The sequence below is a fragment of the Oncorhynchus masou genome, unplaced genomic scaffold (genome assembly GCF_036934945.1).
Source record: "Oncorhynchus masou masou isolate Uvic2021 unplaced genomic scaffold, UVic_Omas_1.1 unplaced_scaffold_1097, whole genome shotgun sequence".
Classification (NCBI taxonomy): Eukaryota; Metazoa; Chordata; class Actinopteri; order Salmoniformes; family Salmonidae; genus Oncorhynchus; species Oncorhynchus masou.
This window is the reverse complement of record NW_027000689.1, coordinates 76072-148160: the sequence shown is the minus strand read 5'-3', so window position 1 is coordinate 148160 and position 72089 is coordinate 76072. Positions and strand designations below refer to the sequence as shown.

The following is a 72089-nucleotide window of genomic DNA, read 5'->3' as shown; positions in this document are numbered from 1 at the left end:
GGGCCCTACTGAAACACTGGGACCCCCACAAGGCCTACTGAAACACTGTGACCCCCACAGGGACAAACAGAGCTCAGGGCCCTACTGAAACACTGGGACCCCCACAAGGCCTACTGAAACACTGGGACCCCCACTGGGACAAACAGAGCTCAGGGCCCTACTGAAACACTGGGACCCCCACTGGGACAAACAGAGCTCAGGGCCTACTGAAACACTGGGACCCCCACTGGGACAAACAGAGCTCAGGGCCCTACTGAAACACTGGGACAAACAGAGCTCAGGGCCCTACTGAAACACTGGGACCCCCACAGGGACAAACAGAGCTCAGAGCCCTACTGAAACACTGGGACCCCCACAAGGACAAACAGAGCTCAGGGCCCTACTGAAACACTGGGACCCCCACAGGGACAAACAGAGCTCAGAGCCCTACTGAAACACTGGGACCCCCACAAGGACAAACAGAGCTCAGGGCCCTACTGAAACACTGGGACCCCCACTGGGACAAACAGAGCTCAGGGCCCTACTGAAACACTGGGACAAACAGAGCTCAAGGCCCTACTGAAACACTGGGACCCCCACTGGGACAAACAGAGCTCAGGGCCCTACTGAAACACCCGCAGCAGCTAGATCTTTAGTAGGTCTGTCTAATGGCCTAAAGTGTTCATTTTATTTTGGAACCTGAGAACAGGTTTCAGGGACAACAGAAGGCTGAATTTATACTCGTATCTACTACTGGGGCTTAGACCACAAAATTATTTCAAGTCCATTGCCAACTGTGCTAATATTGGCAACATGATTTCATCTGATCCAGAAATGTCTGTGGACCAGCCCTCTGTGTCTGAGCTGAGGTTCACAGTCTGCCCTGTGTGTGTCTGAGCTGAGGTTCAGTCTGCCCTGTGTGTGTCTGAGCTGAGGTTCGCAGTCTGCCCAGTGTGTGTCTGAGCTGAGGTTCAGTCTGCCCTGTGTGTGTCTGAGCTGAGGTTCAGTCTGCCCAGTGTGTGTCTGAGGTTCGCAGTCTGCCCTGTGTGTGTCTGAGCTGAGGTTCAGTCTGCCCTGTGTGTGTCTGAGCTGAGGTTCAGTCTGCCCTGTGTGTGTCTGAGCTGAGGTTCACAGTCTGCCCTGTGTGTGTCTCAGCTGAGGTTCAGTCTGCCCTGTGTGTCTGAGCTGAGGTTCAGTCTGCCCTGTGTGTGTCTGAGCTGAGGTTCAGTCTGCCCTGTGTGTGTCTGAGCTGAGGTTCAGTCTGCCCTGTGTGTGTCTGAGCTGAGGTTCAGTCTGCCCTGTGTGTGTCTGAGCTGAGGTTCAGTCTGCCCTGTGTGTCTGAGGTTCAGTCTGCCCTGTGTGTGTCTGGGCTGAGGTTCAGTCTGCCCTGTGTGTGTCTGGGCTGAGGTTCAGTCTGCCCTGTGTGTCTGAGGTTCAGTCTGCCCTGTGTGTGTCTGAGCTGAGGTTCAGTCTGCCCTGTGTGTGTCTGAGCTGAGGTTCAGTCTGCCCTGTGTGTGTCTGAGCTGAGGTTCAGTCTGCCCTGTGTGTGTCTGAGCTGAGGTTCAGTCTGCCCTGTGTGTGTCTGAGCTGAGGTTCAGTCTGCCCTGTGTGTGTCTGAGCTGAGGTTCACAGTCTGCCCTGTGTGTGTCTCAGCTGAGGTTCAGTCTGCCCTGTGTGTCTGAGCTGAGGTTCAGTCTGCCCTGTGTGTGTCTGAGCTGAGGTTCAGTCTGCCCTGTGTGTGTCTGAGCTGAGGTTCAGTCTGCCCTGTGTGTGTCTGAGCGGAGGTTCAGTCTGCCCTGTGTGTGTCTGAGCTGAGGTTCAGTCTGCCCTGTGTGTGTCTGAGCGGAGGTTCAGTCTGCCCTGTGTGTCTGAGCGGAGGTTCAGTCTGCCCTGTGTGTGTCTGAGCTGAGGTTCAGTCTGCCCTGTGTGTGTCTGAGCGGAGGTTCAGTCTGCCCAGTGTGTCTGAGCGGAGGTTCAGTCTGCCCAGTGTGTGTCTGAGCTGAGGTTCAGTCTGCCCTGTGTGTCTGAGGTTCAGTCTGCCCAGCGTGCCTGGGCGGAGGTTCTTACCCACAGTCTGGGGCAGGGCACCAGCGACAGTCAGGGTCGGCCACCAGCCATCGTCTCAACATGAACTCCTCGTACTTCTCCATGAGGGGCTGGTCTCCCAGGATGATGCGGATGTCGTGGGGGTTGAACCGCTCGGAGCACTCTGGACAGCTGATGTTGACGCGCGACTCACTGATCTCTATTCGCAAGTACTGGCGCAGGCAATCCGCACAGGAGCGGTGGTGGCAGGTCATGATGTCCGGGAAACTGTCCCGAGAGTGACGTAGAAGGCACAGAGGGCACTCCAGCAGCTCTCGACCCCGGGAGGAAGAGGAGGAGGAGGACGGCCCGAGGGAGGAGGTGCAGGCAGCTCCGGCCACTGAGAAGGCAGAGTTCTTATCGTTCAGCATGAGGTCTGAGTGGATGCTGTCTATGCTGGCGATACCATCCACCCCTCCTCCTCCGTGGAGCTCCATGGACTTCCTCTTGGGGTCCCGGCGCCGTCTGAACAGGTTCCCCATGGACAGACGTCTCTTCTTGGGGGCCTTCTTGACGGAGGGCAGGCTGACTGAGGAGGAGGACTGAAGGTCCCGGTCAGAGCCCATGGTTTGGTGCTTCTGGAGGTTCATCATGGCTCCAGTGGGATTCGGGGAGGGGGGGCTGCCCAACCCCTTACATGGACGGGGTTAGGGAGGCCGGGGAGAGACTGGGGGTGGGGTTGGGGACAGGGGGGTCAAGGGAGGGGGTCGGGGACAGTGAGGGGGGGGGTCAAGGGAGTGGGTCAGGGGTCTAGTGGGAACACAGGGTTTAAGCCATGGTGGTTCTCGTCCTGGGTCTTCGGGATCAGAGGGGCTCCTTGTTCTGTCCGTCTGAGGAGAGAAGGAACAAGCTGTTAACAAGTATTCAAACACAACCCCCCCCACTACCATCTAGTGTACCCCCCACTACCATCTAGTGTACCCCCCCCACTACCGTCTAGTGTACCCCCCCACTACCGTCTAGTGTACCCCCCCACTACCGTCTAGTGTACCCCCCCCACTACCGTCTAGTGTACCCCCCACACTACCGTCTAGTGTCCCCCCCCACACTACCGTCTAGTGTACCCCCCCCACTACCGTCTAGTGTACCCCCCCCCCACACTACCGTCTAGTGTTCCCCCCCCACACTACCGTCTAGTGTTCTCCCCCCACACTACCGTCTAGTGTTCTCCCCCCACACTACCGTCTAGTGTACTCCCCCACACTACCGTCTAGTGTACCCCCCACACTACCGTCTAGTGTTCCCCCCACACTACCGTCTAGTGTTCCCCCCACACCACCGTCTAGTGTACCCCCCCCACACTACCGTCTAGTGTACCCCCCACACTACCGTCTAGTGTACCCCCCCACACTACCGTCTAGTGTCCCCCCCCCCACACTACCGTCTAGTGTACCCCCCACACTACCGTCTAGTGTACCCCCCCACACTACCGTCTAGTGTCCCCCCCCACACTACCGTCTAGTGTTCCCCCCACACTACCGTCTAGTGTTCCCCCCACACTACCGTCTAGTGTTCCCCCCACACACTACCATCTAGTGTCCCCCCCCACACTACCATCTAGTGTCCCCCCACACTACCATCTAGTGTCCCCCCACACTACCATCTAGTGTCCCCCCACACTACCATCTAGTGTCCCCCCCCACACTACCGTCTAGTGTACCCCCCCCCACACTACCGTCTGGTGTCCCCCCCCACACTACCGTCTAGTGTCCCCCCCCACACTACCATCTAGTGTCCCCCCACACTACCATCTAGTGTACCCCCCCACACTACCATCTAGTGTACCCCCCACACTACCGTCTAGTGTACCCCCCACACTACCGTCTAGTGTTCCCCCCCCACACTACCGTCTAGTGTACCCCACACTACCATCTAGTGTACCCCCCACACTACCATCTAGTGTACCCCCCACACTACCGTCTAGTGTACCCCCCACACTACCGTCTAGTGTGCCACCCCCACACTACCGTCTAGTGTACCACCCCCACACTACCGTCTAGTGTACCCCCCCCCACACTACCGTCTAGTGTCCCCCCCCCACACTACCGTCTAGTGTTCCCCCCCCACACTACCGTCTAGTGTGCCACCCCCACACTACCGTCTAGTGTGCCACCCCCACACTACCGTCTAGTGTTCCACCCCCACACTACCGTCTAGTGTTCCCCCCCCACACTACCGTCTAGTGTTCCCCCCCCACACTACCGTCTAGTGTCCCCCCCCACACTACCGTCTAGTGTTCCCCCCCCACACTACCGTCTAGTGTTCCCCCCACACTACCGTCTCTCTAAACTCCAGTGTAATATACACACACATACACACACACACTACATACACCTTAGCCAAATACATTTAAACTAAGTTTCACAATTCCTGACATTTAATCCTAGTAAAAATTCCATGTTAGGTCAGTTAGGATCACCACTTTATTTTAAGAATGTGAAATAATAGTAGAGAGAAGGATTTCTTTCATCACATTCCCAGTGGGTCAGAAGTTTACATACACTCAATTAGTATTTGGTAGCATTGCCTTTAAACTGTTTAACTTGGGTCTAACGTTTCGGGTAGCCTTCCACAAGCTTCCCACAATACGTTGAGTGAATTTTGGCCCATTCCTCCTGACAGAGCTGGTGTAACTGAGTCAGGTTTGTAGGCCTCCTGGCTCGCACACGCTTTTTCAGTTCTGCCCAAAACACTTCTATAGAATTGGAGGTCAGGGCTTTGTGACGGCCACTCCAATACCTTGACTTTGTTGTCCTTAAGCCATTTTGCCACAACTTTGGAAGTATGCTTGGGGTCATTGTCCATTTGGAAGACCCATTTCCGACCAAGCTTAAACTTCCCTGACTGATGTCTTGAGATGTTGCTTCAAAATATCCACAATTTTCCTTCCTCATGAAGCCATCTATTTTATGAAGTGCACCAGTCCCTCCAGCAGCAAAGCACCCCCACAACATGATGCTGCCACCCTCATGTTTCACTGTTGGGATGGTGTTCTGGGGCTTGCAAGCCTCCCCCTTTTTCCTCCAAACATAACGATGGTAATTTGTTTCATCAGAGGACATTTCTTCAAAAAGTATGATCTTTGTCCCCATGTGCAGTTGCATACCGTAGTCTGGCTTTTTTAATGACGGTTTTAGAGCAGTGGCTTCTTCCTTGCTGAGCAGCCTTTCAGGTTATGTTGATATAGGACTTGTTTTACTGTGGATCAAGATAATTTTGTACCCGTTTCCTCCAGCATCTTCACAACCTCCTTTGCTGTTGTTCTGGGATTGATTTGCACTTTTCCCACCAACGTACGTTGATCTCTCGGAGACAGAACGGGTCTCCTTCCTGAGTGGTATGACGGCTGTGTGGTCCCATGGTGTTTATACTTGTGTACTATTGTTTGTACAGATGATCGTGGTACCTTCAGGCGTTTGGAAATTGCTCCCAAGGAACCAGACTTGTGGAGGTCTACAGTTGTTTTTCTGAAATCTTGGCTGATTTATTTTGATTTTCTCATGATGTCAAGCAGAGGCACTGAGTTTGAAGGTAGGCCATGAAATACACTTCCAATTGACTGAAACTATATAAATGAGCCTATCAGAAGCTTCTAAAGTCATGACATCATTTTTCTGGAATTTCCCAAGCTGTTTAAAGGCACAGTCAACTTGTGTATGTAAACTTCTGACCCACTGGGATTGTGATAGTGAAAAATGACTTGTGTCCTGTACAGTAGACGTCCTCACCGACTTGCCAAAACTAGAGTTTGTTAACTTCTTCGATATAGGGGGCGCTCTTTTAACTTTTGGATTAAAAAAAACGTTCCCGTTTTAAACAAGATATCTTGTCACAAAAAGATGCTTGACTATGCATATAATTGACAGCTTTGGAAAGAAAACACTGACGTTTCCAAAACTGCAAAGATATTGTCTGCGAGTGCCACAGAACTAATGCTACAGGGGAAACCAAGATGAAATTTCATACAGGAAGTGCCCCAGATTTTGAATGCGCTGTGTTCCAATGTCTCCTTATATGGCTGTGAATGCGCCAGGAATGAGCCTACACTTTGTCGTTTCCCCAAGGTGTCTGCAGCATTGTGACGTATTTGTAGGCATATCATTGGAAGATTGACCATAAGAGACTACATTGACCAGGTGTCCGCTTGGTGTCCTCCATCGAAATTATTGCGCAATCTCCAGCTGCGTGCATTTTTCCATTTGGTTCAGAGGAGAAAGGCAACTGCCATGAATGATTTATCATCAAATAGATATGCGAAAAACACCTTGAGGATTGATTCTAAACAACATTTGCCATGTTTCTGTCGATATTATGGAGTTAATTTGGAAGAAAGTTTGGCGTTGTAATGACTGAATTTTCAGGTTTTCTTCTTAGCCAAACGTGAACAAAACTGAGCGATTTCTCCTACACAAATAATATTTTTGGAAAAACTGAACATTTGCTAGCTTACTGAGAGTCTCCTCATTGAAAACATCCGAGGTTCTTCAAAGGTAAATGATTTTATTTGAATGCTTTTCTTGTTTTTGTGAAAATGTTGCCTGCTGAATGCTAGGCTTAATGCTATGCTAGCTATCAATACTCTTACACAAATGCTTGTTTTGCTATGGTTGAATAGCATATTTTGAAAATCTGAGATGACAGTGTTAACAAAAGGCTAAGCTTGTGAGACAATATATTTATTTCATTTCATTTGCGATTTTCATGAATAATTAACGTTGCGTTATGGTAATGAGCTTGAGGCTATGATTACGCTCCCGGATACGGGATTGGTCGACGCTAGAGGTTAACAAGAAATATGTGGAGTGGTTGAAAAACGAGTTTTAATGACTCCAACCTAAGTGTATGTAAACTTCCTACTTCAACTGTACCAGAACAAGGTAACAGAACTACATCAGAACTACATCGGAACATAGAAAACCATTCACCAGAACCACATCAGAACCACATCGGAACATAGAAAACCATTCACCAGAACCACATCAGAACCACATCGGAACATAGAAAACCATTCACCAGAACCACGTCAGAACTACATCGGAACATAGAAAACCATTCACCAGAACCACATCAGAACATAGAAAACCATTCACCAGAACATAGTATCAGAACCACGTCAGAATATAGAAAACCATTCATCAGAACCACCGTTTTAAAGACCTGTTAACTAATATCATCACTTCTATTTAGTTGGAGAAATGTCTCTGCCTTCTACAAGTTGAAGAAATATCGCCCTGTGCCTTGAAATCCCGTTACCAAAAACACACATTCCTTTAAAGACAGACTGTACAACAACATCTCATGACAGACTGACCAGGTGAATCCAGGTGAAGGCTGTGATCCGTTATCGACGTCACTTGTTAAATCCACTTTAAAGTCAGTGTAGAGGAAGAGGAAGAGACAGGTTAAAGTCAGTGTAGAGGAAGAGACAGGTTAAAGTCAGTGTAGAGGAAGAGACAGGTTAAAGTCAGTGTAGAGGAAGAGACAGGTTAAAGTCAGTGTAGAGGAAGAGACAGGTTAAAGTCAGTGTAGAGGAAGAGACAGGTTAAAGTCAGTGTAGAGGAAGAGACAGGTTAAAGTCAGTGTAGAGGAAGAGACAGGTTAAAGTCAGTGTAGAGGAAGAGACAGGTTAAAGTCAGTGTAGAGGAAGAGACAGGTTAAAGTCAGTGTAGAGGAAGAGACAGGTTAAAGTCAGTGTAGAGGAAGAGACAGGTTAAAGTCAGTGTAGAGGAAGAGACAGGTTAAAGTCAGTGTAGATGAAGAGACAGGTTAAAGTCAGTGTAGAGGAAGAGACAGGTTAAAGTCAGTGTAGAGGAAGAGACAGGTTAAAGTCAGTGTAGAGGAAGAGACAGGTTAAAGTCAGTGTAGAGGAAGAGACAGGTTAAAGTCAGTGTAGAGGAAGAGACAGGTTAAAGTCAGTGTAGAGGAAGAGACAGGTTAAAGTCAGTGTAGAGGAAGAGACAGGTTAAAGTCAGTGTAGAGGAAGAGACAGGTTAAAGTCAGTGTAGAGGAAGAGACAGGTTAAAGTCAGTGTAGAGGAAGAGACAGGTTAAAGTCAGTGTAGAGGAAGAGACAGGTTAAAGTCAGTGTAGAGGAAGAGACAGGTTAAAGTCAGTGTAGAGGAAGAGACAGGTTAAAGTCAGTGTAGAGGAAGAGACAGGTTAAAGTCAGTGTAGAGGAAGAGACAGGTTAAAGTCAGTGTAGAGGAAGAGACAGGTTAAAGTCAGTGTAGAGGAAGAGACAGGTTAAAGTCAGTGTAGAGGAAGAGGAAGAGACAGGTTAAAGTCAGTGTAGAGGAAGAGGAAGAGACAGGTTGAAGTCAGTGTAGAGGAAGAGACAGGTTGAAGTCAGTGTAGAGGAAGAGACAGGTTGAAGTCAGTGTAGATGAAGAGACAGGTTAAAGTCAGTGTAGATGAAGAGGAAGAGACAGGTTAAAGTCAGTGTAGATGAAGAGGAAGAGACAGGTTAAAGTCAGTGTAGATGAAGAGACGACAGGTTAAAGTCAGTGTAGATGAAGAGACGACAGGTTAAAGTCAGTGTAGATGAAGAGACGACAGGTTAAAGTCAGTGTAGATGAAGAGACAGGTTAAAGTCAGTGTAGAGGAAGAGACAGGTTAAAGTCAGTGTAGATGAAGAGACAGGTTAAAGTCAGTGTAGAGGAAGAGACAGGTTAAAGTCAGTGAAGAGGAAGAGGAAGAGACAGGTTAAAGTCAGTGAAGAGGAAGAGGAAGAGACAGGTTAAAGTCAGTGTAGAGGAAGAGGAAGAGACAGGTTAAAGTCAGTGTAGAGGAAGAGGAAGAGACAGGTTAAAGTCAGTGTAGATGAAGAGACAGGTTAAAGAAGGATTTATAAGCCTCGATGCATTTGGGTTGTGTGTGTGTACCATTGAGAAGGCGACTGGATAAGTTCCAATATGTAAGAGCCTTTGAACAGTAGTGTGGTCCAACCAAAGTTGGTCTTGTTTGGGGGCAGAGCTCCTTAAAGTAACTGCGAGTGTGGAGAACAATACCCAAATATGCAAAGAAGGATATTGTATATTTCTACTTTTGTACCTATTTAGGATCCATTACCATTTATTTTATTTCAAAAAATGTATCAAGGCAAGTCAGTTAAGAACAAATTCGTATTTACAATGACGGCCTAGGAACAGTGGGTTAACTGGTCTAGGAACAGTGGGTTAACTGGTCTAGGAACAGTGGGTTAACTGGTCTAGGAACAGTGGGTTAACTGGTCCAGGAACAGTGGGTTAACTGGTCCAGGAACAGTGGGTTAACTGGTCCAGGAACAGTGGGTTAACTGGTCCAGGAACAGTGGGTTAACTGGTCCAGGAACAGTGGGTTAACTGGTCCAGGAACAGTGGGTTAACTGGTCTAGGAACAGTGGGTTAACTGCCTTGCTCAGGGGCAGAACGACTGACTTTTACCTTGTCAGCTCTGGGATTAGATCTACCAACCTTTCGGTTACTGCCTCCCCCCTCTAACCACCAGGCTACCTGCCTCGCCCCCTCTAACCACCAGGCTACCTGCCTCGCCCCCTCTAACCACCAGGCTACCTGCCTCGCCCCCTCTAACCACCAGGCTACCTGCCTCCCCCCTCTGACCACCAGGCTACCTGCCTCGCCCCCTCTAACCACCAGGCTACCTGCCTCGCCCCCTCTAACCACCAGGCTACCTGCCTCCCCCCTCTAACCACCAGGCTACCTGCCTCCCCCCTCTGACCACCAGGCTACCTGCCTCCCCCTCTCACCACCAGGCTACCTGCCTCCCCCTCTAACCACCAGGCTACCTGCCTCCCCCTCTAACCACCAGGCTACCTGCCTCGCCCCCTCTAACCACCAGGCTACCTGCCTCGCCCCCTCTAACCACCAGGCTACCTGCCTCCCCCCTCTAACCACCAGGCTACCTGCCTCCCCCCTCTAACCACCAGGCTACCTGCCTCGCCCCCTCTAACCACCAGGCTACCTGCCTCGCCCCTCTAACCACCAGGCTACCTGCCTCGCCCCCTCTCTAACCACCAGGCTACCTGCCTCCCCCTCTAACCACCAGGCTACCTGCCTCGCCCCCTCTAACCACCAGGCTACCTGCCTCGCCCCCTCTAACCACCAGGCTACCTGCCTCCCCCTCTAACCACCAGGCTACCTGCCTCCCCCCTCTCACCACCAGGCTACCTGCCTCCCCCTCTAACCACCAGGCTACCTGCCTCGCCCCCTCTAACCACCAGGCTACCTGCCTCCCCCTCTAACCACCAGGCTACCTGCCTCCCCCTCTAACCACCAGGCTACCTGCCTCCCCCTCTAACCACCAGGCTACCTGCCTCGCCCCCTCTAACCACCAGGCTACCTGCCTCCCCCCCCTCTAACCACCAGGCTACCTGCCTCGCCCCCTCTCACCACCAGGCTACCTGCCTCGCCCCTCTAACCACCAGGCTACCTGCCTCGCCCCCTCTAACCACCAGGCTACCTGCCTCGCCCCCTCTAACCACCAGGCTACCTGCCTCGCCCCCTCTAACCACCAGGCTACCTGCCTCCCCCCTCTCACCACCAGGCTACCTGCCTCGCCCCCTCTAACCACCAGGCTACCTGCCTCGCCCCCTCTAACCACCAGGCTACCTGCCTCGCCCCCTCTAACCACCAGGCTACCTGCCTCGCCCCCTCTAACCACCAGGCTACCTGCCTCCCCCCTCTCACCACCAGGCTACCTGCCTCGCCCCCTCTAACCACTAGACTACCTGCCTCGCCCCCTCTAACCACCAGGCTACCTGCCTCCCCCCTCTAACCACCAGGCTACCTGCCTCCCCCCTCTAACCACCAGGCTACCTGCCTCCCCCTCTAACCACCAGGCTACCTGCCTCGCCCCCTCTAACCACCAGGCTACCTGCCTCCCCCCTCTAACCACTAGACTACCTGCCTCGCCCCCTCTAACCACTAGACTACCTGCCTCGCCCCCTCTAACCACCAGGCTACCTGCCTCCCCCCTCTCACCACCAGGCTACCTGCCTCCCCCCTCTCACCACCAGGCTCCCTGCCTCCCCCTCTAACCACCAGGCTACCTGCCTCCCCCTCTAACCACCAGGCTACCTGCCTCCCCCTCTCACCACCAGGCTACCTGCCTCCCCCTCTAACCACCAGGCTACCTGCCTCCCCCTCTCACCACCAGGCTACCTGCCTCCCCCCTCTAACCACCAGGCTACCTGCCTCCCCCTCTCACCACCAGGCTACCTGCCTCCCCCTCGCACCACCAGGCTACCTGCCTCCCCCTCTCACCACCAGGCTACCTGCCTCCCCCTCTCACCACCAGGCTACCTGCCTCCCCCTCTCACCACCAGGCTACCTGCCTCCCCCTCTAACCACCAGGCTACCTGCCTCCCCCTCTAACCACCAGGCTACCTGCCTCCCCTCTCACCACCAGGCTACCTGCCTCCCCCTCTCACCACCAGGCTACCTGCCTCCCCCTCTAACCACCAGGCTACCTGCCTCCCCCCTCTAACCACCAGGCTACCTGCCTCCCCCCTCTAACCACCAGGCTACCTGCCTCCCCCCTCTCACCACCAGGCTACCTGCCTCCCCCCTCTCACCACCAGGCTCCCTGCCTCCCCCTCTCACCACCAGGCTACCTGCCTCCCCCTCTCACCACCAGGCTACCTGCCTCCCCCTCTCACCACCAGGCTACCTGCCTCGCCCCCTCTAACCACTAGACTACCTGCCTCCCCCTCTAACCACCAGGCTACCTGCCTCCCCCTCTAACCACTAGGCTACCTGCCTCCCCCTCTAACCACCAGGCTACCTGCCTCCCCCTCTAACCACCAGGCTACCTGCCTCCCCCTCTAACCACCAGGCTACCTGCCTCCCCCTCTAACCACCAGGCTACCTGCCTCCCCCTCTAACCACCAGGCTACCTGCCTCCCCCTCTAACCACCAGGCTACCTGCCTCCCCCTCTAACCACCAGGCTACCTGCCTCCCCCTCTAACCACCAGGCTACCTGCCTCCCCCTCTAACCACCAGGCTACCTGCCTCCCCCTCTAACCACCAGGCTACCTGCCTCCCCCTCTAACCACCAGGCTACCTGCCTCCCCCTCTAACCACCAGGCTACCTGCCTCCCCCTCTAACCACCAGGCTCCCTGCCTCCCCCTCTCACCACCAGGCTACCTGCCTCCCCCTCTAACCACCAGGCTACCTGCCTCGCCCCCTCTAACCACCAGGCTACCTGCCTCCCCCTCTCACCACCAGGCTACCTGCCTCCCCCTCTAACCACCAGGCTACCTGCCTCCCCCTCTAACCACCAGGCTACCTGCCTCCCCCTCTAACCACCAGGCTACCTGCCTCCCCCTCTAACCACCAGGCTACCTGCCTCCCCCTCTAACCACCAGGCTACCTGCCTCCCCCTCTAACCACCAGGCTACCTGCCTCCCCCCTCTCACCACCAGGCTACCTGCCTCCCCCTCTAACCACCAGGCTACCTGCCTCCCCCTCTAACCACCAGGCTACCTGCCTCGCCCCCTCTAACCACCAGGCTACCTGCCTCGCCCCCTCTAACCACCAGGCTACCTGCCTCCCCCCTCTAACCACCAGGCTACCTGCCTCCCCCTCTAACCACCAGGCTACCTGCCTCCCCCCTCTCACCACCAGGCTACCTGCCTCGCCCCCTCTAACCACCAGGCTACCTGCCTCGCCCCCTCTAACCACCAGGCTACCTGCCTCCCCCTCTAACCACCAGGCTACCTGCCTCGCCCCCTCTAACCACCAGGCTCCCTGCCTCGCCCCCTCTAACCACCAGGCTACCTGCCTCGCCCCCTCTAACCACCAGGCTACCTGCCTCCCCCCTCTAACCACCAGGCTTCCTGCCTCGCCCCCTCTAACCACCAGGCTACCTGCCTCCCCCCTCTAACCACCAGGCTACCTGCCTCCCCCTCTAACCACCAGGCTACCTGCCTCCCCCTCTAACCACCAGGCTACCTGCCTCGCCCCCTCTAACCACCAGGCTACCTGCCTCCCCCCTCTCACCACCAGGCTACCTGCCTCCCCCTCTAACCACTAGACTACCTGCCTCCCCCTCTAACCACTAGGCTACCTGCCTCCCCCCTCTAACCACTAGGCTACCTGCCTCCCCCCTCTAACCACCAGGCTACCTGCCTCCCCCCTCTAACCACTAGGCATTTCAGAGTAGACGTGGACACAAACTGAAGGAGATTTTAACTAAATTATTTTTTTTTTATACAAATTCATCCAGTAAAATTTGTTTTTGTAAAAATGTTCAATATGAATTGTTAAAAGTAATGACTGTGCATAGAGTTGGATGGTTTGTTCAACGTTAAAATGTTTTGTTTGGCAGACATTTTAAAACATTTAAAAGAAGGTTTACAATGCAGAAATCTCTGCCATTTCCTGGTTCCTATAATTCTAATAGTTCACCTCATTTTCAGTTTGTGACAAAACAAGCAACGTATAGATAATCATTGTACCGTCTAAATTCGCTGTGAAATATATTTTCCGTCACCACTGTATTCTCAGCTGGTGTGCAGAGCCGAAAGTAAAAGACGCAAAAAATGTACTTAAGAACAGGAAGTATAGAAATAGCGCACATAGAAGAGATCTACGGCTTCTTAGACTAGCTTTCAATGAGAATGACAGATCTATAAACACAAATGTCTATGTGAATTTGGTTGGGTCGCCCAAAAAGTGACACATTGCAGCTTTAAGTGACACATCTGATCCTCAGAGCGATTCCTTTACTGTGGAATTACCCTATAGTCCTCTACTGTGGAATTACCCTATGGCTCTTTACTGTGGAATTACCCTATGGCTCTTTACTGTGGAATTACCCTATAGCTCTTTACTGTGGAATTACCCTATAGCTCTTTACTGTGGAATTACCCTACAGCTCTTTACTGTGGGAATTACCCTATAGCTCTTTACTGTGGGAATTACCCTATAGCTCTTTACTGTGGGAATTACCCTACAGCTCTTTACTGTGGGAATTACCCTATAGCTCTTTACTGTGGGAATTACCCTATAGCTCTTTACTGTGGGAATTACCCTATAGCTCTTTACTGTGGGAATTACCCTATAGCTCTTTACTGTGGGAATTACCCTATAGCTCTTTACTGTGGGAATTACCCTATAGCTCTTTACTGTGGGAATTACCCTATAGCTCTTTACTGTGGGAATTACCCTATAGCTCTTTACTGTGGGAATTACCCTATAGCTCTTTACTGTGGGAATTACCCTATAGCTCTTTACTGTGGGAATTACCCTATAGCTCTTTACTGTGGGAATTACCCTATAGCTCTTTACTGTGGGTATTACCCTATAGCTCTTTACTGTGGGAATTACCCTATAGCTCTTTACTGTGGAATTACCCTATAGCTCTTTACTGTGGGAATTACCCTATAGCTCTTTACTGTGGAATTACCCTATAGCTCTTTACTGTGGGTATTACCCTATAGCTCTTTACTGTGGGAATTACCCTATAGCTCTTTACTGTGGAATTACCCTATAGCTCTTTACTGTGGGAATTACCCTATAGCTCTTTACTGTGGAATTACCCTATAGCCCTTTACTGTGGAATTACCCTATAGCCCTTTACTGTGGAATTACCCTACAGTCCTTTACTGTGGAATTACCCTACAGTCCTTTACTGTGGAATTACCCTATAGCTCTTTACTGTGGGATTACCCTATAGCCCTTTACTGTGGAATTACCCTACAGTCCTCTACTGTGGAATTACCCTACAGTCCTGTACTGTGGAATTACCCTACAGTCCTTTACTGTGGAATTACCCTACAGTCCTCTACTGTGGAATTACCCTACAGTCCTCTTCGGAACAGCCTTCTGACAAGAAGAGCCCTCAGCTCTTCCTCCAGGATATTACTTCCTATCCCACTTCAAAAGACCATGGTGCACTTCCTCCTTTAGGGCTGCTCTGACCCCTAACTACTACGGTGAAATGGCACAAGAGGATTCTCTTAAAACGAGGAGTGAGAAGGACAGCGCTTTCCAAAAGGAGGGAGAATAGAGGATATTGCATTTCAGTGAGAATATCCTGACAGCTGTTCTGGTATGTGTTCTTCACCAGGAGCAGATGTAGAGTTGTACTGTGTTATTCTGATGGGGGTTTGGGACAGGTCAACTAGCTCGTCCGTCTCCAGACAGTGTTTCAGAAGCCTCGCAGAATGAAACACTCAGCTCATCTGGACAAGAACGGAAGTCAGCAGAGAGGAGTTATTCAAACTCCTCACACAGCTTTATTAAGACGATAAACTGGAACCAGCTGGGCACTGGCCTGAGAAAAAGTGCCTGAGAGGTTTAAGGAGGGAGAGAGAGGTCCAACCCATACTGCTCCAGTCTTCTCCCTCAGCTCTAGTTCTCTGTGGTCCAACCCAGTCTGCTCTCTCAGCTCTAGTTCTGTGGTCCAACCCATACTGCCCCAGTCTTCTCCCTCAGCTCTAGTTCTGTGGTCCAACCCATACTGCTCCAGTCTTCTCCCTCAGCTCTAGTCCTGTGGTCCAACCCATACTGCTCCAGTCTTCTCCCTCAGCTCTAGTCCTGTGGTCCAACCCATACTGCTCCAGTCTTCTCCCTCAGCTCTAGTTCTGTGGTCCAACCCATACTGCTCCAGTCTTCTCCCTCAGCTCTAGTCCTGTGGTCCAACCCATACTGCTCCAGGCTTCTCCCTCAGCTCTAGTCCTGTGGTCCAACCCATACTGCTCCAGTCTTCTCCCTCAGCTCTAGTTCTGTGGTCCAACCCATACTGCCCCAGTCTTCTCCCTCAGCTCTAGTTCTGTGGTCCAACCCATACTGCCCCAGTCTTCTCCCTCAGCTCTAGTTCTGTGGTCCAACCCATACTGCCCCAGTCTTCTCCCTCAGCTCTAGTTCTGTGGTCCAACCCATACTGCTCCAGTCTTCTCCCTCAGCTCTAGTCCTGTGGTCCAACCCATACTGCCCCAGTCTTCTCCCTCAGCTCTAGTTCTGTGGTCCAACCCATACTGCTCCAGTCTTCTCCCTCAGCTCTAGTTCTGTGGTCCAACCCATACTGCTCCAGTCTTCTCCCTCAGCTCTAGTTCTGTGGTCCAACCCATACTGCCCCAGTCTTCTCCCTCAGCTCTAGTTCTGTGGTCCAACCCATACTGCTCCAGTCTTCTCCCTCAGCTCTAGTCCTGTGGTCCAACCCATACTGCTCCAGTCTTCTCCCTCAGCTCTAGTTCTGTGGTCTAACCAAGTCTGCTCTCAGCTCTAGCCCTGTGGTCCAACCCATACTGCTCCAGTCTTCTCCCTCAGCTCTAGTTCTGTGGTCTAACCAAGTCTGCTCTCAGCTCTAGTCCTGTGGTCCAACCCAGTCTGCTCTCAGCTCTAGTTCTGTGGTCCAACCCAGTCTGCTCTCTCAGCTCTAGTCCTGTGGTCCAACCCATTCTGCTCTCTCAGCTCTAGTCCTGTGGTCCAACCCATTCTGCTCTCTCAGCTCTAGTCCTGTGGTCCAACCCATTCTGCTTTCAGCTCTAGTCCTGTGGTCCAACCCATTCTGCTCTCAGCTCTAGATAACACAAACACAAGGTAGGTGACGAGCCTGCTGTGTTAAAGGGTTCCCACTAGATAACACAGCCACAAGGTAGGTGACGAGCCTGCTGCTTTCTTGTTCCTGGTTTACATCACACTTCCTGTGAATGGTGTCGCTCACCACCGCCAACACTTGGTCTGGAATGCAAATAGTTAGCCAGCGTGAGCTAGCTACCGAGCTAGCATACAAACTCTGTAGCACAGACGAGATCCTCCATATGACGTTGAGAAAAAAAGTACAAAGTACATTGTGGGTAGTTTAGAAAACTTCCAGATTATAAATTGATGTAATAACCCGAAAACACAACTATGTTTGTGCTTCTAGGTAACCAGATGGCGACTACAACTAACTCCTGCTTCCTGCCGTTACTCTCCAGACGGCTCTGCTGCATGTATGTTCCTGGAATCCAGTCTTAATCTGCCGCTTAAATAAACACAGGAAAATATGGACGCGTGACGCAGGAACAGCAACTAATAATGAAGCCCAGCGTGCCTCGGGAGAATGATGACCATACCACCGCAGGACGATAAGATCTAGCATCAACACCCTTCAACAAGCGGAGAGCTCATCACGTCCACCCCCCCCCCCCCCAGACCCTCCCGTCCACCTGCCCCCCAGACCCTCCCGTCCATCCCCCTCCCCCCAGTCCCTCCCGTCCACCTGCCCCCCAGGCCTCCCGTCCACCTGCCCCCCAGGCCTCCCGTCCACCTGCCCCCCAGACCTCCCGTCCACCTGCACCCCCCAGACCTCCCGTCCACCTGCCCCCCAGACCTCCCGTCCACCTGCCCCCCAGACCTCCCGTCCACCCCTCCCCCCAGACCCCAGACCCTCCCGTCCACCTGCCCCCCAGACCTCCCGTCCACCTGCCCCCCCCTGCCCCCAGACCCTCCCCCCCGTCCACCTGCCCCCCAGGCCTCCCGTCCACCTGCCCCCCAGACCTCCCGTCCACCTGCCCCCCAGACCCTCCCGTCCACCTGCCCCCCAGACCTCCCGTCCACCTGCCCCCCAGACCTCCCGTCCACCCCTCCCCCCAGACCCCAGACCCTCCCGTCCACCTGCCCCCCAGACCTCCCGTCCACCTGCCCCCCTGCCCCCAGACCCTCCCGTCCATCCCCCCAGACCCTCCCCCCCCCAGGCCTCCCGTCCCATCATGTGATCTCAAATGCCCTGAGACTCAGACCGTTAAGTTCTCTCCATAGCTCTTAAATTCTCTAGAAGAGCTCTTGATTTCTCTCCATAAACACTTGAGAAGTCAAAAGAGCCTTCCCTGTGAAAGAATGATGTGAGGGACTGGAGTCCTGACAGAGAGAACATGTAGTTCTGAGTAGGAAGTGAATTTGTTGACAGTGGCCCACAGACATTGACTCACATACAAAACCACACAGTGGATTACTGGACATTTAGAACGCCCAGAGAGACATGTCCCAAACCTGTTACTGCTGGATAAATATTTACTGACCGACCGACCGACCCACCCGCCCACCCAACAGGCAGGGTCGTCTCCCGGCCGACCGACCCAACAGGCAGGGTCGTCTCCCGGCCGACCCACCCAACAGGCAGGGTCGCCGACCGGCCGACCCAACAGGCAGGGTCGCCGACCGGCCGACCCAACAGGCAGGGTCGCCGACCGGCCGACCCAACAGGCAGGGTCGCCGACCGGCCGACCCAACAGGCAGGGTCGCCGACCGGCCGACCCAACAGGCAGGGTCGCCGACCGGCCGACCCAACAGGCAGGGTCGCCGACCGGCCGACCCAACAGGCAGGGTCGCCGACCGGCCGACCCAACAGGCAGGGTCGCCGACCGGCCGACCCAACAGGCAGGGTCGCCGACCGGCCGACCCAACAGGCAGGGTCGCCGACCGGCCGACCCAACAGGCAGGGTCGCCGACCGGCCGACCCAACAGGCAGGGTCGCCGACCGGCCGACCCAACAGGCAGGGTCGCCGACCGGCCGACCCAACAGGCAGGGTCGTCTCCTGGCCGACCGGCCGACCCAACAGGCAGGGTCGTCTCCTGGCCGACCGGCCGACCCAACAGGCAGGGTCGTCTCCTGGCCGACCGACCGACCCAACAGGCAGGGTCGTCTCCTGGCCGACCCAACAGGCAGGGTCGTCTCCTGGCCGACCGACCGACCCAACAGGCAGGGTCGTCTCCTGGCCGACCCAACAGGCAGGGTCGTCTCCTGGCCGACCGACCGACCCAACAGGCAGGGTCGTCTCCTGGCCGACCCAACAGGCAGGGTCGTCTCCTGGCCGACCGACCGACCCAACAGGCAGGGTCGTCTCCTGGCCGACCGACCGACCCAACAGGCAGGGTCGTCTCCTGGCCGACCGACCGACCCAACAGGCAGGGTCGTCTCCTGGCCGACCGACCGACCCAACAGGCAGGGTCGTCTCCTGGCCGACCGACCGACCCAACAGGCAGGGTCGTCTCCTGGCCGACCGACCGACCCAACAGGCAGGGTCGTCTCCTGGCCGACCGACCGACCCAACAGGCAGGGTCGTCTCCTGGCCGACCGACCGACCCAACAGGCAGGGTCGTCTCCTGGCCGACCGACCGACCCAACAGGGAGGGTCGTCTCCTGGCCGACCGACCGACCCAACAGGGAGGGTCGTCTCCTGGCCGACCGACCGACCCAACAGGGAGGGTCGTCTCCTGGCCGACCGACCGACCCAACAGGGAGGGTCGTCTCCTGGCCGACCGACCGACCCAACAGGGAGGGTTGTCTCCTGACCGACCGACCCAATAGGGAGGGTTGTCTCCAGACCGACCGACCCTCAGATACAACAGGGAGGGTTGTCTCCTGACCGACCGACCGACCCTCAGATACAACAGGGAGGGTTGTCTCCTGACCGACCGACTGACCCACCCAACAGGGAGGGTTGTCTCCTGACCGACCAACCCTCAGATACAACAGGGAGGGTTGTCTCCTGCCCGACCGACCCTCAGATAACCGTCCCTGTTGTGTCTCCTGACTGAGCCTCAGATACAGAGATATCACCACCCACAACCAGAATGTCATGCCTATAGCTCAGAGGCAAGTCTCTCTCACTGACCTCTCAGTAATAATGACCATTTAGTCATCTTCTATGGTTTCTGGCAGCGTGAGACGAGGTCCAGGCCGCGACGAACACAGACCTCCTCCACCTTCAGATAAATCCCTTCTAAATGAGGAGCAGAGACACTCCAGCAGCCAGAGACATCGATGGACATCGATGGACTGAAAGGCCCAGTCCAGAACCACAACGATACGGGCTAGGAAGACATAATGAAACCAGACTGACAGGCCCAGTCCAGAACCACAACGATACGGCCAGTGAGACATAATGAAACCAGAATGACAGGCCCAGTCCAGAACGATACGGCCAGGGAGACATAATGAAACCAGACTGACAGGCCCAGTCCAGAAGCACAACGATACGGCCAGGGAGACATAATGAAACCAGACTGACAGGCCCAGTCCAGAACCACAACGATTCGGCCGGTGTCATAATGAAACCAGACTGACAGGCCCAGTCCAGAACCACAACGATACGGCCGGGGAGACATAATGAAACCAGACTGACAGGCCCAGTCCAGAACCACAACGATTTGGCCGGGGAGACATAATGAAACCAGACTGACAGGCCCAGTCCAGAACCACAACGATTTGGCCGGGGAGACATAATGAAACCAGACTGACAGGCCCAGTCCAGAACCACAACGATTTGGCCGGGGAGACATAATGAAACCAGACTGACAGGCCCAGTCCAGAACCACAACGATACGGCCAGGGAGACATAATGAAAGCAGACTGACAGGCCCAGTCCAGAACCACAACGATACGGCCAGGGAGACATAATGAAACCAGACTGACAGGCCCAGTCCAGAACGATACAGCCAGGGAGACATAATGAAACCAGACTGACAGGCCCAGTCCAGAACCACAACGATACGGCCGGGGAGACATAATGAAACCAGACTGACAGGCCCAGTCCAGAACAACAACGATTCGGCCAGGGAGACGTAATGAAACCAGACTGACAGGCCCAGTCCAGAACCACAACGATACGGCCAGGGAGACATAATGAAACCAGACTGACAGGCCCAGTCCAGAACCACAACGATACGGCCAGGGAGACATAATGAAACCAGACTGACAGGCCCAGTCCAGAACGATACAGCCAGGGAGACATAATGAAACCAGACTGACAGGCCCAGTCCAGAACCACAACGATACGGCCGGGGAGACATAATGAAACCAGACTGACAGGCCCAGTCCAGAACAACAACGATTCGGCCAGGGAGACGTAATGAAACCAGACTGACAGGCCCAGTCCAGAACCACAACGATTCGGCTAGGAAGACATAATGAAACTAGACTGACAGGCCCAGTCCAGAACCACAACGATACGGCTAGGAAGACATAATGAAACTAGACTGACAGGCCCAGTCCAGAACGATACGGCCAGGGAGACATAATGAAACCAGACTGACAGGCCCAGTCCAGAACCACAACGATTCGGCCGGTGTCATGATGAAAGTACTAACATATCCGTATCAAACAGGAGAGATTCTAGTGTAAATAGATGGCGTGTGTCACGGTAGTCCAGGGTTATGGACCAGCAGCCCCAGCCAGGCTCAGCAACACTAAACCCTCAGAACAAACAGCAGACCACAGTCGTAACCTAACTGGAGAGAGCCAAGTGGCCACATTCTTATCATGCTCGGGCCAATTCAGCCCTTCTGCACATTCCTGTGCTGCTGCGGGGAAAGGAGTGGCACGTGGCCAGGGTATTAGTGGGAAGTGGGGACAGACAGGCCATGGTATTAGTGGGAAGTGGGGACAGACAGGACAGGGTATTAGTGGGAAGTGGGGACAGACAGGCCAGGGTATTAGTGGGAAGTGGGGACAGACAGGCCAGGCAGGCCAGGGTATTAGTGGGAAGTGGGGACAGACCGGACAGACAGGCCAGGGTATTAGTGGGAAGTGGGGACAGACCGGACAGACAGGCCAGGGTATTAGTGGGAAGTGGGGACAGACCGGACAGACAGGCCAGGGTATTAGTGGGAAGTGGGGACAGACAGGACAGGGTATTAGTGGGAAGTAGGGACAGACAGGACAGGGTATTAGTGGGAAGTGGGGACAGACAGGACAGACAGGCCAGGGTATTAGTGGGAAGTGGGGACAGACAGGACAGGGTATTAGTGGGAAGTGGGGACAGGCAGGACAGGGTATTAGTGGGAAGTGGGGACAGACAGGACAGGGTATTAGTGGGAAGTGGGGACAGACAGGACAGGGTATTAGTGGGAAGTGGGGACAGACAGGACAGGGTATTAGTGGGAAGTGGGGACAGACAGGACAGACAGGCCAGGGTATTAGTGGGAAGTGGGGACAGACAGGCCAGGGTATTAGTGGGAAGTGGGGACAGACAGGCCAGACAGGCCAGGGTATTAGTGGGAAGTGGGGACAGACAGGCCAGGGTATTAGTGGGAAGTGGGGACAGACAGGCCAGGGTATTAGTGGGAAGTGGGGACAGACAGGCCAGGGTATTAGTGGGAAGTGGGGACAGACAGGCCAGGGTATTAGTGGGAAGTGGGGACAGACAGGCCAGACAGGCCAGGGTATTAGTGGGAAGTGGGGACAGACAGGACAGGGTATTAGTGGGAAGTGGGGACAGACAGGCCAGACAGGCCAGGGTATTAGTGGGAAGTGGGGACAGACAGGCCAGACAGGCCAGGGTATTAGTGGGAAGTGGGGACAGACAGGCCAGGGTATTAGTGGGAAGTGGGGACAGACAGGCCAGGGTATTAGTGGGAAGTGGGGACAGACAGGACAGACAGGCCAGGGTATTAGTGGGAAGTGGGGACAGACAGGCCAGGGTATTAGTGGGAAGTGGGGACAGACAGGCCAGGGTATTAGTGGGAAGTGGGGACAGACAGGACAGACAGGCCAGGGTATTAGTGGGAAGTGGGGACAGACAGGCCAGGGTATTAGTGGGAAGTGGGGACAGACAGGACAGACAGGCCAGGGTATTAGTGGGAAGTGGGGACAGACAGGCCAGGGTATTAGTGGGAAGTGGGGACAGACAGGACAGACAGGCCAGGGTATTAGTGGGAAGTGGGGACAGACAGGACAGGGTATTAGTGGGAAGTGGGGACAGACCGGACAGACAGGCCAGGGTATTAGTGGGAAGTGGGGACAGGCAGGCCAGGGCATTAGTGGGAAGTGGGGGCAGACAGGACAGGCAGGCCAGGGTATTAGTGGGAAGTGGGGACAGACAGGACAGACAGGCCAGGGTATTAGTGGGAAGTGGGGACAGACAGGCCAGGGTATTAGTGGGAAGTGGGGACAGACAGGACAGGGTATTAGTGGGAAGTGGGGACAGACAGGACAGGCAGGCCTGGGTATTAGTGGGAAGTGGGGACAGACCGGACAGGCAGGCCATGGCATTAGTGGGAAGTGGGGACAGACCGGACAGACAGGCCATGGCATTAGGGTTTTAGTGGGGACAGGCAGGCCTGGGCATTAGGGCTTTAGTGGGGACAGACAGGACAGACAGGCCTGGGCATTAGTGGGAAGTGGGGACAGACAGGACAGGCAGGCCATGGCATTAGTGGGAAGTGGGGACAGACCGGACAGACAGGCCAGGGTATTAGTGGGAAGTGGGGACAGACAGGACAGACAGGCCAGGGTATTAGTGGGAAGTGGGGACAGACAGGACAGGCAGGCCAGGGTATTAGTGGGAAGTGGGGACAGACAGGACAGGCAGGCCATGGCATTAGGGTTTTAGTGGGGACAGGCAGGCCATGGCATTAGGGCTTTAGTGGGGGACAGACAGGACAGCCAGGCCTGGGCATTAGGGCTTTAGTGGGGGACAGACAGGACAGGCAGGCCATGGCATTAGGGATTTAGTGGGGGACAGACAGGCCAGGGAATTAGGGTTTTAGTGGGGGACAGACAGGCCAGGGAATTAGGGTTTTAGTGAGGGAGACAGGCCAGGGAATTAGGGTTTTAGTGGGGGACAGACAGGCCAGGGAATTAGGGTTTTAGTGGGGACAGACAGGACAGGCAGGCCTGGGCATTAGGGTTTTAGTGGGGACAGACAGGACAGGCAGGCCATGGCATTAGGGTTTTAGTGGGGACAGACCGGCCAGGCCATTAGGGCTTTAGTGAGGACAGACCGGCCTGGGCATTAGGGCTTTAGTGGGGATGTTCGGATGAAAAGCATGCCCAGAGTAAACTGCCTAAGGCTTCCAGATGCCAACAGTCTTTAGAACCTTGTTTGAGGCTTCTACTGTGAGGTGGGGGCGAATGAGAGCTGTTTGACTAAGGGGTCTGGCAGAAGGCCATGAGCTGGCCACGTGCATGGCCGAGAGTGTGACCTGCGTTCCATTGCATTTCTAAAGACAAAGGAATTCTCCCGTTGAAATATTATTGAAGATTTATGATAAAAACATCCTAAAGATTGATTCTATACATCGTTTGACATGTTTCTACGAACTGTAATATAACTTTTTGTACTTTGAACTTTCGCCTTGACTTTGGAGTTTGGATTTGTGAACTAAACGCACTAACAAAAGGAGGTATTTGGACATAAATGGACTTTATCGAACAAAACAAACATTTGTGGAACTGGGATTCCTGGGAGTGCATTCTGATGAAGATCATCAAAGGTAAGTGAATATTTATAACGCTATTTCTGACTTTTACTGACTCCACAACATGGGGGGAATCTGCATGGCTTGTTTTTGTGTCTGAGCGCCGTACTCAGATTATTGCATGGTGTGCTTTTTCCATAAAGCTTTTTTGAAATCTGACACAGTGGTTGCATTAAGAAGTATATCTTTAATTCTTTGCATAAAACGTATCGTTCATTAACATTTATGATGAGTATTTCTGTAAATTGATGTGGCTCTGAAAATTCGACGGATGTTTTCGAGGCACAACATTACTGAACATAACACGCCAATGTAAACTGAGATTTTTGGATATAAATATGATCTTTATCAAACAAAACACACACGTATTGTGTAACATGAAGTCCTATGAGTGTCTTCTGATGAAGATCAAAGGTTAGTGATTAATTCTCTATTTCTGCTTTTTGTGACTCCTCTCTTTGGCTGGAAAATGGCTGTTGTGTTTTTGTGACGAGGCTCTGACCTAACAAATCATATGGTGTGCTTTCGCTGTAAATCCTTTTTCAAAATCAGACACGATGGGTAGATTAACAAGTTAAGATTTAAGTTAAATATTTCAAAAATATATTTTTGAATTTCACGCTCTGCCTTTACAGCGGATGTTGTCGAGCCTAGCCGTAAGATGATAACAGTAGACTGACTGATGTGGTCTAGGGAGGGAGTTGATCAGTCCCTCTCAGCTCCACGACTCACTGACCAAGCGTGGAGCAAGGCCAGCTACCAGGCACTCCGGGTTACCCTAGTTACAGGTACAGCAGGTTAACCGTGCACATCTACCTACATGTACATATTACCTCAACTAAACGGTGCCCCCACACATTGACTCTGTACCGGTACCCCCTGTATATAGCCTCCACATTGACTCTGTACCGGTACCTCCTGTATATAGCCTCCACATTGACTCTGTACCGGTACCCCCTGTATATAGCCTCCACATTGACTCTGTACCGGTACCTCCTGTATATAGCCTCCACATTGACTCTGTACCGGTACCCCCTGTATATAGCCTCCAACATTGACTCTGTACCGGTACCCCCTGTATATAGCCTCCTCATTGACTCTGTACCGGTACCCCCTGTATATAGCCTCCACATTGACTCTGTACCGGTACCCCCTGTATATAGCCTCCACATTGACTCTGTCTGGCTAAGTAAGCATTTCACTGTAAGGTGTAATATTCGGCACATGAGACTAATAAAATGTGATTTGATCTGGGGTCTCAGCAATCAGTAGAAACACTGAAATACAGTGCATTCGGAAAGCAACTTTGGCAGCGATTCCAGAATCCAGTCTTCTTGGGTATGGCGTTACAAGCTCGGCACACCTGTATTTGGGGAGTTTCTCCCATTGTTCTCTGCAGATCCTCAAGCTCTGTCAGGTTGGATGGAGAGCATCGCTGCACAGCTATTTTCAGGTCTCTCCAGAGATATTCGATAGGGTTCAAATCCGGGCTCTGGCTGGGCCACTCAATGACATTCAGAGATTTGTCCCGAAGCCACTCCTGCGTTGTCTTGGCTGTGTGCTTAGGGTCATTGTCCTGTTAGAAGGTGAACCTTCGACCCAGCTGGAGGTCCTGAACGCTCTGGAGCAGGTCTTCATCAAGGATCTCTCTGCTCACAGTCCCTGCCGCTGAAAAACACCCCCACAGCATGATGCTACCACCAGGCTTCACCGTAGGGATGGTGCCAGGTTTCCTCCAGACGTGACGCAAGGCATTCAGGCCAAAGAGTTCAATCTTGGTTTCATCAGACCAGAGAATCTTGTTTCTCATAGTCTCAGAGTCCTTTTGGTGCCTTTTGGCAAACTCCAAGTGGGCTGTCATGTGCCTTTTACTGAAAAGTGGCTTCCGTCAGGTCTCTCTACCATAAAGACCTGATTGGTGGAGTGCTGCAGAGATGGTTGTCCTTCTGGAAGGTTCTCCCATCTCCATAGAGGAACTCTGGAGCTCTTCTCCCTCTATTGCTTAGTTTGTCCAAGCGGCCAGCTCTAGGAAGTCTTGGTGGTTCCAAACTGATGGAGGCCACTGTGTTCTTGGGGACCTAAAATGCTGCAGAAATGTTTTGGTACCCTTCCCCAGATCTGTGCCTCGACACAATCCTGTCTCGGAGCTCTAAGGACAATTCCTTCGACCTCATGGCTTGGTTTTTGCTCTGACATGCACTGTCAACAGTGGGGCCTTATATAGACAGGTGTGGGCTTTTCCAAATCATGTCCAATCAATTGAATTTACCACAGGTGGACTCCAATCAAGTTGTAGAAACATCTCAAGGATGATCAGTGGAAAACGGGATGCATCGGAGCTCAATTGAGTCTCATAGCAAAGGGTCTGAAAACTTATGTAGATAAGGTACTTTGGTTTATGTTTTATACGTCGGCAAAAATGTCTTAACCTGTTTTTGCTTTGTCATCATGGGGTATTGTGATGTCATCATGGGGTATTGTGATGTCATCATGGGGTATTGTGTGTAAATTTATGAGTTGTATTTTATTTAATCCATTTTAGAATAAGGCTGTAACATAAAATGTGGAAAAGGGGGAGGGGCCTGAATACTTTCGGAACGGACTGTATTATCAGAATTACTGAAGGACGTGGACACCTGCCAAGTAGTCTATCGCTTGTTACGTACCGTATAACTCAGATATACTGCCTGACTGTCAGTCATGTACAGGGTTAGTGTTCTCTATATGTCCAGATATACTGTGAGCCATGTACAGGGTTATAGTGTCAGTATAATGGGTTAATAGCATAGTCTTATTTGGAGTGTCGTGTGATATACACACACACAAATATTACTGCCCACTTCATGTACAATACAAACATATGTGCAGCAAAGACAAATGAAAACATCCACATCCATTGTTCTGTTGTTAAAGCCACTATGACAGACAACAGAAAAGGAATGTTTTCCAACCCCAAAGACAGCAGTCACACTCCCTCCTCTCCTCACTGGCTGTAAAGGAGAGGAAATGAGGTAAGCACCCAGGCATCCCTGGCCCTGCTCCGCTGGGGAAGAATGGAAGAGGGGGAGAAACAGAGGGCTGAGGAGAGGAACGGAGGAGTGAGAGGTAAACTTGACTGATCCCGCAAAGAAACGCTCCTCCCGCAAAGAAACGCTCCTCCCGCAAAGAAACGCTCCTCCCGCAAAGAAACGCTCCTCCCGCAAAGAAACGCTCCTCCCGCAAAGAAACGCTCCTCCCGCAAAGAAACGCTCCTCCCGCAAAGAAACGCTCCTTCTGTAAACTCAGGGACAGCCAGAGAAGCAGGATAAACACAGAGCTAACAGCTACTATAAATTGTGTGGTGCAGATCAGGTCAGTGGGAACCCCCCCTACTCAACCCCACCAAGCTGTTAAAAATATCCCTCAGTAAAAGACAGAGAAGTCAATGTGGGAAAAGTAAAACCCCCCCCCCAAAAAAACTCAGACCAGCAGCTCAAATGCCCACACATTGAGAACTCCTATCACAGACAGTAGGCCTCATCTTTACACTGACACACATTTGAGCAGGCGTGCGTTGACGTGACAAGGCCTTTAGGTTATCCCTTGAAGCTGACACCTGTTCCAGAGAATCTGTAAGGCCGGAGGAAGAGAGCCTTCAGAAGTACCATGAGTTGGACCACAGAGTGAAGGAAAAGCAGCCAACAAGTGCTCAGCATATGTGGGAACTCCTTCAAGACTGTTGGAAAAGCATTCCAGGTGAAGCTGGTTGAGAGAATGCCAAGAGTGTGCAAAGCTGTCATCAAGGCAGAGGGTGGCTACTTTGAAGAATATAAAATACATTTTGATTTGTGTAACACTTTTCTGGTTACTACATGATTCCACGTGTTATTTAATAGGTTTGATGTCTTCATTATTATTCTACAATGTAGAAAAGAGTAAACAAATTAAGATAACCCCTTGAATGAGTAGGTGTGTCCATAACTATAAAAAATAAAAATCTGATTTTTGGCCTAAATCACCCAGCCCTAGATTAGGTTCTGTTTGGCCCAGGCTATATCACCCAGCCCTAGATTAGGTTCTGTTTGGCCCAGGCTATATCACCCAGCCCTAGATTAGGTTCTGTTTGGCCCAGGCTATATCACCCAGCCCTAGATTAGGTTCTGTTTGGCCCAGGCTATATCACCCAGCCCTAGATTAGGTTCTGTTTGGCCCAGGCTATATCACCCAGCCCTAGATTAGGTTCTGTTTGGCCCAGGCTATATCACCCAGCCCTAGATTAGGTTCTGTTTGGCCCAGGCTATATCACCCAGCCCTAGATTAGGTTCTGTTTGGCCCAGGCTATATCACCCAGCCCTAGATTAGGTTCTATTTGGCCCAGGCTATATCACCCAGCCCTAGATTAGGTTCTGTTTGGCCCAGGCTATATCACCCAGCCCTAGATTAGGTTCTGTTTGGCCCAGGCTATATCACCCAGCCCTAGATTAGGTTCTGTTCGCCTGTTTGGCATAGTCCTGAAAATAGAGACCCTAAACCCTTCCAGAACCATCTTCAACCCTCGTCTCTCTGCCAGTTGTTAAATAGCTCAAAATAGGCTCAATGTTGTTGCTTCTGTAGTGAGAGAGAGCCACGATATGGAGGTAATATGGTCCTCTGTAAACAGCCGCCTGAATCCCCATCATTACCATATGCCTGTCCAGGAATATCAATTCAATTCAAGGGGCTTTATTGGCATGGGAAACATGTGTTAACATTGCCAAAGCAAGTAAGGTATATAATATATAAAGTGAAATAAACAATAAAATATCTCTGCCTTCCAGGTCACAACACTTTCAAGGTGGCCCAAAGTCACAGATTTAAAAAGGAGAGCACTTCTCGGGCCAACTTGGACTCTATAATAAGATTTGGTAATATTTCCCAGAAACCACCACTCTCATCCTGCTCTCAGCAGGCCCACAGCTGCACACTGATAGCTGCTTGGATGGCTCACTATACAGTTCAGTGGAACACCCACCTTGAAATCCACTACAAACAATCTGTCAACAATGATACATTAGCCTGGGAAACAGAGCACTGTGAGGTCCACGGTTTAGGTTAGGACAAGACAAGGGCTGGAGTATGTCAATTCGGGAAATAAAAGTCAACAGGAAATTGAATTTCAAATGATTTCCTGAATTGTATTCAAATGAAATGGGACCAGGGTTGAGAAACAGTGGATGAAGCTTGTGTCTCAGAGTAACATTGTGTTCTGCGGGGCAGTAATATAGCGGAATCAGAACATGGAAACCACTAGGTAACACACAGATCTCTGCTCAACATAGCACCACAAGGTTATCGGTCTCTCTGGGAGAACTGAACAGAACAATGTGGCCTACAGAATACAAAGTGGGCAGTGTGTCTTCGCCAAGCAACGTATAAAAAGGATGGTTGAAATGAAAACTGAGATGATTATTTGCATTAAAATATAAATCCAGTAGGCGAGAGGCCTATTTCACAAATCACACTATAACTGATTCCAGAGGTCGACCCAAAACAACGCCGTCGAAAGAGGGTGCCGGGGAAGGGAGGGACCTCTACTAGACCGCGTCACCGTGCCGGGGAAGGGAGGGACCTCTACTAGACCGCGTCACCGTGCCGGGGAAGGGAGGGACCTCTACTAGACCGCGTCACCGTGCCGGGGAAGGGAGGGACCTCTACTAGACCGCGTCACCGTGCCGGGGAAGGGAGGGACCTCTACTAGACCGCGTCACCGTGCCGGGGAAGGGAGGGACCTCTACTAGACCGCGTCACCGTGCCGGGGAAGGGAGGGACCTCTACTAGACCGCGTCACCGTGCCGGGGAAGGGAGGGACCTCTACTAGACCGCGTCACCGTGCCGGGGAAGGGAGGGACCTCTACTAGACCGCGTCACCGTGCCGGGGAGGGGAGGGACCTCTACTAGACCGCGTCACCGTGCCGGGGAGGGGAGGGACCTCTACTACAGACCAGGACCTGGTGCTGAGAGAGTGGACTTAAGCTATACAATATGAGAAAGGTAGTAATATTTGGGTGAATGTCGTGGCTTCAATTCAAATCATTTCATTCTCTTTCCTTCATTTGTTATTTTGACAGGATGCCATCTCTGCCCCCTTTAAAAGCTAGGCAACCAGCTTGCCTTTCACAACAACAAACAAATGTTTCATTCTAATTTAGCTCCAGTGCCACCAGCCAGCCAGCCAGTCAGCCAGTCAGCCAGCCAGTCAGTCAGCTGCCAAACTAACACATGGTGGATGTTTTCGTCCACAGCCTAAGTGAAGCAGGCAGGGCGACTCTGAACCACACCGACAGACAGGGACGAGGGTCGGGGCAGGCCGCGTTATCACCCGGTACTTCCTGTATACAGCCGCGTTATCACCCGGTACTTCCTGTATACAGCCGCGTTATCACCCGGTACTTCCTGTATACAGCCGCGTTATCACCCGGTACTTCCTGTATACAGCCGCGTTATCACCCGGTACTTCCTGTATACAGCCGCGTTATCACCCGGTACTTCCTGTATACAGCCGCGTTATCACCCGGTACTTCCTGTATACAGCCGCGTTATCACCCGGTACTTCCTGTATACAGCGTTATCACCGGTACTTCCTGTATACAGCAGCGTTATCACCCGGTACTTCCTGTATACAGCCGCGTTATCACCGGTACTTCCTGTATACAGCCGCGTTATCACCCGGTACTTCCTGTATACAGCCGCGTTATCACCCGGTACTTCCTGTATACAGCCGCGTTATCACCCGGTACTTCCTGTATACAGCCGCGTTATCACCCGGTACTTCCTGTATACAGCCGCGTTATCACCCGGTACTTCCTGTATACAGCCGCGTTATCACCCGGTACTTCCTGTATACAGCCGCGTTATCACCCGGTACTCCCTGTATACAGCCACGTTATCACCCGGTACTCCCTGCATATAGCCACGTTATTACCCGGTACTCCCTGCATATAACCATGTTATTACCTGGTACTTCCTGTATATAGCCATGTTATTACCTGGTACTTCCTGTATATAACCATGTTATTACCTGGTACTCCCTGTATATAACCATGTTATTACCTGGTACTCCCTGTATATAACCATGTTATTACCCGGTACTTCCTGTATATAGCCATGTTATTACCTGGTACTTCCTGTATATAGCCATGTTATTACCTGGTACTCCCTGTATATAGCCACGTTATTTTTACTCTTTATTTTTATTTGTTATTCACGGTGTCACTATTTCCATTTTCTCTTGATGGAAATGGACCCTGTAAGCGTTTCACTTAATCTTCACCTGTTGTTTACACCTGTTGTTTACACCTGTTGTTTACAGGTGAAGCATGTGAAAAATACAATGGGATTTGATTAGAAATAGCAGCCATGTAACCAGGCAGGCAGTGCTGTGCCTGGACACATTTAGAGCGGTTTAACAACAGACAGATAAACTAGCAGCAGCTTGGCCCCTAGCAGGCCTATATAAAGAACCTGTTTAATCTCAACACATCCCAGGTTGGAGATGGAGGATTTTTACACACTGGGCCTCTGATGTCCTGCCCTGCCCTCTGACGCCGCGCCCTCTGTGACCTTTAATTGCCTACAGTCTGTAAGCTGTTAGTGTCTTAATGACCATTCCACAGGTGCATGTTCATTCATTGTCTATGGTTCGTTGAACAAGTATGGGAAACCGTGTTTAAACCCTTTACAATGAAGATCTGTGAAGTTTAGATTTTTACGAATTATCTTTGACAGACGGGGTCCTGAAAAAGGGACGTTTCTTTTTTTTAGCCGAGTTTACTTTTGAAGCTCATCTCCTGAAGAACGTCTCCCTTTCCTTCTGTCACCACACTACCGAGGCTGTGGGACAGCCAAGAAATCATCATGTAGTGGAACAGGCTCGAACCCTCAGCCTTCTGGTCCCAAGCCCAGCGAGCCATCAACTGTGACACGAAAAAAAAAAACATTTATAAGAAAGAGAGTGGATATCCACACTTATAAACCTGGGTTGTTACACAACTCCCTCCTTCCGCAACGACAGTTTTACAACGCCTCTTAAGGGCTCTCCACAGTGATGGACAAGGTCACACAAGCTCACAGAAGGGGTCCGCAGAGTGGTAGGCCACACAAGCTCACAGAAGGGGACCGCAGAGTGGTAGGCCACACAAGCTCACAGAAGGGGACCGCAGAGCGGTAGGCCACACAAGCTCACAGAAGGGGACCGCAGAGCGGTAGGCCACACAAGCTCACAGAAGGGGACCGCAGAGCGGTAGGCCACACAAGCTCACAGAAGGGGACCGCAGAGCGGTAGGCCACACAAGCTCACAGAAGGGGACCGCAGAGCGGTAGGCCACACAAGCTCACAGAACGGGACCGCAGAGCGGTAGGCCACACAAGCTCACAGAAGGGGACCGCAGAGCGGTAGGCCACACAAGCTCACAGAAGGGGACCGCAGAGCGGTAGGCCACACAAGCTCACAGAAGGGGACCGCAGAGCGGTAGGCCACACAAGCTCACAGAAGGGGACCGCAGAGTGGTAGGCCACACAAGCTCACAGAACGGGACCGCAGGGTGCGGAAGCCTGTAAAGTGTGTCCTCAGTTGCAACATTCCCTACAGAGTTCCAAACCATTTCTGGAAGCAAAGTCGGAACAATAACTATTTGTCGGGAGCTTCAGTAAATGGCTTCCATGGCGAAGCAACTTAAGATCACCATGCGACGCCAAGCGTCGGCTGGATTGGTGTAAAACTCACCGTCATTGGACTCTGGAGAAGTGGAAACGCGTTCTCTGGAGCGATGAATCACGCTTCACCATCTGGCAGTCCGACGAACAAAATCGGGGTTTGACAGATGCCAGTAGAACGCTACCTGCCCCAATGCATAGTGCCAACTGTAAAGTTTGGTGGAGGAGGAATAATGGTCTGGGGCTGTTTTTCATGGTTCAGGCCCCTTAGTTCCAGTGAAGGGAAATCACCACTACAGCAAACAATGACATTCTAGATGATTCTGTGCTTCCAACTTTGTGGCAACAGTTTGGGGAAAGCCCTTCCCGGTTTCAGCATGACAATGCCCCCGTCTTCAAAGCGAGGCCCATACAGAAATGGTTTAACGAGAACAGTGTGGAAGAACTTGACTGGCCTGCACAGAGCCCTGACCTCAACCAACACCTTTGAGATTAATTGTAACGCAGACTGCGAGCCAGGAGGCCTAATCGCCCAACATCAGTGCCCAACCTCACTAATGCTCTTGTGGCTTAATGGAAACAAGACCCTGCAGCACACAGCAATGTTCCAACATCTAGTGGAAAGCAACTCCAAATGAATGCCCATGATTTTGGAATATGATGTTCGACGAGCATGTGTCCACATACTTTTGGCTGTGTAGTTTAGTTAGCCTCTATGAATGGGTTAGATCCCACCCACATGAGGGCTAAAGCGAGCATAGTGGAATAGAAGTACTAGTTAAAACATGCTGTTACAGGGACGCGCTCACCGGCCAAAAAAAACACACGGTAGTTAGTTGATGCAACCGTCCGTTCACGTCCGACACCGAAGTAATGAAACAGGCAGGTTTGTGAGGCTCGAACCCTCAACCTTCTGGTCCTGAGCCCAGCGCGTCATCAACAGTACCACACAAAAAAAACATACCGGCACTTAAAGTCGATACAATTAAAACAATTATTACCTGGGCGCTGGACACCGTTTCTCCCAAATAAAAATTCCAGATAGCACAGCAAAATATTTAGGAGCATATGCCCCCTCAAAATGGTAGCACAGTAGAGTCATGTCAATAGCTTGTTGGATAACAATTTAAATCCACCGTCTGACCAAACAAACATGGATATAACTAACCCCAATTAAGATACAAATAGGGTATTGATTGTGTTACATATCTGTAAAATGGAAACAGTGTCGCTACAAGAGGCAGACAGAGCAGAATCGGCCAGATAGATGTTTAGCTACCTAGCTAGCTAACAACTGACTGGTCAGAAAGACAGGAAAAATCACCTTCAAGTGTTGTTAACGTACCGTTTAACAACTGTAATTCCGTCTGTCCTGGTCAAATGTCAACAAAACATTATTTCTCTTCAACATGCCCACCCCCTGGAGAAATCCTTCTTTAATCTCCTTTTCCGTCGCGTCCCACCTTCTTCCGTTCTGAGCTGATCAAAAGACGGGTCGAGTTCTCGTCCAAACAGAAAGTTCACACCTTCTCGCGAGATCTCGACCAAGTCATCGTAAAAGTCTGGAGTTTGGCTCGACATTATGTTTACTTTCATATGAAAAAATTAGTAATACCCTTACATCAATCATGAAAAGTCCTATAGAGAGCAAACTTTGAAATAGTCATGGTCATTTTTAAATACATACAGTGATACTTTAATTTACACAGAACGATCATCAAGAACTACTGTATGTTACTGTTACAGGCCACAAAAGAGTAATTTCATTGCACCTACCATCATGATTTACACTATTCACATGCTTCTCATAATTGTCAAGAGTTGAGAGGGACTTTCGGAAAACTTTCAAGGAATTCAAGGAATTTGGTTGTCCATGTTACAGACATATATCTGACAGGTCTGTCTATCAGAAGGGCCAAAATATCCAGGAGTTAAAACTGGAGAATAGAGAGAGGACGCCCCCTGGTGTTAACTTGCAGCACAGTCAGTCTTTATAATAACTGACCTGGAATAAACAGAGTTCTGTTGATGAGTTTTCTAGCTGAAAGTAAAAGTTTAGTATTTTATTAGGATCCACATTCGCTAAAATATCAATACACGCTTTTTATACATTTACGCCTTCATGCGTTCCATGTATCAAGTACTCATTATAACGGCAACACTGCAGCCATTCGTTTCTTCTCATATATTACGACCCTTTGCTCTACTGTTACAATTGCTTTGTCTTAACAGGTCCTGACATCCTGACCTCACAGCACCAGTTGTTCTGTAAACACCAGAAAGAATATCAATCTCACGTTTGATCCATAAAAACTTGAATACTCACAAAGCAGAGACGTATCTTTAAGCAATAAGGCCCAAGGAGGTGTGGTAACGCGGGGTGCCTGGACACAGCCTTTAGCCGTGGTATATTGGCCATATATCACAAACCCCCTCCTGGATGCTGATTGGCTGAAACCCATAGTATATCAGACAATATAGCCTTTAGCCGTGGTATATTGGCCATATATCACCAACCCCCGAGGTGGGCGCCGATGACGTAGATGTCGATTAAGGCAGCCCCCCGCACCTCCCCGATTCAGAGGGGTTGGGTTAAATGTGGAAGACACATTTCAGTTGAACAATTGACTAGGTATCTCTTATTCCCTTATTGCTGTTGTAAACTGGTTACCAACGTAATTAGGGCAGTAAATATAAATGTTTTGTCATACCCATGTTATACGGTCTGATATACCATTGCTGTCAGCCAATCAGCATTCAGGGCTCGAACCACCCAGTTTATAATTAAGGGCTGTGTCCAGGCGATGTGTCGTGCCTAAGAACAGCCCTTAGCCGTGGTATATTGGCAATATACAACACCCCCTCGTGCCTTATTGCTTAATTATAAACCATCTAGTTTGGGTCCTGGATGCTGATTGGCTGAAACCCGTAGTATATCAGACAATATAGCACGGGTATGACTCAAAACTACCTGTTTACTGTTCTATTTATGTTGGGAACCAGTTTATAAATAGCAATAAGGTTCTTCAGGGGTTTGTAGTACATGGCCAATATACCACGGCTAAGGCCTGTATCCAAGCACTCAGCGTTGCGTGGTGCCTAAGAACAGCCCTCATCCGTGGTATATTGTCAATATGGAAAACAGGAAGGAAAACACTGCACACTGCTGCTCACGCTCCCAGCTGATATTTATGTAGAACAACGTTTCCACCCTCAGGTCTTCATCAGGCATCCATATCCCATTGGCCTCGTTGCTTAAATATACGGGTGTACAAAACATTAGGAACACCTGCTCTTTCCATGACACAAACTGACCAGGTGACTCCAGGTGAAAGCTATGATCCCTTATTCATGTCACTTGTTAAATCAAATCGAATCAAATTAATTTATACATCAGCTAATATCTCAAAGTGCTGTACAGAAACCCAGCCTAAAACACCCAAACAGGAAGCAATGCAGGTGTAGAAGCACAGTGGCTAAAACTCCCTAGAAAGGCCAAAACCTAGGAAGAAACTAGAGAGGAACCAGGCTATGAGGGGTGGCCAGTCCTCTTCTGGCTGTGTCGGGTGGAGATTATAAACCTAGAGAGGAACCAGGCTATGAGGGGTGGCCAGTCCTCTTCTGGCTGTGCCGGGTGGAGATTACAGAACATGACCAAGATGTTCAAATGTTCATAAATGACCAGCAGGGTCAAATAATAGTAATCACAGTGGTTGTCGAGGGTGAAACAGGTCAGCATGGCCCGGTGGACTGGGGACAGCAAGGAATCATCATGCCAGGTAGTCCTGAGGCAAGGTCACAGGGCTCAGGTCCTCTGAGAGAGAGAAACAAAGAAAGAGAGAATTAGAGAGAGCATACTTATATTCACACAGGACACCTGATAAGACAGGAGAAATACCCCAGATATAACAGACTAACCCTAGCCCTCCGGCACATAAACTACTGTTGGTGTTCTTAGAACCTGGGCGATAGGTCAGCGTGAAGTCAAACCTTGTGAATAAAAGGGCCCACCTTTTTTTTTAACATCGACGGGGTTGTAGCGGAGCGGGTCGAGAGCTTCAAGTTCCTTGGTGTCCACATCACCAACAAACCATCATGGTCCAAACATACCAAGAAGGTTGTGAAGAGGGCACGACCACGCCTTTCCCCCTCAGGAAACTGAAAAGATTTGGCATGGGTCCCCAGATCCTCAAACAGTTCTACAGCTGCACCATCGAGAGCATCCTGACCGGTTGCATCACCGCGTGGTATGGTAACTGCTCGGCATACCACCGCAAGTCGCTACAGAGGGTAGTACGTACGGCCCAGTACATCACTGGGGCCAACCTTCCTGCCATCCAGGACCTCAACCCAGGTGTTGTCAGAGGAAGGCCCAAAATATTGTCAAAGACTCCAGTCACCCAAGTCAAAGACTGTTCTCTCTACTACCGCCATAAGACTGAAGTAACTATTAACAAATGTTTTTACACCGCTGCCACTCGCTGTTTATTATCTATGAATAGTCACTTTAGCCCTACCTACATGTACAAATCGCTTCCATTAACCTGTACCCTCGCACATCGGCTCGGTACCCGTACCCCCACGCATCGACTCGGTACCCGCACATTGACTCGGTACCCGTACCCCCGCGCATCGACTCGGTACCCGTACCCCCGCGCATCGACTCGGTACCCGTACCCCCGCGCATCGACTCGGTACCCGTACCCCCGCGCATCGACTCGGTACCCGTACCCCCGCGCATCGACTCGGTACCCGTACCCCGCGCATCGACTCGGTACCCGTACCCCGCGCATCGACTCGGTACCCGTACCCCAGCGCATCGACTCGGTACCCGTACCCCCGCGCATCGACTCGGTACCCGTACCCCGCGCATCGACTCGGTACCCGTACCCCGCGCATCGACTCGGTACCCGTACCCCCGCGCATCGACTCGGTACCCGTACCCCCGCGCATCGACTCGGTACCCGTACCCCCGCGCATCGACTCGGTACCTGTACCCCGCGCATCGACTCGGTACCTGTACCCCCGCGCATCGACTCGGTACCTGTACCCCCGCGCATCGACTCGGTACCTGTACCCCCGCGCATCGACTCGGTACCTGTACCCCCGCGCATCGACTCGGTACCTGTACCCCCGCGCATCAACTCGGTACCTGTACCCCCGCGCATCGACTCGGTACCTGTGCCCCCTGTATGTTGCCTCATTATTGTGTTACTTTTCTAAACTTTAGCTTATTCAGTAAATATTTGCTTCACTATTTTCTTAACTGCAATGTTGGTTAAGGGCTTGTAAGGAAGCATTTCACTGTAAGGTCTGTGTACCACCTCTACCTTGTCACAACACAACTGATTGGTTCAAACACATTCAAACGCATTAAGAAGGATATAAATTCCACAAATTAACTTTTAACAAGGCACACCTGTCAATTGAAATGCATTCCAGGTGACTACCTCATGAAGCTGGTTGAGAGAATGCCAAGAGTGTGCAAAGCTGTCATCAAGGCAAAGGGTGGCTACTTTGAAGAATCTCAAATATAAAATATTTATTTACAACTTTTTTGTTGTTGGTCACTACATGATTCTATATGTGTTCTTTCATAGTTGTGATGTCATCCATATTATTCTACAATGTAGAAAATAGTAAAAATGAAGAAAAACCCTTGAATGAGTAGTTGTGTCCAAACTTTTGATAGGTACTGTATGTAACCCCACAATTTCAACATTAGTGACAAGGAAGTCATTTTTCTGAAGTATTTGCACAATATTTCATTTGTTGCATTTGTGTGTGGTGGAGGACTGTTATCACGTTTCATCATTGTCTCAACATATTGGTTTTAAGTCTGATGGACCTAGACATTGCGACTGACCTATAAAAGTGGAATGGTGGAATATCACTAGTCACTTGTTTTATTCTCAAGTAGCTGCCTGTACTCCAGCACATCAAGTCTGTGAATATAAAACTGACAGCTTCTTCACCCAAAAAGGTGTATGCGTTTGGGAGGTCGACCGACTAATCGGAAGGGCCGATTAATTAGGGCCGATTTCAAGTTTTCATTTATACCTTTATTTAACCAGGCAAGTCAGTTAAGAAAACATTCTTATTTTCAATGACGGCCTAGGAACGGTGGGTTAACTGCCTCGTTCAGGGGCAGAATGACAGATTTTCACCTTGTCAGCTCGGGGGATCCAATCTTGCAACCTTACAGTTAACTTGTCCAACGCAATAACGACCTGCCTCTCTCTCGTTGCACTCCACAAGGAGACTGCCTGTTACACGAATGCAGTAAAACAAGGTAAGTTGCTAGCTAGCATTATCTTATAAAAAACAATCAATCATAATCACTAGTTAACTACACATGGTTGATGATATTACTAGATATTATCTAGCGTGTCCTGCGTTGCATATAATCTGACTGAGCATACAAGCGTACAAGTATCTAAGTATTTGACTGAGCAGTGATAGGAAGTGGCAGGCCCGTAAACACTCATTCAAACAGCACTTTCGTGCGTTTTGCCAGCAGCTCTTCCTTGTGCGTCAAGTATTGCGCTGTTTATGACTTTAAGCCTATCAACTCCCGAGATGAGTTGATAGGCTTAAACCGAAGTGAAATGGCTAGCGAGATAGCGCACGCTAATTGTCGTTGTGTTGCTGGTTCGAGCCCAGAGAGGAGCGAGGAGCGGGATGGAAGCTATACTGTTACACTGGCAATACTAAAGTGCCTATAAGAACATCCAATAGTCAAAGGTATATGAAATACAAATGGTAGAGAGAGAAATAGTCCTATAATTCCTATAATAACTATAACCTAAAACTTCTTACCTGGGAATATTGAAGACTCATGTTAAAAGGAACCACCAGCTTTCATATCTTCTCATGTTCTGAGCAAGGAACTGAAACATTAGCTTTCTTACATAGCACATATTGCACTTTTACTTTCTTCTCCAACACTCTGTTTTTACATTATTTAAACCAAATTGAACATGTTTCATTATTTATTTGAGGCTAAATTGATTTTATTGATGTAATATTATATTATATTATATTATAATATTAAGTAAGGGAACACCCCCATGAAATGGACAAAAATGAATGGGAAGTCATATACATATACACGGTGTCCAATACCACTCAATTCGGTGTCGTTTCGTTCAAAGTTGATTGCAAATGCCAGGTGTAACACTTTAAAATTCCAACAGGTGGCGAGTGCGCTCCACCATGGTTTTTCATATTGCAAATGTAACACAAGTCAACATCCAAAAGTAAAATTTTGAAAAAGTGAAAAAAAATTAAATAACCCCCTAAAAAAGTGCTTTCTGGACCGTTTTTTGAGATTTGTTCGATTTTTTTTTGTCAATTACACATGTGTAAGAACTGTATGAATATACTTTTGTCCAATTTTATTATCATATTTTTTTTTATACTTGTGCATAAGGAATATGATTTCATAGGAAGTCAAAAGTCAAAAATAGCAAAAATTTGGAAAAAACTTCACACCCTTAAAAAGTGCTTTCTGGACCGTTTTTCGAAATTCTTCCAAATTTTGTGTCAATTACACATGTATGAGAACTGTATCAACATACTTTAGTCATATTTTATTATCATAATTTTTTACCTTTTTTATTTAACTTGTGCATAAGGCATATGTTTTGTCCATTTGCAATATGTTTCAATGGGCATTTACCATCACGAATTTGTCATTCTCAAAAATCCTGCAGAAATGCAAAAGTGACTGGCCTGATGAACACAGGATGGCCGGGCAGTGATAGTTGTTCCTTTCATCGCTCGTTGTGTTGATTTCATCATGTCCATCTGGTGATGTTTTTTTCACTGTTGAATAAAATTGCAAATGCACGTGCAATTGCAATATGTTTCAATGGGCATTTACCATCACAAATTTGGCATGCTTAAAAATCCTGCAGGAATGCGAAATTGACTGGCCCGATAAACTCGGGATGGCTGGGCAGTGATTCTGGTTCCTCTCCATCACTCGTTAGGGTTGATTTCAGAATGTCACTTTGGTGATGGAACCTCACTGTTTAAACATATTGCAAATGGACAAAAGTCACCAGCAAGTCAGCGTCCATCAGTCAATTAGATATCATTCTGACACCAAACTGATACAAACTGACACCAAACCCACTTTTTCCAACTCGTTTAGAAGCCAACTATCACATACTTCAGAGCTGGCCCAATTTTCACAACGCCTTCTGTTCAAACCATAATAAAAATGTAAAACACCTAGTTACGTTCGAGCTGCGGGTCCAGTTCTGACATCTACTTGTAGGCCTATGTGAGGCGACCCCGAACCCCAAGTTTCAGCTCGATAGGTCATTTGGTGTCCGAGCAAGAACCTAATTGGTGCTGAAAATCCACTTTTTCCATGCCTTGCTACGGGGTCCTTGAATGAGCCATCGGACAGAAGTGTTGGGGTCCGTCTATATGGGCCAAAACATTTCTAAATGTCGTCATTTTCGTGATGCAAAAATGAATTGAAGTTATTGCAAATGTACGAGGCTGTTTCTCGGTCCGAGAACCTTCTAGAGCCACGTAACTCACCACGCACTATCGACCTGAGGTCTGGAACAGGTTTCTAAAGTTTCAGAACTCTAGGTCTGACGGTTCTTTAAAGGTTCCAACAACTAATGCAGGCAGTGTATGTCTGATGGTTCTTTAACTTCTTGCAACTATCAAACCCGGATCCGGGATCATAATCATAGCCTCAAACTAATTAGCTTAACGCAGCGGACATAAATCTTCCTACAAAATCTTCCTATTCATGAAATTCACAAATGAAATATATTGAGACACAATCGCAGCATGCAACATTTTCACGAAAATAAGAAAAGCAATCAAATTAAATAATTTTCCTTTGAAGAACTTCGGATGTTTTCACTCAGGAGACTCCCAGTTAGAAAGCAAATGTTCCTTTTTTCCAAAAAGATTATTTTTGTAGGCGAAATAGCTCCCGTTTTTTCGTCACGTTTGGCTGAGAAATCGACAACGCCACTACAACGCCAAACTTTTTTCCAAATTAGCTCCATAATATCGACAGAAACATGGCAAACGTTGTTTAGAATCAATCCGCAAGGTGTTTTTCATATAACAATTCGATAATATATCCGTCGGGACAATTGGTTTCTCATAAGAAGCGATTGGAATAATGGCTACTTGTGTACTTTACGCAAGATTTTCTGCGGGAGCCATCATGTGACCACTTGCTAAATGTGGTCCCTTACAGCTATTCTTCAACATAAATGCGGAAAAAGACGTCACAATGCTGTAGACACCTAGGGGAATACGTAGAAAACGTAAGCTCATTCGTAGCTCATTCACAGCCATATAAGGAGTCATTGGCATGAGGCGGTTTCAAAAAATGCAGCACTTCCTGATTGGATTTTTATCTGGGTTTCGCCTGTAACATAAGTTTTGTTGCACTCACAGACAATATCTCTGCAGTTTTGGAAACGTCAGAGTGTTTTCTATCCAAAGCTTATTATATGCATAGTCAAGCATCTGTTCGTGCTAAAATATCTTGTTTAAAACGGGAATGTTTTTTATCCAAAAGTGAAAATACTGCCCCCTAGTTACAAAAGGTTAATAGTTCGAACAAGGTTAACTAATGCAGGCAGTGTATGTCTCTACGCACCCCGATGTGTCCCTCCTTCCAAGCTGTGTGTGTGTGTGTGATTTAATTTTTCTTTTAAATTTTATGGGAGAAATGACTGACTTACAGTTCATGGGGGTTGCCTAATCACACATATGAAGTTTTGAAAAGATCTGACCTTTTTAAACCTTCGAAACAGCACCTATGACATCATTTTAAGGCACTTCCGGTTTACACAGGAAGCTGAAAGCGGCCTCTCATGCATATTATAAGAGGTGTGCGTGAAGTGTATTATGTTACACGTCAGAAACTTAGTGTGGAATGGATCAGGTCCGGGATCAGATGTCACATTCCTGTTGTCACTCTGAAATACATCGAAGTAGAAACTTAGTGTGGAATGGATCAGGTCTGGGATCAGATGTCACATTCCTGTTGTCACTCTGAAATACATCGAAGTAGAAACTTAGTGTGGAATGGATCAGGTCTGGGATCAGATGTCACATTCCTGTTGTCACTCTGAAATACATCGAAGTAGAAACTTAGTGTGGAATGGATCAGGTCTGGGATCAGATGTCACATTCCTGTTGTCACTCTGAAATACATCGAAGTAGAAACTTAGTATGGAATGGATCAGGTCTGGGATCAGATGTCACATTCCTGTTGTCACTCTGAAATACATCGAAGTAGAAACTTAGTGTGGAATGGATCAGGTCTGGGATCAGATGTCACATTCCTGTTGTCACTCTGAAATACATCGAAGTAGAAACTTAGTGTGGAATGGATCAGGTCTGGGATCAGATGTCACATTCCTGTTGTCACTCTGAAATACATCGAAGTAGAAACTTAGTGTGGAATGGATCAGGTCTGGGATCAGATGTCACGTTCCTGTTGTCACTCTGAAATACATCGAAGTAGAAACTTAGTGTGGAATGGATCAGGTCTGGGATCAGATGTCACATTCCTGTTGTCACTCTGAAATACATCGAAGTAGAAACTTAGTGTGGAATGGATCAGGTCTGGGATCAGATGTCACATTCCTGTTGTCACTCTGAAATACATCGAAGTAGAAACTTAGTGTGGAATGGATCAGGTCCGGGATCAGATGTCACATTCCTGTTGTCACTCTGAAATACATCGAAGTAGAAACTTAGTGTGGAATGGATCAGGTCTGGGATCAGATGTCACATTCCTGTTGTCACTCTGAAATACATCGAAGTAGAAACTTAGTGTGGAATGGATCATGTCTGGGATCAGATGTCACATTCCTGTTGTCACTCTGAAATACATCGAAGTAGAAACTTAGTGTGGAATGGATCAGGTCTGGGATCAGATGTCACGTTCCTGTTGTCACTCTGAAATACATCGAAGTAGAAACTTAGTGTGGAATGGATCAGGTCTGGGATCAGATGTCACGTTCCTGTTGTCACTCTGAAATACATCGAAGTAGAAACTTAGTGTGGAATGGATCAGGTCTGGGATCAGATGTCACGTTCCTGTTGTCACTCTGAAATACATCGAAGTAGAAACTTAGTGTGGAATGGATCAGGTCTGGGATCAGATGTCACGTTCCTGTTGTCACTCTGAAATACATCGAAGTAGAAACTTAGTGTGGAATGGATCAGGTCTGGGATCAGATGTCACGTTCCTGTTGTCACTCTGAAATACATCGAAGTAGAAACTTAGTGTGGAATGGATCAGGTCTGGGATCAGATGTCACGTTCCTGTTGTCACTCTGAAATACATCGAAGTAGAAACTTAGTGTGGAATGGATCAGGTCTGGGATCAGATGTCACGTTCCTGTTGTCACTCTGAAATACATCGAAGTAGAAACTTAGTGTGGAATGGATCAGGTCTGGGATCAGATGTCACGTTCCTGTTGTCACTCTGAAATACATCGAAGTAGAAACTTAGTGTGGAACGGATCAGATCTGGGATCTTTTAACCACTGGTAGTGATGTCATATGATCTCCCTGACCAATCAGCTATCGAAGACTGACAAATGCTACAGTAACACAAATTGTGCAATGAATTTTGACATCCTGGAGTGTTGGACTTCCTGTCTCACAGTATTTAAGGCTCAGACGTACATGCTGTATTGTCACTGGGTGTGCACCGTGAGTATCTGTGAGTATCTGTGCTGTATCTGTATCTGTGAGTACCTGTGCTGTATCTGTATCTGTATCTGTGAGTATATGTGAGTATCTGTGCTGTATCTGTGAGTACCTGTGAGTATATGTGCTGTATCTGTGAGTATCTGTGAGTATCTGTGCTGTATCTGTGAGTATCTGTGCTGTATCTGTGAGTATCTGTGCTGTATCTGTGAGTATCTGTGAGTATCTGTGCTGTATCTGTGCTGTATCTGTGAGTATATGTGCTGTATCTGTGAGTATCTGTGAGTATCTGTATCTGTGCTGTAAAACAAAATGTAATGTTTCTAACTTGTATTTACACCTCCTGATAATTAGTTGAGTTGATAGGCTACAAGACCAACGCTGAGGTGATAGGCTACAAGACCAACGCTGAGTTGATAGGCTACAAGACCAACGCTGAGTTGATAGGCTACAAGACCAACGCTGAGTTGATAGGCTACAAGACCAACGCTGAGTTGATAGGCTACAAGACCAACGCTGAGTTGATAGGCTACAAGACCAACGCTGAGTTGATAGGCTACAAGACCAATGCTGAATTGATAGGCTACAAGACAACGCTGAGTTGATAGGCTACAAGACCAACGCTGAGTTGATAGGCTACAAGACCAACGCTGAGTTGATAGGCTACAAGACCAACGCTGAGTTGATAGGCTACAAGACCAACGCTGAGTTGATAGGCTACAAGACCAACGCTGAGTTGATAGGCTACAAGACCAACGCTGAGTTGATAGGCTACAAGACCAACGCTGAGTTGATAGGCTACAAGACCAACGCTGAGTTGATAGGCTACAAGACCAACGCTGAGTTGATAGGCTACAAGACCAACGCTGAGTTGATAGGCTACAAGACCAACGCTGAGTTGATAGGCTACAAGACCAACGCTGAGTTGATAGGCTACAAGACCAACGCTGAGTTGATAGGCTACAAGACCAACGCTGAGTTGATAGGCTACAAGACCAACGCCTGTTAATCTAATTGAACCACCAGGTGAGACAATACTGTAGATTCCACATGGTTGCTCAATGGCTATTTGAACTGCTCTTGTGCTTCACGTGTTAAACACTGAAATACACAGTGATGACTTAGTTTTTTCTATCATATGATATTCATTTAAAAAATGTGGTAACGGCTCAATTGATGAGTTAATTGCATAAAAAGAGATGTTTTAAGGTATCCTGACATTTACACAAAGTAAGAATGTTAATGTCTATAGACATTGCACTTTGACAGGTCGTTGTTGTATTACATGTTCAGTTTCACTAAAAATATGCACAACGTAGACCTATATTGAGCATACTTCCTGTTTCTTTAGAAGGAAGGGAAATGCTTTTAGATTTAGAGTAAAGATGCATTAATTGAGCTCAAAACTAGACCTGTTTTAAAGAATCATGACTGGGATCTTAGATGTTATAGAGTAAAACACCAGCTATTTCACTCTCCCCCCCCGAGTGTAGGCGCACGACAGGAAGATATTAAGGACCTTGGAATCTGGAATCTGAAGAACCCTGCCATTCGCTAGTTCCTGCAACAACAAGCACCATCAAGGATGGCTGGAGCAAACCTCTACAATGTCACGGACGACATCCCGTCCAATTGGAGCGTCATTGAAACCGTCGTACAGTGGACAACATTCTCCATCGGTTTTCCTCTGATCTGTCTGTCCATTTATGCCATGTACTTCCTGATCAGAGCTGATCACATCGCTCCAGTCTATGTTATCAACCTTCTTATTGCAGATCTCATTCAGATCTGCACGAGGCCATTCAACCTGTCTGGTACCTGGAATATGATTGTAATATTTATTGAATTCTTTGGTATCAGTGCGAGCATTGGTTTCATGGTATGTGTTGCTCTGGAGAGATATCTTGTGATTGCATTTCCTCTCTGGTACCGTTTTCGTCGTAACATCAAATACTCGCTCATAATGTCCTCCGTTATCTGGGTTATCCCTTTCATCCAAATCTCCATGTTGTACCTCACGCCGACTTTCGGGACGAAACTGATTCTGTTTGCAGTTACCCTCCTCATACCCTTCCCATTGCTCATATTCTTCCTCGTGGGCACGTTGAAAGCTCTGTCCGTCTCCCTCTCTGTGCCAGCTGTCGAACAGAGACGGATTATTGGTACCCTGGCCCTTGTGCTGGGCAATTACACAGTCCTGTTCCTACCCCTCATCATACAATATCTGATAGCAGGGGTAACAGGCCATAACAATGTAGAGATTGGGACGCTCTTTGAGAGATTCAGCCCCCTTGTGGATCCCCTACTCTATGTGTTCATGAGAAAGGGAGCGAAGGACACTCTGGCCTTCCCCTGCGTCAACAAGCTCATGGGTGCCGAGGAGCAGAGTCAGGTCACCAACACTATGACCATGACTGACAGTGTAGTAGAAGGCTCCAGGTAGGACAGATGCAGGGAAAAGAACTGTATCTGTATTTTTTATTTTTTACCTTTATTTAACCAGGCAAGTCAGTTAAGAACAAATTCTTATTTTCAATGACGGCCTGGGAACAGTGGGTTAACTGCCTGTTCAGGGGCAGAACAACAGATTTGTACCTTGTCAGCTCGGGGATTTGAACATGAAACCTTTCGGTTACTAGTCCAACGCTCTAACCATTAGGCTACCCTGCCGCCCCTACACTCTAACCACTATGCTACCCTGCCGCCCCTACACTCTAACCACTATGCTACCCTGCCCCCTCTACACTCTAACCACTAGGCTACCCTGCCCCCTCTACACTCTAACCACTAGGCTACCCTGCCGCCCCTACACTCTAACCACTAGGCTACCCTGCCTCCTCTACACTCTAACCACTAGGGTACCTACCACCTCTACACTCTAACCACTAGGCTACCCTGCCCCCTCTACACTCTAACCACTAGGCTACCCTGCCCCCTCTACACTCTAACCACTAGGCTACCCTGCCCCCTCTACACTCTAACCACTAGGGTACCTACCACCTCTACACTCTAACCACTAATCTTCCCTGCACTATGTATAACTCCTATCAACTCCTGGTTAAAATTATCGTATCGAAACATTGTTGGGAGCTTTAACAGTGTGCGGCCTTGTTCTTTTCTTTGTTAAAAAAGATGCCATCACGGGCCTCCCGAGTGGCGCAGTGGTCGTCACTACAGACCCGGGTTTGATTCCAGGCTGTGCCATAACCGGCCGCGACAAACAATTTTCCCAGCATTGTCCGGGTTAAGGGAGGGTTTGACCAAGGGGGGGATTTACTTGGCTCATCACGCTCTAGCGACTCCTTGTGGCGGCCCAGGCGCCTGCAAGCTGACTTCGGTTCCAGTGGACGGCGTTTCCTCCGACACGTTGGGGCAGCTAGCTTCCGGGTTAAGCTTGCGGGTGTTAAGGAGTGCGGTTTGGCTGGTCATGTTTCGGAGGAGCCTTTGATGCAACTCCCCAACAGGCTCGGGAGAGGCAACGAGACAAGATCGCAATTGGATATCACAAAATTGGGGAGGAAAAAGGGGGTTAAAAAATGTATTGTTAAGTGTTGTAGTTAAAATGTGAAGAGTACATGCCTTGCTTTTTTTATATACAATACATGACATACTGTGTTGTACACAGCCCTATTCTGCATTGCGCTGTGTGTGTTGGGCTTGTATTGCAGCTTTATTATAATATATATATATAATAACATGGACTTCTTTCCTTCAATAAATTGATCATGTGGATATTTGAGATCGCTCTTTCTCCTCTTTTGTTCCCATTCTCTCCCAGAGTCCCTTTAAAAAAGAGGAGACTGAAAGTGGTCAGAGATAGAGCCAGTTTATTCAGATCCCAATAGGAGTACAAGTACATTCACAATACAACCTACAAGCCCATGTCTGTAGTACCTAATGAAATTTGAGTTCAGTTTGAGTAATATAACATGTCATTACATAGGAGGGTGATGTCATTACATAGGAGGGTGTAATATAACATGTCATTACATAGGAGGGTGATGTCATTACATAGGAGGGTGTAATATAACATGTCATTACATAGGAGGGTGATGTCATTACATAGGAGGGTGATGTCATTACATAGGAGGGTGTAATATAACATGTCATTACATAGGAGGGTGATGTCATTACATAGGAGGGTGTAATATAACATGTCATTACATAGGAGGGTGATGTCATTACATAGGAGGGTGTAATATAACATGTCATTACATAGGAGGGTGATGTCATTACATAGGAGGGTGATGTCATTACATAGGAGGGTGTAATATAACATGTCATTACATAGGAGGGTGTAATATAACATGTCATTACATAGGAGGGTGTAATATAACATGTCATTACATAGGAGGGTGATGTCATTTGTAAGTCGCTCTGGATAAGAGCGTCTGCTAAATGACTTAAATGTAATGTATGTAATGTCATTACACAGGAGGGTGTAATATAACATATCATTACATAGGAGGGTGATGTCATTACATAGGAGGGTGATGTCATTACATAGGAGGGTGATGTCATTACATAGGAGGGTGTAATATAACATGTCATTACATAGGAGGGTGATGTCATTACATAGGAGGGTGATGTCGTTACATAGGAGGGTGATGTCATTACATAGGAGGGTGTAATATAACATGTCATTACATAGGAGGGTGTAATATAACATGTCATTACATAGGAGGGTGTAATATAACATGTCATTACATAGGAGGGTGTAATATAACATATCATTACATAGGAGGGTGATGTCATTACATAGGAGGGTGATATCATTACATGGGAGGGTGATGTCATTACATGGGAGGGTGATGTCATTACATAGGAGGGTGATGTCATTACATAGGAGGGTGTAATATAACATGTCATTACATAGGAGGGTGATGTCATTACATAGGAGGGTGTAATATAACATGTCATTACATAGGAGGGTGATGTCATTACATAGGAGGGTGTAATATAACATGTCATTACATGGGAGGGTGATGTCGTTACATGGGAGGGTGATGTCGTTACATGGGAGGGTGATGTCGTTACATGGGAGGGTGATGTCGTTACATGGGAGGGTGATGTCGTTACATGGGAGGGTGATGTCGTTACATGGGAGGGTGATGTCGTTACATGGGAGGGTGATGTCGTTACATAGGAGGGTGATGTCGTTACATAGGAGGGTGATGTCGTTACATAGGAGGGTGATGTCGTTACATAGGAGGGTGATGTCGTTACATAGGAGGGTGATGTCGTTACATAGGAGGGTGATGTCGTTACATAGGAGGGTGATGTCGTTACATAGGAGGGTGATGTCGTTACATAGGAGGGTGATGTCGTTACATAGGAGGGTGATGTCGTTACATAGGAGTGTGATGTATAGCACATTCAGATGATACTAACCCACTGTATAGCACATTCAGATGATACTAACCCACTGTATAGCACATTCAGATGATACTAACCCACTGTATAGCACATTCAGATGATACTAACCCACTGTATAGCACATTCAGATGATACTAACCCACTGTATAGCACATTCAGATGATACTAACCCACTGTATAGCACATTCAGATGATACTAACCCACTGTATAGCACATTCAGATGATACTAACCCACTGTATAGCACATTCAGATGATACTAACCCACTGTATAGCACATTCAGATGATACTAACCCACTGTATAGCACATTCAGATGATACTAACCCACTGTATAGCACATTCAGATGATACTAACCCACTGTATAGCACATTCAGATGATACTAACCCACTGTATAGCACATTCAGATGATACTAACCCACTGTATAGCACATTCAGATGATACTAACCCACTGTATAGCACATTCAGATGATACTAACCCACTGTATAGCACATTCAGATGATACTAACCCACTGTATAGCACATTCAGATGATACTAACCCACTGTATAGCACATTCAGATGATACTAACCCACTGTATAGCACATTCAGATGATACTAACCCACTGTATAGCACATTCAGATGATACTAAACCACTGTATAGCACATTCAGATGATACTAAACCACTGTATAGCACATTCAGATGATACTAACCCACTGTATAGCACATTCAGATGATACTAACCCACTGTATAACACATTCAGATGATACTAACCCACTGTATAGCACATTCAGATGATACTAACCCACTGTATAGCACATTCAGATGATACTAACCCACTGTATAGCACATTCAGATGATACTAACCCACTGTATAGCACATTCAGATGATACTAAACCACTGTATAGCACATTCAGATGATACTAAACCACTGTATAGCACATTCAGATGATACTAAACCACTGTATAGCACATTCAGATGATACTAACCCACTGTATAGCACATTCAGATGATACTAACCCACTGTATAGCACATTCAGATGATACTAACCCACTGTATAGCACATTCAGATGATACTAAATCACTGTATAGTACCAGATGATACTAACCCACTGTATAGCACATTCAGATGATACTAACCCACTGTATAGCACATTCAGATGATACTAAACCACTGTGTTCATTGTACCATGGTGACGCAGTGGCCAGGGCAGATAGGGGTTTGAATGACTAGGCACGTTGGGCAGCCTTCCTTCTCCAGAGACACAGTGTGGTTGATGAGCTGACAGGGCTGCGTGTCCTGATGGGCAGTGTGTTTGGGCATTTAAACAGTGGAGGAGGCTGCTATTCAGGGTTGGACGCTCTCTGTTCACAACAACCTTGAATAGAGTCCCATGTTGGTAACAGAATGGATGAGGCCTACATGAACAGGTTACCATTGATTAGGCCTACACGAACAGGTTACCATTGATTAGGCCTACACGAACAGGTTACCATTGATTAGGCCTACACGAACAGATTACCATTGATTAGGCCTACACGAACAGATTACCATTGATTAGGCCTACACGAACAGGTTACCATTGATTAGGCCTACACGAATTAGGCCACTGTATAGCACATTCAGATGAGACTAACCCACTGTATAGCACATTCAGATGAGACTAACCCACTGTATAGCACATTCAGATGATACTAACCCACTGTATAGCACATTCAGATGAGACTAACCCACTGTATAGCTCATTCAGATACTAACCCACTGTATAGCACATTCAGATGATACTAACCCACTGTATAGCACCAGATGATACTAAACCACTGTATAGCACATTCAGATGATACTAAACCACTGTATAGCACATTCAGATGATACTAAACCACTGTATAGTCCCAGATGATACTAACCCATTGTATAGCACATTCAGATGATACTAACCCACTGTATAGCACATTCAGATGATACTAAACCACTGTATAGCACATTCAGATGATACTAAACCACTGTATAGCACATTCAGATGATACTAAACCACTGTATAGTACCAGATGATACTAAACCACTGTATAGTACCAGATGATACTAAACCACTGTATAGTACCAGATGATACTAAATCACTGTATAGTACCAGATGATACTAACCCACTGTATAGCACATTCAGATGATACTAACCCACTGTATAGCACATTCAGATGATACTAAACCACTGTATAGCACATTCAGATGATACTAAACCACTGTATAGCACATTCAGATGATACTAAACCACTGTATAGCACATTCAGATGATACTAAACCACTGTATAGTCCCAGATGATACTAACCCACTGTATAGCACATTCAGATGATACTAACCCACTGTATAGCACATTCAGATGATACTAAACCACTGTATAGCACATTCAGATGATACTAAACCACTGTATAGCACATTCAGATGATACTAAACCACTGTATAGTACCAGATGATACTAAACCACTGTATAGTACCAGATGATACTAAACCACTGTATAGTACCAGATGATACTAAATCACTGTATAGTACCAGATGATACTAACCCACTGTATAGCACATTCAGATGATACTAACCCACTGTATAGCACATTCAGATGATACTAACCCACTGTATAGCACATTCAGATGATACTAACCCACTGTATAGCACATTCAGATGATACTAACCCACTGTATAGCACATTCAGATGATACTAACCCACTGTATAGCACATTCAGATGATACTAACCCACTGTATAGCACATTCAGATGATACTAACCCACTGTATAGCACATTCAGATGATACTAACCCACTGTATAGCACATTCAGATGATACTAACCCACTGTATAGCACATTCAGATGATACTAACCCACTGTATAGCACATTCAGATGATACTAACCCACTGTATAGCACATTCAGATGATACTAACCCACTGTATAGTACCAGATGATACTAACCCACTGTATAGTACCAGATGATACTAAACCACTGTATAGTACCAGATGATACTAAACCACTGTATAGTACCAGATGATACTAAACCACTGTTTAGCACATTCAGATGATACTAAACCACTGTATAGCACATTCAGATGATACTAACCCCCTGTATAGCACATTCAGATGATACTAACCCACTGTATAGCACATTCAGATGATACTAACCCACTGTATAGTACCAGATGATACTAAACCACTGTATAGCACATTCAGATGATACTAACCCACTGTATAGTACCAGATGATACTAACCCACTGTATAGTACCAGATGATACTAACCCACTGTATAGTACCAGATGATACTAACCCACTGTATAGCACATTCAGATGATACTAACCCACTGTATAGTACCAGATGATACTAACCCACTGTATAGTACCAGATGATACTAACCCACTGTATAGTACCAGATGATACTAACCCACTGTATAGTACCAGATGATACTAACCCACTGTGTAGTACCAGATGATACTAAACCACTGTATAGTACATTCAGATGATACTAACCCACTGTGTAGTACCAGATGATACTAACCCACTGTGTAGTACCAGATGATACTAACCCACTGTGTAGTACCAGATGATACTAACCCACTGTGTAGTACCAGATGATACTAACCCACTGTATAGTACCAGATGATACTAAACCACTGTATAGTACCAGATGATACTAACCCACTGTGTAGAACCAGATGATACTAAACCACTGTGTAGTACCAGATGATACTAAACCACTGTGTTCATTGTACCATGGTGACGCAGTGGCCAGGGCAGATAGGGGTTTGAACGACTAGGCACGTTGGGCAGCCTTCCTTCTCCAGAGACACAGTGTGGTTGATGAGCTGACAGGGCTGCGTGTCCTGATGGGCAGTGTGTTTGGGCATTTAAACAGTGGAGGAGGCTGCTATTCAGGGTTGGACGATCTCTGTTCACAACAACCTTGAATAGAGTCCCATGTTGGTAACAGAATGGATGAGGCCTACATGAATAGATTACAATTGATTAGGCCTACATGAACAGGTTACCATTGATTAGGCCTACATGAACAGGTTACCATTGATTAGGCCTACATGAACAGGTTACCATTGATTAGGCCTACATGAACAGGTTACCATTGATTAGGCCTACATGAACACGTTACCATTGATTAGGCCTACATGAACAGGTTACCATTGATTAGGCCTACATGAACAGGTTACCATTGATTAGGCCTACATGAACAGGTTACCATTGATTAGGCCTACATGAACAGGTTACCATTGATTAGGCCTACATGAACAGGTTACCATTGCTTAGGCCTACATGAACAGGTTACCATTGATTAGGCCTACATGAACAGGTTACCATTGATTAGGCCTACATGAACAGGTTACCATTGATTAGGCCTACATGAACAGGTTACCATTGATTAGGCCTACATGAACAGGTTACCATTGATTAGGCCTACATGAACAGGTTACCATTGATTAGGCCTACATGAACAGGTTACCATTGATTAGGCCTACATGAACAGGTTACCATTGATTAGGCCTACATGAACAGGTTACCATTGATTAGGCCTACATGAACAGATTACCATTGATTAGGCCTACATGAACAGATTACCATTGATTAGGCCTTAGTTGATGACAAACTGACCTTTGTTTTTAGCCTGAAAAGTCAGGACCCCAGAAATGGGGCAGGTAGCCTACACTCACACAGCAGAGGCAATATTACACGCATGAACACAAGTAGAACAGGTAGCCTACACTCACACAGCAGAGGCAATATTACACGCATGAACACAAGTAGAACAGGTAGCCTACACTCACACAGCAGAGGCAATATTACACGCATGAACACAAGTAGAACAGGTAGCCTACACTCACACAGCAGAGGCAATATTACACGCATGAACACAAGTAGAACAGGTAGCTTACACTCACACAGCAGAGGCAATATTACACGCATGAACACAAGTAGAACAGGTAGCCTACATTCAGTATAATACAGGAGTTGAATCAAAACATGTTTTACACCCTAGTTCATGAGTTGTCCATAATTCATGAGTTAATGCTTGGAGTCTTCGCAGATCATGACATAAAAAACACAATTTTCCTTACGGAATCAGTGTTTTGTCATTATGAAGCATTTAACAATTGAATTAGAAAATTGAACTTAAAAGCCTGTATGAATCCTGGATATGTCTGGAAATGGCCTGTCAGTGTTACTATGGCTACGTAACATGTTTCTGTTTCTCCATTGAAAACAGTTCTCATGGGAACAACAAACCCTCAATAATGTAGGCCAATGTCACTGCAAAATCAAATGCCTCTAAACAAAAAAGTTGCCTTATAGACCTACTGTCATTACATATGACCTACTGTCATTACATATTGGATGCGCATTGGTGTCTAGCTGTAGGCTAGTTGTCTAGTGATATTGGTGTCTAGCTGTTGGCTAGATGTCTAGTGATGTTGGTGTCTAGCTGTAGGCTACTTGTCTAGTGATATTGGTGTCTAGCTGTTGGCTAGTTGTCTAGTGATATTGGTGTCCAGCTGTAGGCTAGTTGTCTAGTGATATTGGTGTCTAGCTGTAGGCTACTTGTCTAGTGATGGTGTCTAGCTGTAGGCTAGTTGTCTAGTGATGTTGGTGTCTAGCTGTAGGCTAGTTTTCTAGTGATATTGGTGTCTAGTGATATTGGTGTCTAGCTGTAGGCTAGTTGTCTAGTGATATTGGTGTCCAGCTGTAGGCTAGTTGTCTAGTGATATTGGTGTCCAGCTGTAGGCTAGTTGTCTAGTGATATTGGTTTCTAGCTGTAGGCTAGTTGTCTAGTGATATTGGTGTCTAGCTGTTGGCTAGTTGTCTAGTGATATTGGTGTCTAGCTGTAGGCTAGTTGTCTAGTGATATTGGTGTCTAGCTGTAGGCTAGTTGTCTAGTGATATTGGTGTCTAGCTGTAGGCTAGTTGTCTAGTGATATTGGTGTCTAGCTGTAGGCTAGTTGTCTAGTGATATTGGTGTCTAGCTGTAGGCTAGTTGTCTAGTGATATTGGTGTCTAGCTGTAGGCTAGTTGTCTAGTGATATTGGTGTCTAGCTGTAGACTAGTTGTCCAGTGATATTGGTGTCTAGCTGTAGGCTAGTTGTCCAGTGATATTGGTGTCTAGCTGTAGGCTAGTTGTCTAGTGATATTGGTGTCTAGCTGTAGGCTAGTTGTCTAGTGATATTGGTGTCTAGCTTCTTATGGCTTAGGGGCAGTATTGAGTAGCTTGGATGAATAAGATGCCCAGAGTAAACTGCCTGCTTCTCAGGCCCAGAAGCTAAGATTTGCATATTATTAGTAGTAATGGATAGAAAACACTGACGTTTCTAAAACTGTTTGAATGATGTCTGTGAGTATAACAGAACTCATATGGCAGGCGAAAACCTGAGAACAAATCCAACCAGGAAGTGGGAAATCTGAGGCTTGTAGGTTTTCAACTCTTTGCCTATCCAAGATAGTGTAAATTTGGTCTGATTGCACTTCCTAAGGCTTGTATTAGATGTCAACAGTCTTTAGAACCTTGTTTGAGGCTTCTACTGTGAGGTGGGGGCGAATGAGAGCTGTTTGACTAAGGGGTCTGGCAGAAGGCCATGAGCTGGTCACGTGCATGGCCGAGAGATCGACCTGCGTTCCACTGCATTTCTAAAGACAAAGGAATTCTCCGGTTGGAACATTATTGAAGATTTATGTTAAAAACATCCTGAAGATTGATTCTATACATCGTTTGACATGTTTCTACGGACTGTAACGGAACTTTTTTGACTTTGTCTGGACCTAGTGATCGCGCCTCATGAATTTGGATTTGTGAACTAAACGCGCAAACAAAAAGGAGGTATTTGGACATAAATTATGGACTTTATCGAACAAAACAAACATTTATTGTGGAACTGGGATTCCTGGGAGTGCATTCTGTTGAAGATCATCAAAGGTAAGTGAATATTTATAACGCTATGACTTTTACTGACTCCACAACATGGCGGGAATCTGTATGGCTTGTTTTGGTGTCTGAGCACCGTACCCAGATTATTGCATGGTGTGCTTTTTCCATAAAGTCTTTCTGAAATCTGACACAGCGGTTGCATTAAGGAGAAGTGGATCTAAAATTCCACGTTTAACACTTGTATCTTTTATCAATGTTTATTATGATTATTTCTGTAAATTGATGTGGCTCTCTGCAAAATCACTGGATGTTTTGGAAGCAAAACAATACTGAACGTAACACGCCAATGTAAACTGAGCTTTTTGGATATAAATATGCACTTTATCGGACTAAACATACATGTATTGTGTAACATGAAGTACTATGAGTGTCAACTGATGAAGATCATCAAAGGCTAGTGATTAATTTTCTCTTTCTGCTTTTTGTGACTCCTCTCTTTGGCTGGAAAAATGGCTGTATTTTTCTGTGACTTGGTGGTGATGTAACAATTGTTTGGTGTGCTTTCGCTGTAAAGCCTTTTTTGAAATCGGACACTGTGCTGGGATTAACAACAAGTTCATCTTTAAAACGGTGTAAAATACTTGCATGTTTGAGTAATTTTAACTTTGAGATTTCTGTTTGAATTTGGCGCCCTGCACTGTCACTGGCCGTTGTCATATCAGCCTTAAGAAGCCAGCTGTAGGCTAGTTGTCTAGGGAAATTGGTGTCTAGCTGTAGGCTAGTTGTCTAGGGAAATTGGTGTCTAGCTGTAGGCTAGTTGTCTAGTGATATTGGTGTCTAGCTGTAGGCTAGTTGTCTAGGGAAATTGGTGTCTAGCTGGAGGCTAGTTGTCTAGGGAAATTGGTGTCTAGCTGTAGGCTAGTTGTCTAGGGAAATTGGTGTCTAGCTGTAGGCTAGTTGTCTAGGGAAATTGGTGTCTAGCTGTAGGCTAGTTGTCTAGGGAAATTGGTGTCTAGCTGTCGGCTAGTGATATTGGTGTCTAGCACGGCCCGGCGGTCGGATGGTTAAGTTAAGGACAGCCAGCACAGCCCAGAGGTTGGATGGTTAAGGTAAGGACAGCCAGCACAGCATGGACCGAAGGTTGGATGGTTAAGGTAAGGACAGCCAGCACAGCATGGACCGAAGGTTGGATGGTTAAGGTAAGGACAGCCAGCACAGCATGGACCGACAGTTGGATGGTTAAGGTAAGGACAGCCAGCATGGACCGACGGTTGGATGGTTAAGGTAAGGACAGCCAGCATGGACCGACGGTTGGATGGTTAAGGTAAGGACAGCCAGCACAGCATGGACCGAAGGTTGGATGGTTAAGGTAAGGACAGCCAGCATGGACCGACGGTTGGATGGTTAAGGTAAGGACAGCCAGCACAGCATGGACCGAAGGTTGGATGGTTAAGGTAAGGACAGCCAGCACAGCATGGACCGACGATTGGATGGTTAAGGTAAGGACAGCCAGTACAGCATGGACCGGCGGTTGGATGGTTAAGGTAAGGACAGCCAGCATGGCCCAGAGGTTGGATGGTTAAGGTAAGGACAGCCAGCATGGACCGACGGTTGGATGGTTAAGGTAAGGACAGCCAGTACAGCATGGACCGGCGGTTGGATGGTTAAGGTAAGGACAGCCAGCACAGCATGGACCGACGGTTGGATGGTTAAGGTAAGGACAGCCAGCATGGCCCAGAGGTTGGATGGTTAAGGTAAGGACAGCCAGCATGGCCCAGAGGTTGGATGGTTAAGGTAAGGACAGCCAGCATGGCCCAGAGGTTGGATGGTTAAGGTAAGGACAGCCAGCATGGCCCAGAGGTTGGATGGTTAAGGTAAGGACAGCCAGCACAGCATGGACCGACAGTTGGATGGTTAAGGTAAGGACAGCCAGCATGGACCGACGGTTGGATGGTTAAGGTAAGGACAGCCAGCATGGACCGACGGTTGGATGGTTAAGGTAAGGACAGCCAGCATGGACCGACGGTTGGATGGTTAAGGTAAGGACAGCCAGCATGGCCCAGAGGTTGGATGGTTAAGGTAAGGACAGCCAGCATGGACCGGCAGCAACTAATGGTAACACAGGGAAGAAGCAGGATAATATAAGGGAGAGATATTTGTATGACTATTATACTGTCTGGCAGTATGACAGAGATATGTCACGGGCATTATGGTTGACTGGAATACTGTGGCAGAGACAGAACTAATATTAGGGTCATGGGCTTTGACAAAACTAATATCAGGGTCATGGGCCTTGGCAGAACTAATATCAGGGTCATGGGCCTTGGCAGAACTAATATTAGGGTCATGGACCTTGGCAGAACTAATATTAGGGTCATGGACCTTGACAGAACTAATATTAGGGTCACGGACCTTGTTATATGTATACACGTATCACAGGTTGACCAGTCAGAGTACTGGAGGGTCACAGATGTTAGATCACAGGTTGACCAGTCACATCTGCCTTTAACATTGCTGGTGTAACAGTATAACGTTAGACCGTCCCCTCGCCCGTACCGGGGCGCGAACCAGGGACCATCTGCACAAATCAACAACAGTCACCCACGAAGCATCGTTACCCTTCGCTCCACAGAAGCCGCGGCCCTTGCAGAGCAAGGGGAACTACAACTTCAAGGTCTCAGAGCAAGTGACGTCATCGATTGAAACGCTATTTAGCGCGAACCACTGGTAACCAAGCTAGCCGTTTCACATCCGCTACACTGGTCACCTCAGAAGAAAACTCTCATTGGTTTACTAAGAGAGACCATATCTGGGAGGTTGTAAAGACAACTGGTGATCAGCTGGAGCCGTACATCACATTCACGAGTCACCTCCAGTATTACTGTAAACTACAGCGCCACCTAGTGGCAGACCACAGCTCCTGCTACGCCAGCGCTCTGCAGTACCCATCACCTCAACAGCGCCACCCCACAGCTCCTGCTACGCCACTGCTCTACAGTACTCATCACCTCAACAGCGCCACCCAGTGGCAGACCACAGCTCCTGCTACGTCACGCCAGCGCTCTGCAGTACCCATCACCTCAACAGCGCCACCCAGTGGCAGACCACAGCTCCTGCTACACCACGCCAGTGCTCTGCAGTACCCATCACCTCAAAAGTACAGGTCAGCGTTTCCATTAGCAACTACAGTGCACTAAAAAGTGTGGGGGGGGAAACCTATAGCTCTTCGTCGTAATAATTCTGCCTTTTGGACCGACTATAATGTGAATGCCATCTACAAAGAGGTGAGACGAACCTTCGTGCACCAGCTCAAAGTGGGTTAACTGCCCGTTCAGGGGCAGAACGACAGATTAACCACACTAACCACTAGGCTACCCTGCCGTTAGACGAACCTTCGTGCACCAGCTCAAAGGAAACAGGCGGCCATTTTAGGTGTTTGATATCTTTATTCAGCAGTTTTCAATCCAAATGACTTTTCAAAGTACTCAGCTATCTCTGAACACAACAGCGGATATTCTGAGTATTGACACAGGAAGAGGAAATAAAAGAATGGAATGTTTGTCTTTTATGGTCACATTTGTCAAACATTTTTCAATAATTAAGATAGTTTTTGCTATTTTTTTGTTGTTGTTTGTCCACTTTTGTAACTTTTAATAACAAGGACTAGATTAATCTTCTCTAGACCCGGCAGATGTTGTATTCATTTTTTGTAAAGAAAAACTTTATTCATTTTTGCAATGTTTTCAGAGTTTTCAGGTTTTTTTCCATGTTTAAATTTTTTCTACCATTTTCTTCGGTGAAGCAAGTTAAAGGATTACCGTCTCTGAAACAAACAAACACATGTTAACATTAGTAGCATGCCAACATCGAGGTAACACCTTAAAAAAAACAACAGATTAAATAAAACATTTACATTCTAACTATAGTTCCTACCGGCTCTTAGCTGGGGACTCCGGCGGGGTTGGTGGGCTTCTGGGCGGACTCCTTGGCCTGGTGGGCCTGCAGCACAGCAACAGCCTCGTCCACCTTGGAGCGGAGAGACTCGGGAGACTCCAGCATGTGGAGCAACTCGGAGTTGTCTATCTCCAACAGCATGCCGGTGATCTTTCCAGCCAGACTGGGGTGCATGTTTTGGATGAGAGGGAACAGACGCTCGCCTGGAGAACGAGGAGGGGAGGGTTCAGCATCAGTAACGGACCCAGAAAAAAGGCTCAGCAGGGCCGGCAGTACAGAACAACAGATGCTCCTTCTTCAGTGGTTCGTGACGGATAGGTTGGGCTCTTTGTCTCAGTTTAAAATAAATAAGAATCACTGACATTCATAAGTTCAGACATTTTTACAGATTACATCATTGACAAAGAGCACATGAAAATGTTGATCGTCCAAAAAAAAAAAAAAAAAAAAAAAAAAAGCTTCAAAATGGTGTGTAACTTTTTGGACGACCAGACCAAATTCACATAGAAATGGGCGTTATAGATCTGGCATTCTCATTGAAAGCAAGTCTAAGAAGAGGTAGATATGATCTACGTTGCTATTTCTATACTTCCCGTTCCTCAAGTTGTTGTTTTTTGTGTGTTTTACTTTTGTGTTTTTTTGCGCCAGCTTCAAATAACCGAAAAGACAATATTTTATTATTGAAAAGATATTTCACAGCGCTTTTAGACGGAACAAATGATTCTCTACACAATGACCGATTATTTTATCACATAAAACTAAAGTTACCCAAAATATTTGAATTTTAGCAACCGGGAAATGACCGGGAGAAATCAACAGGCGAAAATCAGCCAATTCACAACACCGCCGGGTTAAGCAACATTATGAAACTATCATTTCACTATTACTACAGACATTTTCCTGACCTTCCACTGCAGAGAAAACACCTTTAGCACTATTACTACAGACATATTACGGCCATTTTCCTGACCTTCCACTGCAGAGAAAGCACCTTTAACTGTAGGAGACGGGAAGGTCAGTAAAAATAGACTCACCCAACATCTGCTTCTGTTCCTGAGGAGGAGCAGCCGCCAGCATGGAGGCCGTCAGAGGCTCCTGTCCCTGGACGTGGACAGCCGGCTGCTGCATGGTCACCTGGGGCTGGCTGGCCATGTGCTGCTGGGGGTTCCTCACGCCCGCTGCATACTTGTACTGAGGCATCCTCACCGGGGCTGCAGCTGCCGCCGCACCGGCAGGACGCTGGCCCAGGGCCTGGGTGGCTGGAGAAGGAGGAAGAGGAGGAGGGGAGAGAGGAGGAAGAGGGGAGAAAGAGGGGAGAGGGTCAACATCCAAGAGACAAGATTCATATATTTCGAGGCCTGGTGAGCGTACAAAACATTAAGAACACCTTCCTAATATTGAGTTGCACCCCCCCCCTCCCCATGCCCTCAGAACAGCCTCAATTTGTCAGGGCATGGACTCTACAAGGTGTTGAAAGCGTTCCACAGAGATGCTGGCCCATGTTGACTCCAGTGCTTCCCCACAGCTGTGTCAAGTTGGCTGGATGTCCTTTGGGTGGTGGACCATTCTTGATGCACACAGGAAACTGTTGAGCGTGAAAACCCCAGCAGCGTTGCAGTTCTTGACACAAACCGGTGCGCCTGGCACCTACTACCATACCCCCGTTCAAAGGCTCTCTGAATGACACACACACACCCCATGTCTCAAGGCTTAAATCCTTCAACCGACGGTATAAATCGAGTAAATAGTAGCAAGATGAAAACCATAACGGAACATGCAGGGCTGGGATAACCAGGTAAACTCACCCATTCTCTGGCCGGCCATCATTCGTGGCACCTGGGAGGACGAGGGCCTCATGGCACCGAAGGTCTGCGGCCGGGGGGCGGACGGACGCATGGCGTTGGGCATGTTCTGGAAGTCTGGAAGCAGAACGGACAATTAAAACATCAAACAACTTCCTGGATAGAGCTATTGGGTTCTAGTCTGGAGTGAAACTGTTGACTAAAATAAAATAAAAAATGTAGCTCATTACGTTGTGGTCTGACGCCCTGGGTGGCCCAGCGTGGGCCTGGTCTCAGCTGAGCCAGCTGATTGGTGGAATAGTAGGCAGCGCGGTTCTGAGTCTGGGGGATGGCAGCCATGAAGTACCCAGAGGGAGGGGCAGGCTGGTAGGGGTTGAGGACTGGGTTGGGTACGGGCCGGACGGTGGCCATCCTCTGCATGTACTGGTTGGTGAGGTGAGCCTGGCGCTCCTCTTTCCTCTGAGCCAGCGCCACGTACAGCGGCTTGGTGGCCACGATGCGCCCGTTCATCTCCGTCACGGCCTTGGTGGCCTCCTCCGGGGAGGAGAAGCATACGAAGCCGAAGCCCTTGCTGCGACCACCTTCCATCATCACCTAGAGGCACATTAAATAAAAGGGGTTTCTGAACCAGAAAGACAGGGGCCTATAGACCACACCGCTATATAGAGACAGGCAACAAGCGTACCACCACACTACCGTAATGGCTCAATCAAAGGGTGATGTTGACTTAGGAAGGTGTAGAAGGTGGTAGGAAGCGTGTAGGAAGGTGTAGAAGGTTGTAGGATGGTATAGAAGGTTGTAGGAAGGACTTAGGAAGGTGTAGAAGGTTGTAAGAAGCGTGTAGGAAGGTGTAGAAGGTTGTAGGAAGGTGTAGAAGGTTGTAGGAAGGTGTAGAAGGTTGTAGGAAGGATTTAGGAAGGTGTAGAATGTTGTAGGAAGCGTGTAGGAAGGTGTAGAAGGTTGCAGGAAGGTGTAGAAGGTTGTAGGTAGGTGTAGAAGGTTGTAGGAAGGTGTAGAAGGTTGTAGGTAGGGTGTAGAAGGTTGTAGGTAGGGTGTAGAAGGTTGTAGGTAGGGTGTAGAAGGTTGTAGGTAGGGTGTAGAAGGTTGTAGGTAGGGTGTAGAAGGTTGTAGGTAGGGTGTAGAAGGTTGTAGGAAGGTATAGAAGGTTGTAGGAAGGTTACCTTGGCGCTGGTGATGGTACCGAAAGGAGAGAACTCCTTCCTCAGACGCTCGTCGTCGAGGCCGTCGTCCAGATTCTTGACGTACAGGTTGACCCCCTGGTAGCGGGTCATACGGTCCTGTTTCATCTGCTCAAACTTGCGTTTTAACTCCGTCTGGCGCTCTCCTTCTTCTGGGCCCGGCCCACGTAGACCTGCCGGCCGTTAAAATCCTTCCCGTTCATCTCATCTACAGCCTGAGAACGTAACGGATACAGGTGGTCCCGTTGAGGTTAAAAATCCCTGTCTTGTACAGGACACGCAGCCCTATTTAACCTCCAGATAAACGATAATAAGGAAATGTACGGTACAACTCACCCTCTGAGCATCCTCGTGCCTCTCAAAGCTGACGGCCGAACCCCGGGACTTCCCGCTGTCGTCCGTCATCACCCTGATGCTCAGGGCCGGTCCTGGAACAGTAGAACCCAACACAAAAACGCCATCAAATTCTAACTCTACGGAACCGACATTTACAACACGAGGAACAAATCCGACAATCTGGGCTCGATTCCATTATAGTGCCGTGACAAAACATTTAGTTATTGGACACGAATTAGGTCGGTCCCTCCTCGCTTGGTGCCGTCTGCGTCCTAATGAAGACATCCCCGGGTGTGGAACAACAACATGTGTAAGACACTTACCATATTTCCCGAACAGCTCCCTCAGCTTCTCGTCGTCCATGTCTTCTCCGAAGTTCTTGATGTACACGTTGGTGAACTCTCTGGCTCTGGCTCCAAGCTCGGCCTCGCGCTCTTTGCGGGATTTGAAGCGTCCGACGAACCTATGGTATGTTAATAAAATAATATTGTGAGTTGAATAGTGTGTTGAAAGGGCTACCTGTTCTGCAGAGGGGGGTGAGCTTGCTAGTGTTTGTTTGTACCACCATTTTGACTAAACCCCCCAGGGAAGAGGATTGAGTTTGATAAAGCTGTGAGTAGAGAAGCACAAGGCTACAGAGCAACAGTTCTATATTAGTTGACACTTGAAACAAACAAAAAAAAACATGAGTTAGTAAGATTAAAGTTAAGACTCACACGAAAACAAACCCCTGCTTTAAAATCAAACCATTCTTTTAAATCCAGTTGAAATTGAAAACCAGTTCGCGTTTACAACTCAGTTACATTTCTGTACGGTTCAAGTTATAGTTGCATTTTAACTGTGGACAGCTGACCAGCCCCCCATCTATTATTGATTACGTCTCTGAGTTCACGAGGACTGATCACACTTACACTTTTCTGTCATTGAGCAGCATGCCGTTCATTTTCTCAATGGCCCTTTCAGCAGCCTCCTGGGTCTCAAAATGCACAAAGCCATAGCCCTTTGAGCCATTCTCATCACAAACCACCTGGGAGAAGGGACACCGGAGAGCACAGGCAGTGGGTTTTAAAACCATCAGGCGTACCGAAACAACACTCAAAATTCAACACACATTTCAACCAACACTGCTGAAGGGGGGGGGGGGGTTGAATAACACAGCACATGGCAGCCACACACAGCCAGAAAGCGTCTCTCTCATCCTACCTTGCACGATAGGATGTTTCCGAACGCTGAGAAGGTGTCATAGAGGGCCTTGTTGTCAATGGACTTGTCCAGGTTCTTGATGAAGATGTTGCCCACCCCACTCTTCCTCAGGGAAGGGTCACGCTGAGACCACATGATACGCAGGGGTCTCCCTTTGATGACGTCGAAGTTCATGGTGTCCAGGGCACGTTCAGCTAGAAACACATATCGGGAGCAGTACCATTAGAATGCGGTTGAAGGAAACCGCTCCATTGCAGACCATATGCGGCCGATACTCCCAATGTAACGCCACAGCAAATTAGTACGGTGAAAGACTCGTTGGCCTACATAGCTTGCTGAACTGAAACCATGTTAATCAAATGTTGACGCGTGATTATGTACTAGACCTAATGTTATTCATCACACCGGATTGACATATTTTTTGGTGCAACGTGAACGTTTGAGCCACGTCATGTTATTTTTTTTTACTGGTGACTCCATTACCATGACGATTAAATACGATGTATTATTATTTAAAAAAAATAAAATCATCAATAGTTACCATCGGCTGGTTGTTGAAAGTTAACGTAGGCATATCCGAGGGATCGACGAGTGATCATGTCCCTGCAGACCCGAATAGAGAGGATAGGCCCGGCGGGGCTGAACTTCTCGTACAGCATGGCCTCGGTGATATCCTGGTGCAGGTCGCCCACGTAGAGGGAGGCCATCGGGTAACTGGGGGCGCTTGGATTCATGTCTACCGGATCGGGGGTTTTGGTTTTTTTAAATAATACGAGAGGGTAAACACGTTACGTTGTCAGGCTAACGTCTGTGAAATGGTGTCTTGTGACACCGAAGATTTGTTGCTTGCTAAAAAATAAAAAAATGTTTTGGACGTTAACTACTTCGCACTTAGGCCCCAAAAAAAGCAATGCGGGCCGGCTGGCTAATTCTGCTACCTGGTGTCTAGCGAGCTAACGTTACCTTCTGGAGGAAATAAATTACAAAAGTTACTAGTAGCTACAATATGTATTAAACTACGACTAGTTAACGTTACAATAATAACAGATGCGATATCGACAACAAAAAAACCCTGCTACGTTAGCAAATAAAAAATACTAATAAAATGTCTCGGTTAACTATTAATATGAAATCACCCCACGCCTTTCCAACAATGTTATCAAATGGAACAAAATGACCTTCTCTTCCGAAATCTCGTCCTATTTTCGACGGGTTACTTGTTAGTCCTGCTTCACCGAGTTTTTCTTTTTCTTACAAAAAAATAATCTTCCCTTGTGTTTATTTATTTTATATATTTTTTTTGTGTTTTTTTTTTGATAATAAAATGTGTGCCGAGGCTCCGGAACACACTCTAGCGTAGCTACGCAGAAGGGAATGAACATGTGGTCATGTGCTGTTGAACCCCCTTAAAACACAGATCTCGCAGATTCTCTCGTTGGTTTGCGTCATCTGATCCTAACAACGCGAGATCTTATTAATCAAGACCTCTGATCAATACACGTATTGTTTTTTGTTTTATTTTCTTCTTCAATTCTTCCAAATAATATTCCTTGATTTGACCGCTATTGCTGCTCTAAAATTTCTGGTATTAGCAAATGCAACATAGCCATTGGTCTTTGAGGTAAAACAAGTTCACGCATGGTTGTGTATCTATAACAGGGGGAAATAACGGGGGGAAGCAGCATTCACTGGTTCCTGTCTTCAGGTTCAAGACACAGACAGTAACTCATGAGCAGGGTGGCTGGTGGATGCCCACATTTTCTTCCCGAAAATAATGACGCTAATACATAGAAAACGCATGTAATGTTATAACACACAGATACGTTGTTTTGCATGTGGGTTTTGGATTGAACTGAGTGACAAACCGCCACTATATACATTCTATCAGTCAATGCCAAACTCTACCAGCATTCGGCTGGTGTTAATTTCCCTCCCCGCTGATGAGGGTGTCAGTCTGGTAAATATGCAGATGCTGTACTTTTGAGTCATAAAGACATTCGCAGTATGCGTGCAGTAGCTGTTTTAGCTAATATTTGTTATAACGAACCCAAGATAGACCAAAGCTTGTCGTTCCAAATGGGAGCAAAATTAATCATAGTGGGGCAGAACAAGCAAGGAGGTGGGCAGAGCCAAGCAAGAGCTATTGAGATTCTATTGGTGCATTCAAGCATTTATTTGCATGTTTCCGTTAGGGAACGCCTACTCGGCGAAGTGCGCATGTGTAAAAACTCATTTCTCGTTTGCATTCCTGAACAACACCATTCAACAACAACAAAAACGTTGGCAAAGGCTAAAGTCTACAAAACGCAGTCCTCTCTGTTTGATATTGATTCTACTTTTGGAAACAGAAAACTGTATGGAGATGAAATGTTTCATAGATGAGAAAATGAGCAGAATGTTGGCATAAATTAATTTCGTTCCATCTTCTCCCACTGCTGACCACTGGACTTCTTCTTATGACCATATTTGGTAGTGAGTGGAACCGCCAACCAGATGCTTCACATTTATACTTCTGGCAAAATATATGGCTCATTGTTCTGTGGTTTCAGTTGTAATGTTTCCCCCCCAATGTACACCTTCAGCCTGCTCTTTCCTCTCACAACCACCAGGGGAAGCAGTCAGTAGGAGAACATCATCGAAAACATTAACCACACCTGTCTGAGCCCAGACCTGGGCCTGCTTCAGGGTGAAATGAGTCCGTGGCCTGGTGTATTTAGGACGAACCTCTGTCTAGAATACCTGTCCCCCCCCCCCCCCCCCCCTAAATCCTCATCCTGAATATATCAGACCACAAACCCAGGTGTGTGTGCTAACCACATGTACGACTCCTGCTGTGGTGCATTGGGGCACCAATTGTTTTCAGTCTCTCCTGATAGACGGGTTTCGGTTCCGGGTGTTGAAATGACTATTGTTTTACCCCAGTAGGAGGTGTGGCTGGGTTCAGGATCTATACATATGTTAATTAAACCCCAGAGCTTCTCTCACACGTCTCCAGTCTCTCCAGTCTCACTGATAAGGAGTGGTTATGTCAACAATAGTCTGTTTCACTCTCGGTATGCATGAGCGGAATGTAACAAGGTCAGTTACCAGAGAGACGAGACAGATGGTTAAGTTACCAGAGAGACGACAGAATGTTAGTTACTAGATAGACGACAGAAGGTTAGTAACCAGAGAGACGACAGAAGGTTAGTTACCAGAGAGACGACAGAAGGTTAGTTACCAGAGAGACGACAGAAGGTTTGTTACCAGAGAGACGACAGAAGGTTTGTTACCAGAGAGACGACAGAAGGTTAGTTACCAGAGAGACGACACATGGTTAGTTACCAGACAGACGACAGTAGGTTAGTTACCAGACAGACGACAGTAGGTTAGTTACCAGAGAGACGACAGATGGTAAGTTACCTGAGAGACGACAGAAGGTTAGTTACCAGAGAGACGACAGAAGGTTAGTAACCAGAGAGACGACGGAAGGTTAGTTACCAGAGAGACACGACAGAAGGTTAGTTACCAAAGAGACACGACAGAAGGTTAGTTACCAGAGAGACGACAGAAGGTTAGTTACCTGAGAGACGACAGAAGGTTAGTTACCAGAGAGACGACACAAGGTTAGGTACCAGAGAGACGACAGAAGGTTAGTTACCAGAGAGACGACAGAAGGTTATTTACCAGAGGGACGACAGAAGGTTAGTTACCAGAGAGACGACAGAAGGTTAGTTACCAGAGAGACGACATAACTTTAGTTACCAGAGAGACGACAGAAGGTTCGTTACCAGAGATTTGACAGAAGGTTAGTTACCAGAGAGACACGACAGAAGGTTAGTTACCAGAGAGACGACATAACTTTAGTTACCAGAGAGACGACAGAAGGTTAGTTACCAGAGATTTGACAGAAGGTTAGTTACCAGAGAGACACGACAGAAGGTTAGTTACCAGAGAGACGACAGAAGATTAGTTACCAGAGAGACGACAGAAGGTTAGTTACCAGAGAGACGACAGAACGTTAGTTACCAGAGAGACGACACAAGGTTAGTTACCAGACAGACGACAGTAGGTTAGTTACCAGACAGACGACAGAAGGTTAGTTACCTGAGAGACAACAGGTTAGTTACCAGAGAGACGACAGAAGGTTAGTTACCAGAGAGACGCGACAGTAGGTTAGGTACCAGAGAGACACGACAGAATGTTAGTTACCAGAGAGACGACAGAAGGTTAGTTACCAGAGAGACGCGACAGTAGGTTAGTTACCAGAGAGACGCGACAGAACGTTAGTTACCAGAGAGACGACAGAATGTTAGTTACCAGAGAGGCGACAGAAGGTATTTACCAGAGAGACGAGACAGAAGGTTAGTTACCAGAGACGCGACAGAAGGTTAGTTACCAGAGAGACGCGACAGAAGGTTAGTTACCAGAAAGACGCGACAGAAGGTTAGTTACCAAAGAGACACGACAGAAGGTTAGTTACCAGAGAGACGACAGAAGGTTAGTTACCTGAGAGACGACAGAAGGTTAGTTACCAGAGAGACGACACAAGGTTAGGTACCAGAGAGACGACAGAAGGTTAGTTACCAGAGAGACGACAGAAGGTTATTTACCAGAGGGACGACAGAAGGTTAGTTACCAGAGAGACGACAGAAGGTTAGTTACCAGAGAGACGACATAACTTTAGTTACCAGAGAGACGACAGAAGGTTCGTTACCAGAGATTTGACAGAAGGTTAGTTACCAGAGAGACACGACAGAAGGTTAGTTACCAGAGAGACGACATAACTTTAGTTACCAGAGAGACGACAGAAGGTTATTTACCAGAGGGACGACAGAAGGTTAGTTACCAGAGAGACGACAGAAGGTTAGTTACCAGAGAGACGACATAACTTTAGTTACCAGAGAGACGACAGAAGGTTCGTTACCAGAGATTTGACAGAAGGTTAGTTACCAGAGAGACACGACAGAAGGTTAGTTACCAGAGAGACGACATAACTTTAGTTACCAGAGAGACGACAGAAGGTTCGTTACCAGAGATTTGACAGAAGGTTAGTTACCAGAGAGACACGACAGAAGGTTAGTTACCAGAGAGACGACAGAAGATTAGTTACCAGAGAGACGACAGAAGGTTAGTTACCAGAGAGACGACAGAACGTTAGTTACCAGAGAGACGACACAAGGTTAGTTACCAGACAGACGACAGTAGGTTAGTTACCAGACAGACGACAGAAGGTTAGTTACCTGAGAGACAACAGGTTAGTTACCAGAGAGACGACAGAAGGTTAGTTACCAGAGAGACGCGACAGTAGGTTAGGTACCAGAGAGACACGACAGAATGTTAGTTACCAGAGAGACGACAGAAGGTTAGTTACCAGAGAGACGCGACAGTAGGTTAGTTACCAGAGAGACGCGACAGAACGTTAGTTACCAGAGAGACGACAGAATGTTAGTTACCAGAGAGGCGACAGAAGGTATTTACCAGAGAGACGAGACAGAAGGTTAGTTACCAGAGACGCGACAGAAGGTTAGTTACCAGAGAGACGCGACAGAAGGTTAGTTACCAGAAAGACGCGACAGAAGGTTAGTTACCAGAGAGACGACAGAAGGTTAGTTACCAGAGAGACGACAGAAGGTTAGTTACCAGAGAGACGACAGAAGGTTAGTTACCAGAGAGATGACAGAAGGTTAGTTACCTGAGAGACAACAGGTTAGTTACCAGAGAGACGACAGAAGGTTTGTTACCAGAGAGACGACAGAAGGTTAGTTACCAGAGAGACGACACATGGTTAGTTACCAGACAGACGACAGTAGGTTAGTTACCAGACAGACGACAGTAGGTTAGTTACCAGAGAGACGACAGATGGTAAGTTACCTGAGAGACGACAGAAGGTTAGTTACCAGAGAGACGACAGAAGGTTAGTAACCAGAGAGACGACGGAAGGTTAGTTACCAGAGAGACACGACAGAAGGTTAGTTACCAAAGAGACACGACAGAAGGTTAGTTACCAGAGAGACGACAGAAGGTTAGTTACCTGAGAGACGACAGAAGGTTAGTTACCAGAGAGACGACACAAGGTTAGGTACCAGAGAGACGACAGAAGGTTAGTTACCAGAGAGACGACAGAAGGTTATTTACCAGAGGGACGACAGAAGGTTAGTTACCAGAGAGACGACAGAAGGTTAGTTACCAGAGAGACGACATAACTTTAGTTACCAGAGAGACGACAGAAGGTTCACCAGAGATTTGACAGAAGGTTAGTTACCAGAGAGACACGACAGAAGGTTAGTTACCAGAGAGACGACATAACTTTAGTTACCAGAGAGACGACAGAAGGTTCGTTACCAGAGATTTGACAGAAGGTTAGTTACCAGAGAGACACGACAGAAGGTTAGTTACCAGAGAGACGACAGAAGATTAGTTACCAGAGAGACGACAGAAGGTTAGTTACCAGAGAGACGACAGAACGTTAGTTACCAGAGAGACCACACAAGGTTAGTTACCAGACAGACGACAGTAGGTTAGTTACCAGACAGACGACAGAAGGTTAGTTACCTGAGAGACAACAGGTTAGTTACCAGAGAGACGACAGAAGGTTAGTTACCAGAGAGACGCGACAGTAGGTTAGGTACCAGAGAGACACGACAGAATGTTAGTTACCAGAGAGACGACAGAAGGTTAGTTACCAGAGAGACGCGACAGTAG

The 72089-nt window shown here is 47.8% G+C and overlaps 2 protein-coding genes, 1 non-coding gene and 1 pseudogene across 3 annotated transcripts in view; 1 reads left to right on the top strand and 3 right to left on the bottom strand.

The window, feature by feature from the left end:
• LOC135529107 (E3 ubiquitin-protein ligase RNF19A-like) overlaps positions 1-2737 on the bottom strand; it is a gene marked incomplete at its 3' end in the record, with an annotated part of 74029 nt that extends 71292 nt beyond the window's left edge. The window contains 1 exon segment of the mRNA XM_064958003.1: positions 2047-2737. Coding sequence (XP_064814075.1) covers positions 2047-2657 — 611 coding nt within the window.
• A 41853-nt stretch (positions 2738-44590) lies between these two features.
• LOC135529106 (G-protein coupled receptor 4-like) lies at positions 44591-48376 on the top strand. Its single transcript, XM_064958002.1, has 3 exons — positions 44591-44650; positions 44992-45663; positions 46131-48376. Exon 3 carries the CDS (start codon positions 46223-46225, stop codon positions 47078-47080), a length of 858 nt encoding a protein of 285 aa, XP_064814074.1. The 5' UTR covers positions 44591-44650; positions 44992-45663; positions 46131-46222; the 3' UTR covers positions 47081-48376.
• Positions 48377-60337: 11961 nt separating this feature from the next.
• Positions 60338-66799, bottom strand: LOC135529105 (polyadenylate-binding protein 1A-like; annotated as a pseudogene).
• On the bottom strand, positions 61191-61272 carry LOC135529109 (small nucleolar RNA SNORD72). Its single transcript, XR_010453654.1, has one exon. It is a non-coding gene; the product is annotated as a small nucleolar RNA SNORD72 (small nucleolar RNA).
• Positions 66800-72089: the final 5290 nt, after the last annotated feature.

What these genes read in the sequence shown, in the direction of transcription:
- LOC135529106 (XM_064958002.1), top strand. Translation starts at nt 46,223, where the DNA reads ATGGCTGGAGCAAACCTCTACAATGTCACGGACGACATCCCGTCCAAT.